At 43.7% G+C, this 60,948-nt stretch overlaps 2 protein-coding genes across 4 annotated transcripts; both read right to left on the reverse strand.

Annotated features, from left to right (window-relative positions):
* Nucleotides 1-21,441: 21,441 nt before the first annotated feature.
* Nucleotides 21,442-36,148, reverse strand: wdr54 (WD repeat domain 54). The gene is made up of 10 exons (XM_084320904.1): nt 36,103-36,148; nt 35,230-35,523; nt 33,104-33,166; nt 27,577-27,643; nt 25,932-25,988; nt 25,446-25,573; nt 24,365-24,465; nt 23,708-23,870; nt 23,293-23,367; nt 21,442-22,595 (listed from the first exon to the last, which is right to left on the reverse strand). The coding sequence occupies exons 2-10, from the start codon at nt 35,452-35,454 to the stop codon at nt 22,464-22,466; spliced, it is 1,011 nt and encodes a 336-aa protein (XP_084177030.1). The 5' UTR covers nt 35,455-35,523; nt 36,103-36,148; the 3' UTR covers nt 21,442-22,463.
* Nucleotides 36,149-46,057: 9,909 nt separating this feature from the next.
* On the reverse strand, nt 46,058-57,829 carry LOC311232209 (uncharacterized protein). Of its 3 annotated transcripts, XR_014619932.1 has the most exons (5): nt 57,661-57,829; nt 56,939-57,573; nt 46,480-47,597; nt 46,207-46,314; nt 46,058-46,136 (listed from the first exon to the last, which is right to left on the reverse strand). XR_014619932.1 is itself a non-coding variant. In XM_084318926.1 (3 exons), exons 1-3 carry the CDS (start codon nt 57,687-57,689, stop codon nt 46,591-46,593), a joined length of 1,671 nt encoding a protein of 556 aa, XP_084175052.1. In that variant the 5' UTR covers nt 57,690-57,829; the 3' UTR covers nt 46,387-46,590. The 3 variants fall into 3 exon arrangements, 2 of the variants coding, with proteins under 2 accessions (XP_084175052.1, XP_084175053.1); XM_084318926.1 differs by lacking the exons at nt 46,058-46,136; nt 46,207-46,314 and having other exon boundaries at nt 46,387-47,597; XM_084318927.1 differs by lacking the exons at nt 46,058-46,136; nt 46,207-46,314 and having other exon boundaries at nt 46,387-47,597; nt 56,939-57,829.
* Between the last annotated feature and the right edge of the window lie 3,119 nt (nt 57,830-60,948).

Here is a 60,948-nt window from a genome sequence, read left to right on the forward strand (position 1 = left end):
GAGGGGAAGTCCAGGTATTTAAAGCCCTCTGGGGCGCTAATCATAACGTATCACAGCTGTGAAAGGTAGTCCAAGGGTGGGGGCTGTTGAAGAGCAGAGGAGAGTAAAACAACGCGAGGGTGGGGGCTGGTGAGGTGAGGAGACAGGGAATTAAAGGTCCAGGGAACAGGCGAACCTCACAAAAATTTACTAAATGGTGATTTCATTGGATGTGCACTGTCAACTAATGCTTGTATATCTTATCGTGTGTTGTCATGTTTGTTTATGTGTTTGTTTAAAAAATAATAAAAAAAAAAAAAAAAAAAAAGGAGGCTTATATTATTATAGCCAATTCGCACATTTATATATATATACATATATTATCTTTCAAATGCCGAGTTCAATTTGGATTTAGTATCACCAGGCGTGCAATAAGAACAGATAATGAAATCTACTGTAATCTACTGTACTTTTTTATTTCCCCCACAGTGCAACCGTTTTGAAACTAATTTCAGATCTAATTGTTCCTACATGTTAACAATAGGGAAGAGAAACTAACTGCCTTTCAAATATTTGTCAAAAACTTTACCTTTTGTGGCTTATTATCCCGAATAATAACAGTTATTGAAATAATTCATACAGAACTCTGAACCTTGAACCCCATAGAATCTTCCAGGAAGTGTAGTTTTAAAAACTTTCAACGCAGAACCAGACATGTGGAAGTCTGCTACAAAATGGCAGCAAAAAGACTACAATTCCCATGGTTCAAAATATCCAAAATGGTCGCCCTCGCAAAATAGACTTGACCAAATCGAAAAGTTAAATCTATCTAATAACACTTTTAACCTATTGCTAAACTAACGTATTGATGATAATATACATTCTACATGCTGTTGTGACATGTTTATGATGTTAATACTTGAATATGTTTGAAATAAAAATCGCTACTTTTATACAACAGTCTGACAAATATTGATTTATGTCATTTCGGGTGGAAGAGGTTAAGTCTCATTGACAGAGCACAGTGATGTCTGTTGCCAGGATATTATTGTCATTATTGCTCTGACTCTATTTCAGGACTCAATAACTCACCCACTCTCTACATGCTTGAGGGAATGAGAAGGTGTGTGTGCGTGTGCGTGTGTGTGTGTGTGTGTGTGTGTGTGTGTGAGTGTGAGTGTGTGGCTGTTTATTACAAGTGAGATAACATTTTAGACTCATTAACTGAGTCAGGGTTCTGAGAATGTTCCGGTTGAGGCAGGGTCTATTCCATACTATTATATGACAAAACACAATGGAAAATAGACGTTTATAATACAAAGAAAACAATGATAATAAATCCTCCCTGGGCGGCTGGGTGGCGTAGCGGAGATTGCGCTCGTCACCAATGCAAGAGACTCCGGTCTCGAATCCCAGTGTCAGCATTGCCTGCGGCTTTTGCCAGTCGTCATACTATCTCAATTGGCAGAGGTAGCGGGTGGAAGTCGATGGGTGGGGATTGGACGTTGTGGACAGCGACTCCTACAGGTCGGTTGGGTGACGCCTGCACAGCAGAGACAGGAAGTATCGGGGGCAGCGTGAGCCTCCCACGAGTTACTCCTCGCCACTGAGAGTCTGCGCTGTCTGGTGAAAAGATGCGACAGGCTGCCTCCTCTTGTACCGGAGGGGACATGTGATGCAAGGCTTCTATTCTCACTACAACCGACCAGTGGGGGGCATAGTCTAGCAACGTTCAAGACAGGGGAGGGGAGAATTGGCAATACGAAATTGGGATGGGAGAAAAATAGAAAAAATAAGGAGAAAAAGTGGAAAAAAAAAATCATCCCTTATATCTGTACACAGAGATGGAAGTCACATATTGATAAAAAATTATATAAAAAAGATATCCACCAAGAGAACTTAATTGGAGTACACACACATGCACACACACATTCAAGTCTGGGGCAGCAATTAGATCCTTCTGGAGCCTTTGTCTGGAAAATGATGCATCATCATGTCAATGATGCCATCTGCACACACACACACATCCTCAGTACACCCGCGTCAGCCCATCCAAACTGCGGCCAGTGCTAGGCAACCATGCCATCCCGGTGCAGATGGCAGAGTCTGATCATGTTTATTTTACTCTAATCTAATGCACTTAAGACCCGCCGCCTTCCACTCAGCCGCTAAGTGACGCTGCACGGGACATGTTGAGGGGGGATGAACATCAGTTCGTTTAGTGATTCTGAGTGTCTGACGTCAACGGTAAATATCCAGCGAGCAGAAAATTGCACTGTGCCATCCGACCGTGTATCGCTCATCATAACGTGATGCAACATTGACACTGTGAAAGGGGAATGCCACCGTTTCAAGAACGTGTGTATGTTCTTCCTGTGCCCCGAGGACAGATACATCACCACTCTCAGAGACACTCTCAGAGACACCCCTCACATTGTTGCTGTCGCTTTGATGTAAAATCTGGGGCTGCTCCAGACAATGGATTATGTAACTGACTATATATATATATATATATATATATATATATATATATATATATATATATATATATATATATATATATATATATATATATATATATATATATGTGTGAGGCCATAAGACCTATTAGCAATACTAGAATATAAACCTAATTTGGGTGTGAGAATATGTCACAGCACTGAAACTGCTCTTACTAAAATAATTAGCAACCTCAGACTAAACTTTGATAAAAAAGAAGGTCTCAATTCTTATCCTCCTTGACCGAAGCACAGCGTTCAACACAATTGACCATGATTTCCTAATTAAATGTCTGTAAAAATGCGTTGGTCTTTCTGACTGGTTCAGAACATAATATCAAAGCGAGAAAAGTATTACATCAGGCTTGGAGATCATGTGTCTGAGAAACAGCTATTAATTAGAGCTAAGAGGAGAGAGCACATTAGTCCAGTACTCTGCACTGGTTTCCTGTAACATTAAGAATTTATTTTAAGGTCCTCTTCCTCATATATAAAGCCCAAAAGTCCAAGCAACATTGCCAATTCTCTTGTTCAAGAACACTACGATCATCTACTACTCATTTATTGATGTTTAATTCCCAGAAACAGCCAAAAGAAATGCAGCCTTTTCTAATTATGCACAAAAGCTATGGAACACTATACCTATGGACATTAGGGAGGCTAGCTCACTAAATATTTTCAAAAGTAAGCTAAAACCTATCTCTTCGCCATAACCTTTTAATGCATTCTGCCACTTTGCACTCACTACATCCACACTGTGACTATTGTATTGTAATAATTATTATTAACCAAACTGTCCTGGGGCAAATAAATAACATATATGAATTCTTAAATTGGGTGGCATTACTCCTTTAAAGTGACAGCTTGAGCCCAGAATCCAAGAGACAGATTTAGTCTGTCAACATGAGACAAGAGGTCATGAGAACACACTGCTGCTCTTGTCATGAGGGAACCTGCCTGTGATAAGCTTAATAATAATAATAAGCTTACTACTCCTAATACTACCATTGTTACTACTCCTAATAGTACTACTGTTACTACTCCTAATACTAATACTAGTAGTAACTACTACTGCTACTACTCCTAATACTACCATTGTTACTACTCCTAATACTACTACTACTGTTACTACTCCTAATACTATACCCAGGTGTAGCACTTGTCTCACTTACTGTAACAGCTGTTCGCCACGGGCACAGTTCTAGGTTCGAATGAGGAGAGGAGTAATATGCACAATTAAAAGAATAGTGGACCAGAGACAGAATTATAATAATGGCCGGTTTATTAATAAGCGCGCTAGCTAAACATACAGACATATAGACATATAGACGTATAGTACAAAGTAGTAGTTGTTTGAAGTATCCCTTTTAGGTTCTTTCAGTAACCTCCCTCTAAGGAGGGTTAGTTCGATATCAAGTCCTAGATTGATTGGATCAACACATTAGGTTTGGTTCAGACGTCTCTGAGGTTATCTCTAGCTAAAAGCTAGGTTCAAGGTTGGATATTGGATGTATCATTTTATCGTCAGTAAACTCTATATCAGTTTATCATTAGTAAACACTATATCAGTTTATCATTTCAATAGGTAAATGTTTAAACATATTAATTTAAACCTTTAAATGTGCAGGGAACGCAAATACCTTATTAGGTGAAATGCTCCTTTAAACTCTTCCTTTGAAGGTGTAACACAACAAAAGTACCAAATGGAATATTCTAGGTTATGGGAATGCAAATACCTTATTAGGTGAAATTACCCTTTAAACCTTCTTTCTTTACAGGAGAACCATCAGTGATTCAACTATAATCAATGTCATCAATGGGATTCAAGTATCTTATTGGGTACATTGACCCTTTAACTCGTCCTCTTTACAAGAGAACATCAGTAGTTCAGGTATCTTACTGGGCGTATTTAGTCCTTCATACCAGCGGCCATCAGGCTCCACAACAGTGGGCAGCGACTAGCAGCCTCCAGGCTCCACAACAGGGGGCAGCGACAGCGACTGCTACCAGACATTGACCTGGGACTTATAGGAACCCAAGGAGGACAACCTACACTACCTTAGGCTTACTGCACCCTATGTGGATACTGTGATACTGTGAATAATGTATACTTCAGCGGATACCGTGATACTGTGAATAATGTATACTCAGTAGATAGTAAATTATAACACTACCTCATGAATACTGCACCTTATGTGACACTGTGAATAATGTGAATATTCCTCAGCTAGTCAGATAGTAAATTATATTGACCATATTGATCAATTGTTTACACTGCCTGTGTTGTTTTTTACTACCTGTATACTGTGTTGTTTTACTACCTGTACCCCCCCCCCCCTCCCCCCCATGCTGCTATGATGCCTGAATTTCCCCAAGGGGATCAATAAAGGAATATCTTATCTTATCTTATCTTATCTTATTTACCCTTTAGTCTCCCTTCTTATAGGAGAATATCAATGGTTCAAGTATCTTATCAGTGGTTCAAGTATCTTATCAGTGATTCAATTATCTTACTGGGTGTAATTACCCTTTAAGTCTCCCTTCTTATAGGAGAAATATCAGTACCCATATATCAAATTAAATCAAATCAATTACAAAATACAATATCAAAATAACAAAAGGTGAACGGGGTCGAAGCCCTTGGAATGTCCTTGTATTCTCGTTCAATCAGTTTGTGTATCAGAAATGGATATAGGTCAGTTCAAACTTAGCAGTGGTAAGGACATAACAGTGGTGTAACTGAGGGGTACAATTCCCTGACTGTATTAATCAAGTATTGATATCATTAAATCACTACCGTCTTGTACATTACTGGCCAATACCGTACAAAGGTATATTAGATGACAACACTTCCACAATAACAGGTTTCCACTCAAATACTCATTTAGAATATTTATTACATCAGAATATTAGATTACATTACTTTAATTGCGCTTATAAGGCAAAGAATGTGCGTAAGCAAATCAATACTGGAATGTTAGGAATTAGATCTGGTACTCTGGGAAAGGGTGTACTACCGGTTGTAAGCCAGCAGAGGGAGGCAAAGCTCTATGCAAGTCAATGGTTCACGGGGGCGATATCACCCCTGGAGCAGCGGGGAAAGCAGCCTGGTCCCAGGGTGCGCGTCGTGCAGGTGAAAGCCGTGGTGCCTCTGGTACGACAGAGACGGGCTTGAGTGATGTCCCCACGGGCACGTAGATCCCACAGCAGTGGGTGTAGACGGTTCTCTGCTTCCAGCAGCTTGGTGAAGAATGAAGAATAATAATCCTTGCCGGAAAGTGGCACTGCTGGCGGGGTGTAAATCCTCCGTGGTGCTGCTGGTCCGGTGTAAATCCTCCGGTTGGTCCGTGGTTCACAGTTGAACTTGACGTTACTCTATCCTATCTGCACGCGGCTATAAGTGCTCTATGTAGACGCACAATTACCCACTTCACGTGGTCTTTGACTCGTAATGAAGGTTTACTAATAAATAGCGAACGATACGTTAAACGAACGTATTAGGATAACACGAGACTCTATCTTGGGGCGATGCGAGCCCTACTCTGCCCACGTTGCGTAGTGGGGAGAGACGTCACTTGGATAACTGGAACTGAGCGAGACTGAACGGGACAAGGGACTAAGAGAATAAGAGGAGTTCTACTTTACTTGCGCCATATATATATGCGCTGTGAACAAATAGTACCATTCGTATTTCAGTAGCCGTATTCATGGGCAGAAGCTGGGCATGTACAGACATATCTCGTCGGTACCTTTGAAGTCAGCTCTAGGGGGTAGGGCAGTGGCGCCAGGGGATCGCTTCCAATAGGAGAACGAATATTATGGTCTGTCCTGTAGACTAAAGGGATATTCCGTATATATGTACAAAGAATATACAAGGGATATCAAACGATATACAAATACTATACATGGGATCTCAGGCAATAAATATATATATTCGGTTTAATCTGACCCTTTGTAACAAGTGGGTTGCTATCAGTGACAGCGAGAAATGGTCTTCCGTAGAGGTAATCCTGGAATTTCTCAGTTACCAACCATTTTAAGGCAAGGAACTCCAATTTATGGGCAGGATACCTGGTTTCACATCTTGACAATCCGCGGCTTGCATAAGCGATGACACGCTTCTGTCCTTGCTGCTCCTGGTAGAGGGTGGCGCCGAGACCTAGTGTGCTTGCATCTGTGTGCAATATGTAGGACTGTTTGGGGTCGGCGAAACCGAGAACAGGGGCAGTGGTCAGCCTTTCTATAATAGCGTCGAAAGCTGTCTGGCAAGCGGGGGTCCATCTGTCATTGAAGGGATCTTTAGGTTCGTAATACTTCTCTGTGTTCACTGTAGCTTTTCCGTGCTTCTTCGTTGGAGGGTATCCGGCAGTAAGTGCGTTGAGGGGTTTCACTAGCTTTGAATAGTCTTTGACGAATCTACGGTAGTAACCGCAGAATCCTAGAAATGTTCTCAGTTCTTTCAGTTTGGTTGGCTTTGGCCAGGTTTTGAGTGTGGTTGTCTTTTCTGGGTCCGTTTCGACTCCTTTCTCAGACACTATGTGGCCTAGATACCTTACGGAGGTCTGGAAGAATTTGCACTTTTCGGGTGATAGTTTTAGCCCATACTCTTTCAGATGGCTCAGGACTCGCATGAGTCTCTCCTCGTGTTCCTCTAGCGTTGAAGAGAAAACGATCAGATCGTACAGGAAAACAAGGGCTTGCTTCAAGTTCAGTTCTCCCACGCACCGCTCCATAAGCCTCTGGAACGTGCTTGGGGCATTTGTTATTCCTTGAGGCATTCTATTGAACTCAAAGAATCCCAGCGGGCAGACAAATGCTGTCTTGTGCTTGTCCTTTTCTTCCATTTCGATCTGGTAAAAACCAGATTTGAGATCTAGCACTGAGAACCATTTGGATCCAGTCAGTGCTGAAAAGGAATCCTCCAGGTTGGGCAGGGCGTATGAGTCCTTTACGGTTTGGAGGTTCAGTTTCCTGTAGTCTATGCTTAGTCTGACATCGCCGTTCTTCTTCCTGGCGATGAGAAGGGTGATTCAGATTCTCGGATGACTTCAGTGTCGAGGAGCTGTTGAATGTGGTTGCGCACAGCTTCTATATCTTGAGGGTGTATAGGTATTGCCTGATGTTTGAATGGCGTCTTGTCATTGAGATTTATGTGATGCTTTATCTTGTCAGTGCATCCGAAGTCGAGATTGTGGTGTGCGAAAACTTCTTGCATGGAGTTCAGTCATTCAGTTATCCTCTCTTTCCACTCTGGAGAGTCTCCAAAGTCAAACTTGAGCTTTGATTTTTGGTTAGGGTCTGTCGATAGTTCTGCGTCAAGTGTCTTGAGGGACTGGACACTCATGACTGCATGTATCTCGGCTATCACAACCTTCGGGGACAGGGTGATATCGTGGTCGGACTCGTTCTGATACCAGTATTCCACCTGGCAAGGCCGTTGACCTTGGGGACTCTATCATCACCCATCTTCCTGCGTTGGTTGCTCTGCAACTCACTAATCCCTCGAGGACTTTGGTCTGACCTGGAGCGATAGTTTCAGGGTCTTTGCTATGTAGTTTCACTTCGCCCATGCTGGAATCCGCAAACTGTTTATGTCTGGCTCCAAGGGTTTTCAAGACTACCTTGTATGGCAGGGATTGGTAGTTCTGAGATGTGGTATCTGCGTACTGCTTGTACAGGATATCTAGGGCGTTTGTGCCTATCAGCGCTGATGACAGAGAGGACCGCATATCAGGCACAATCAGCGATAGGGTGGGCGCTTCGACATCTACTCCGAACATGCTCTTGGGAAACTTGATTGTAGTTTCGACGTAGCCGAGGTAGGGTATTTCCTGACCGTTGGCTCCTTCCACTTCAAGCAGGTCGTATAAGGAGTGGATGGGTAGATGAGACATGTTCTCTTGATAGAAGGAATTCGGGATCGTTGTCACTTGGGAGCCTGTATCGAGTAAGCAGCTGCACTCTTTACCTTCTATGGTTACTTGTGCAGTGCATTTAGCTCCAACCAGTCCTTTTGGTAGGGCTACTTCTTTGGTATGGGAGACCGAGCACATATTGGAGGCTCGCCACTTCCGTCTGGGACGTCTCTCTCGTGACTCAGTTCCCGCCTGTCCCTCAGCAGAAACTGTCTTTAGTTTAAATCGGGCTTGGAGGCTTTGTTTTCAGTGTCCCATGCATGCTGTTTCTCCTCTAGTAATTTCTTTTCCGAGACCACTAGAGAGCGGTTTGGTTCACTCTCGCAGTGGGGTCTTATGTGTCCATCTTCTCCACATCTGAAGCAATACCAGGGTCTTGGTCTGCTTGTGTAGTTCTTTGGGTTTGGAGTCTCTGACTTTTGGGACTTGGGAGTACCTCTGTCAGTCGTCGGCTTTGGTTTAACTGATGCCGGGGCTTCTTGCTTGGGCGCTGGTCTCACTTGTCTTCTCTTGTTGTCGTTCGGTATTCTTGTGAGCTGTGTCTGTAGGTCTGCAACTAGAGCCTTTAAACTTTGGACTTCGGAGCTGGTGTCCGGAATCGGCTGTGAAGTGCATTCGGGTAGAACACATAGTAGCATACTACATGAACCTAGGCGTCCACAAAGACGACTTCAAACTGGAAATAGTAACTACAGATGAGGTACTCAAAAAACTGAGCGCCCTCCAACCAAACAAGGCCACTGGCCATGACAACATCCCCTCCAAATTCCTCAGAGACTCAGCAGCAGCCATCACCCCAGTCATCACACACATAATAAACCTCTCCATAAAACAGGGACACGTCCCCAAGGACTTCAAAATTGCGAGAGTAACACCCCTGCACAAAAAGGGCAGCAAATTAGACCCGGGTAACTACCGCCCTGTTTCTATCCTTACATCCATCTCGAAAGTCATGGAAAAAATAGTATACGAACAGATCGAAAAATACCTCGCGGAAAAAAATCTAATCTACGAATTCCAATCTGGCTTCAGAACATCCCACTCCACTGACACATGCCTTCTCTACTTGAACGACCACATCAAACAAGAGGTGGACGCGGGCAAATACTGCGGCATGGTCATGCTGGACCTACAAAAGGCCTTCGACACTGTCAATCACACCATTCTGATTGACAAGCTAAAAGCAATTGGTTTTGATAGTTTATCAGTGAGCTGGATACAATCCTACCTGGAGGGGAGGGAACAGATGGTGGAAGTAAACGGTACCCTATCCCCCCCCCTCACAGTGAGCTGTGGTGTTCCACAAGGAAGCATACTAGGACCGCTACTATTCCTAATTTATGCAAATGACATGTCGTCAGCTTGTGACTGCAACTTGTTCCTGTTTGCGGACGACTCAGCCCTGCTGGTCTCTGACAAGAACAAGTTACAGGTTGAAAAAGCCCTCAGCTCGGAACTAGGCAAAATCTGCATATGGCTCGCCGACAACAAACTATCATTACACATGGGCAAAACAGAGTCCATTCTCTTCGGTTCAAATAACAAACTCAGCAAGACTGACGACTTCTCGGTTACAGTGGGTGACAATATTGTCACAAGGAAAGATGAAATTACCTACCTGGGTTCCATCCTAGAGGCTAATCTTTCCTGTGACAAAATGGCATCCAATGTAATAAAAAAAGTCAACCAACGAACGCGATTCTTGTACCGGATCTCCTCTCTGGTAAACAAGAATACCCTGAAGACTCTAGCAGGAGCACTCATTCAAGGGTACTACGACTATGCTTGCACCTCATGGTACCAAAGCACCTCAAAGGCACTAAAAAACAAATTACAAACATCTCAAAACAAGCTAGTCAGACTACTACTTGACCTGACTCCTAGAACCCACCTCACCCCTGCCCACTTTGACAACCTAGGATGGCTTAGAGTAGACGACAGAGTACAGCAACTTGCAATGGGCCTGGTCTACAAGATACACTACGCGACCAAGGTACCCATGTACATGTCAAAATACTTCCCAAAGGTCAGTGAATACCACGATCACAACACCAGAGGGAGCTCCACAAATCATGTAAAACCCAGATTCGGCTCAAACAAGGGACTAAACACGTTTCGCAATTATGCCACATCAATGTGGAACGCCCTGCCTAAAGCTGTAAAGGAATGTGAATCACTACCCACCTTCAAAAACACTCTCAAAAAACACCTACGTGAGACTGCAATTCGAAACTGGCCCCTACAAATGTCCTAACCTAGTTGTACAGTAAATGACCAAGTAAGGCTTTGTCAACATTCCAATGTACAGTGTAAAATGTGTGTGTGTCCCCTACCCAACCCCCCCCCCCCCCCCCCACCTCCAATGTACAGCCCTCACCCAACCCCACCCCACCAACCTCCTCCAATGTACAGTTTCTACGCCAAATGTATATACACTCCTTTTCTGGACACTTTTGTATCACAAACAGTACTGTATTTGCAAATCTGATATGTCATAAATGTATAGATGTAGCAGTACTGTCTATCTGTATGTCATGTATGTCATATATGTTATGATGAATTGAAAATGGGGGACCCTGGTGGAAACAAGACGAAAGTCTTTCTCTGGTCTGCATCCCCTTAACAATTGTATGTATTGAGATGTACTGTACTGTACCCATTCTGCAATCTGTTAATAAACTTTTCAATCAATCAATCAATCAATCCTCTTCGCATTGGTTCCAGATGCCTTGGTAGTTACTCGATACCCTTGGCTTTGAAACGTTGAGGTACTGTCTCATGCGGCATTCTTTGGAAGAGTGCTTGTCTTCTGCTGTGCAGAGTAACAGGAGGAACTCTGCAAAGGTAGGTGGGTTTCTCTTTCTCTGTTCTAGCTGAAGCTCGGTTATCATGGTGTTGTCCGAGCAGCCTCTGATGAATTGTCTTAGAAGTTGCTGATCAAAGTCGGTTGCAGCTACTCCTCCTCTTCTGTAGGTGGTATTCAGCATCACCTGTAGTCGTGGAAGGTAAGCTGAAGGTTTCTCTCCATTGTTTTGCATTGTATGGAGGTACTTTGCAAAAAGGTAATCTCCATCTTCGACGGTTCCGAAGGCGGAGTCGAGGATCTCCAGGTACATTCCTGGGGGACATTGAGGTGTCAGGTGTCTTATGATGTCAATGGCGGGTGCCATGAGGCTATCTAGGAGTTTCCGGGACTTGTGTAGATCAGACAATTTTGTGTCTTTGAGAAGAAGCCCCACATTGGAACGCCATGTCTCGTAGTCTAATTCTCTGTCGGGCCGAGGTCTTCGCCCAGAGAAGAGTCTGATCTCAGTGATGCTTGGCTGTGCATGGCTGAGTCTTCGCTTCGCACTATGTGCTCCACAATCATCTTTTGCACCTCAGGTGGGTTGACATCGGAGAGTCTCAGAGCAGGTCGTGCATTCTCTTGAGAGCACGCTGGTGAAGGAGACCGGCTGTGCTCTAGTCGGACTTGCTGCTCTGGGATTGTTCTGGGTGAGGGGCTAGCTTGTGTTGCAGCCTCTGGAACATGTTGGTCTGCCATTTCGAATAATTCCCCACCTGTTTCTTCATCAGTTTGGGGTTCAGGATCGTTCAGGGTGAGGACGTCGCCGATGGTGGAGAGTTCTCTCCTGAGGACTTCCGCGAGGTCTTCGCCACTCAGTTTCGCTATCTCTTTTAGGTCTGAGAGATAAGTCTGTGTAGCCGTGTTGCTGACTACAGGTACATAAACGACCTATCAGATATCCCAAATGGGAAAAGCAAGGCATACATACATTGGGAGATATCTTCAACGAACAGGGTTTCTGTAGCTATCATGAAATGTATAACAAATTTAACCTCACCAACTCCACTTATTATTTCTATATACAGTTATTAGCAACTTTGAAGGCTCATGGAGTCCCATTAAAGATACGACTTGAGCACCACAGATATCACAAATTCTTCTATGAAAGGGAGACATCGAGAGGCTTCGTATCAGACTTTTATCATCACTTACTTACTTCTTCGTATGGAGTCCTCCCCCTAGACTCAGTCTGGAGGGGGGATATACCAGACTTGGAAGTGGATTTTGATTGGCAAGAAGTCTGGGCAAACGTTCGACTAGCGTCACGCAACCCGGATCATCAACAGATTAATCTTAATTATATTCAAACAATCACTTTAAACAAAATGTCACTTTAAAAAATAGAATCTTTAGAAACACTTTAAAAGAAGGAGGTACTGTATAGTTTAGATACATTAAGAGTCAACATTGTAAATTGTATATTGCATAGTAGTGTATATAAGAACCAGTTTCTCAGGAACCTAGCATGTATTTTTTTTTACCATGCATATCTTGTGTTTTATCTATTAAATTTGTTCTAATAAATTTTTTCTATTCCTATTTTATTCTATTTTATTATTGTATTTTGCACAATCAATGCGGGCATGACCACCTGCATTTCATTGTATGCCCTGGTATGTATGTAACAAATAAACCTCTTGATTCTTGATTCTTGACACACTCACACCTGTAATGTTGGTGCTTATAGTTTCATGTGTCACATAGCCTTGGTTGATACTAGCGGGACAAACCAGGGGTGAACCTGGAACCAACTTGACATTGATTGATATGATTTGTCACTCACATACAGGCCAAGTGAGCTTGTCAGCCTTTAAATTTTTTTTATTTACTCAAGGTAAGTTTGATGAGCACGAATGCTCTTTTTCAGCTACGCCCTGCTTCTCACACACACATTCTGACACTGTTGGCCACTGAGCAGTTTGGGGTTAAGTGCCTTGCTCAAGGGCACTTCAGCCGTGGACATTGAGGGACAGGAGAGAGTTCACTTTCCCACCCAGATTTTTCTGTCTGGGGGGATCGAACTGGCGACCTTCCGGTCACACAAGCCTGCTTCTCAAAACTTTAGGCCACCGTTTCCTAACTGGGTACTCAGTATTCTTAACTGAAGATTGTTTGTTTTATACAACAGGTAGGTCCGACCACGCATTGTGATTGGTCGAGAGCGTTCTAAGCCATGAGTATATTCATGATACACTCACGGTTAAATAAAATCACCATGAATATACCACTGTGCTAGCTTTAGAATGTTGTAGAAAGTTTCAACTGCCATTCATCAAACGGAAACTGTCAACATGACCTACTCCGCGGACAACGTTACGTTTGATTTAACGAGTATATAATATAAACGAGTGGATAGATATAGAGGAGTCTAATGCAAGCGAAAGTCGGAAAAAGTCATCAGCGCCTCGGACAGTTCCAGTTCAATGCCCAGGCCGTCGACTTGGTGGTGTTGAAGGATTAATTGCGGCTTTTCTCCAGCACGTCCAGCTCATCTTTCGTTGGATTGGCATGTCTAATAATGGTGTTTTTATGAATACCGTTAGATGTAGGCCCGTCCTCTATATCTATCCACTCGTTTATAGTTAACGGGTACGTAAATTAGACTAATACGTCATTCGTTTGCCTTGCCAAGCTGGTTGATAGCCTACTCCATTTGAAATTCCATAGCAACGATACATCTTTAGGAACTATTTTTCTACGCCAAGTTCACTGAAATCGATATAGAAGACCCTAGAATTGTCTGTATTCATCCTATATTTTTCCCGATGGTGCAACTTGCTGTATAAAAGCAATAATACTCGAACCAGTAGGATATCATGGATATTGCCACTCTGTTATGCCTACGCCACTCAAGCTTCGCTCTTGTGGCTGCGGGCGCATCACCGCCGTGGCAATATTCATGATATTCCACTGGTTCTCGTGTATTATTGCTTAATTATACCAAATTAAAGACCAGCTAAATGAAGATTTGAGGTATTGGAGATCGTTACACTGAATAATGGATGATTCATTAATCCTAAACAGGAACCCAGGCAAGTGTCACATGCACTGACCTTTCCACCGAGATGCTTGTTCCCCCTCATCTATTCAAACTGTGGCCTTTTTTTCTTGTTAAAGCAAGTGAGCCCTGGTGGAATAGATATGGGCGAGGAGCTCCGGGAAACGCTGACGTATTCAAACATCGCCTGCCGCTATGTCAACAAGTATAGGCCATCATTTCATTGATCGCTTCAGTGTTGAGAAACTCGCCACTGTGCTGCATGCCTGCATCCACTCTCCAGGCTTCAATACAAGCCATGATACACAGTTATTGTGGAAACTGAAAGCATGATGGGCTATCTATTGATGATGGGGTAACTATTGCACCACATACCACCCATGAAATCATGTACCTGTAGACTCATATCCCAGCCTTAAACTTTCAACCACTTTCCACTCCAACGTTGCCATCTACCCATCCTTCTTCCTCTACTGTTACTACTCCTAATACTACTACTGTTACTACTAGTACTGTTACTACTCCTCCTAGTACTACTACTGTTACTACTCCTAACACGAAGTCTGTTACTCCTAATACTACTACTGTTACTACTCTTAATACTACTACTTAACCGCTACTACTGTAGTGCTGTATCCAACCAACTTACTGCTTATCTCTTACAGAATGACCTCCTAGACCCTAATCAGTCAGGCTTCAGGACTGGTCACTCCACAGAGACAGCCCTCATTGCGGTCACAGAGGCACTTCACTTAGCAAAAGCGAAAGGCCTCTCCTCTGTCCTGATTCTCCTAGATCTATCTGCAGCCTTCGACACAGTCAACCACCAGATCCTCCTTGCGGCCCTCGCAGGAATGGGAGTGGCTGGCTCTGCGCTGACATGGCTGTCATCATACCTCAATGACCGCTCCTACCAAGTGTCATGGAGAGGGACCCTGTCGGCCACCCGCCCCCTGCGGACGGGTGTCCCCCAGGGCTCGGTTTTAGGACCCCTTCTCTTCTCCCTCTACACTAAATCACTGGGTAACATTATCACGTCTCATGGCTTCTCCTACCATTGTTATGCCGACGATACTCAACTCTTCCTCTCCTTCCCTCCCTCAGATATCCACGTCTCTGTGCGGATCTCGGCCTGTCTGTCCGACATCTCAGCCTGGATGACGTCCAACCACCTCAAACTGAACCTAAGCAAAACAGAATTGCTCCACCTGCCGGCCAAATCCTCCCCCCTAACCGACCTTTCAATCACAGTCGAGAATGCAGCTGTGACTGCGTCCCCGACCGCCAAGAACCTTGGTGTTGTCCTCGACGACCAGTTGAACTTCTCTGCTCACATCGCAGCGACGACCAGAACCTGCCGATTCCTCCTGAGCAACGTCAGAAGGATACGCCCCTTCCTGACAAAAGAAGCCACCCAACTCCTCGTCCAATCAACAGTCATCTCCCGCCTCGACTACTGCAATGCACTGCTCGCTGGCCTCCCGGCCACTGCCACTAAGCCTCTTCAACTCATTCAGAACGCAGCGGCCCGCCTGATCTCAAACCTACCGAAGTCGGCCCATGTCACCCCACTTCTTAGGGACCTGCACTGGCTCCCCATTGCTGCACGAATCCGCTTCAAGGCCCTCGACCTAGCATACCGTGCGGCAAAGGGAACCGCTCCCGCCTACCTCCGGTCAATGGTCTCTAACTATACACCCTCAAGACCCCTACGCTCTGCATCTTCTGGCCGCCTCAGACCTACTCCTATCCAAGCTCCGGGAGGGTCATCAAAGAGAAGTCGCCTATTCTCAGTCCTTGCCCCACAATGGTGGAATGAACTACCCACCCCAGTTAGGACAGCCGAATCACGTCCAATCTTTCGCCGTCGACTAAAGACGCACTTCTTCAACCATTATCTGAATTAAAAAAAAAAAAAAAAAAAAAAAAAAAAAAAAAAAAAAATCTAACCCTAACTAACCGTACTGTCATGCACTTGTCCTAATAAACTAACCTACACTGTAGCACTCAACACTTTGATGAACATTGTTGCTCAGCTGATAGAGTTGTGCCCTTCCTGATGGCTTGTCGTACAGAACTTGTAAGTCGCTTTGGATAAAAGCGTCAGCTAAATGACTAAATGTAAATGTAAATGTAAATGTACTGTTACTACGATACTACTACTCCTAATACTACCACTGTTACTACTCCTAATACTACTACTGTTACTACTTCTAATATTACTACTACCACTTTTTCTCCCCATTTTTCTATTTTTCTCCCATCCCAATTTCGTATTTCCAATTCTTCCCTCCCCTGTATTGAACGTTGCTAGACTATGCCTCCCACTGGTCGGCTGTAGGGAGGATAGAAGCCTTGCATCACGTGTCCCCTCCGGTACACAAGGAGGCAGCCTGTCGCATTTTTTAACCACAGCAGCTCGAACTCTCAGTGGCGAGGAGTAATGCGTGGGAGGCTCACGCTGCCCCCGATACTTCCTGTTTCCGCCGCACCGGCGTCACCCAACCGACCTGTAGGAGTCGCTGTCCACAATGTCCAATCCCCACCCACCGGCTTTCCCACCCTCTAACACTGCCAATTGTGTTAGTATGACGGCCGGCCAAGCCGGAAGCAACGTAGAGAGCTCGATACCAGCATCTCCTGCGTTAGTGGCGAGCGCCTTGCCCACTACGCCACTCAGCCGCCCTAGGGAGGTGTAGTCTGACGTCACTGGTTTTTCCACCCGTATAGGGATTTATCATTGGGAAAATTGATTATCGGCTATTGTAACAATTCTGCTGCATGGAAATTGAAAAGCTTTCCATTTTTGCACAAAATGAGTTCCCTTCTATCACTAACATTATTGTTTAAAAATCTTTGGTTGAAGTAAAATTTGGCGATTTTTTTTTATGATTAATTGCGAATATTTTCATGTTGAGCTATAGATTGTGGATGAATAAGCACAGAAAGCTACACCATGCAAATGTTAATGCTTTATTTGTTTTAAACGAGACAATTTAGAAATGGGCAATGGGGAAATACATTGCATTGGACAGAGGGTGGAACACGAAAAACGGCAATGACGTAACCACTACACCTCCCTATACGGTTACTACTCTCTTCTTCCATAAAGAGAAGTTCACAGTATAGTCACAAGTGTCTTTATAGGCCTTTGGCTATCTAGGTTGCCCAGTTACACGCACAACTTCATTCATTGTAATGTTTGATACAATGTACAAAGACTACAGCCCCACTGGATTGTATTGGGAGCCTGGGGGGTGGATGCATCACAGCGCTAGGTTTCTAAATACTTCAAGCAATCTGTGAAATGATGGCCTGTACTAGTCAACATCCTGCCAGACAATGTTTAAATGGGGCCTGTGAAAAAAAATATTATAATAATAAAGTGAACTGGTCCTTTAATAATTGATGATTGATGATGGTTTTTGCTCTGACACCATCCAGCGATGAGAACTAAGTGCCTCTTCTAAATAACTGGTTCATATTCTTCTCAATGATATTTATTAAAGTGACACACATTGGAGGCCTTCTTTCATTCAAGGTCCTGAGGAATCTATTTTTATCACTCTCATTAATAAAAGATGTCCGTGTGTCTACTGGGGAATGTGAATGGGGGCAATGCTGCACAAATACACCTTATTACCTCTCTCTCTCTCTCTCTCTCTTTAATACACACACACACACACACACACACACACACACACACACTATAACACACTAAAACACAAACACACACACACGCCTCCTGGATTTCCTCATGAATCAAAACACTTCCAGAATACCACCCGAGCAGCTCGATTTGTTCATCTTGATGACATCACTATGGCTTGGGAGAGAGAGAGAGAGAGAGAGAGAGAGAGAGAGTTGCTCATGCTTCTAAATGGGAAGTGGACAGTCCACGAACCATATAAGGTCTATGCATTTTAAATTGGGTAGCATTCCCCCTTTAATCCAGATATCTTCCATTGTGTGTTCAGCTGTGTGTAACACATAAGTGCTTACTATTGACTAGCTTGGTGCTGTTGCTAAATAGGACAGAGAGCAGCAGTACGCAGCGTGAGTGTGGGCCTGGGGCGGTGTATGGGACTGGAACATCACAGTGCACTATTGACTGATTCAACAGAGAATGAATGACTGCGTTTGTTTCTTCAGTTCTTTCCACAAACACTGACCTTATGTTCCTTCCTTCTTTCTCAAAACCACACTTCTGTCAATCACTAATTTCCTAATTTCATCACTTTCAACTGACTGTCCCATACCGATTTGTTACATAATGCTATCAGACTGTCATTGGGGGATCTCACTCAACTGATAGTCGAGTGTCGTCGTCCCCACCAGTTGGGCAGTGTGACAAACAATCACCACCATTGATTCCGCTCGGCTACTGTGTGTAGCCTGTGTGTGTGTACTCAGGGGTGTAGCTCCAGATTCTGGGCCCCATGAAAGAATGTATTTGTAGGCCCCCAGTGAAAGCGAGCGAGCAGATTTTTTTTGCCATTTTTTTATTGATGAAAACACATAATATGGTTTTTACCTATACATTCGGATCAGCAGTTCAGCACCTGCACTGTTGGTGGGTGAGCCTAGTAAAGGATGTCGCATTGCGTTCATCTTCAATGAATGGACCAATGCAATAGTCTACCAAAGCCCCCCCTCTCTCTCTATATATCTCACACACACACACACACACACACACTTCAGAAACAAACATAGTATCAATGAGAGCATCAATAATACACCTGAGTGATGTCTAGTAAAAAAAAAAAAAAAATTTTTGGGGCCCCCCCCAGTGCTGGGCCCTTGGAATCATCCTAAGCTATCCCCCCCAGCTACGCCCCTGTGTGTGCACTTGTCTGTGCACTATGTGAATGTGCGTTTATGTTTATCATTTGACCCATGTCAGCAGCAGGGACATGTGGCATCAGCAGTTACCTACCGGAGTTATGAGGCTCCCTTACATAACTTGGCTGTGGTGTGTTTTCATAACAACCTTGTCAGCTGGTGTTAGTTATGTGACCAGTGCTACTGACACCAAACCAGACAAGATCACCACACTGACCCCCAGCACCACACTCAAGAGGCATAGATTGATAACACTCGCCAATCCTAATGATAAGGATTATTGGTTTGTGAGAACAACACCAGAGGGTCCTCAAGTGGTTTGACTTTTGAATGTAATTTGTAGTTCTTTGTCATTTCCTAGAAGGCAAAAAGAGACGCACAATGTTGTGTGTATTTGTTTGTGTGGGTGTTTTTCCATGTATCTGCCACGATATGTTTTGCAGTTCAATTTAAAGCCAAGAAACAAAAAAAACAGAACACTCATGAAGCCTTGGGTCCAGGACAAGGTCTAAGGTTGTAGGTGTTGTTCTTCAGTCTCCTTGTGTTCTCTTGTGACTTGCTAACGTCATTCTGTGTTCCAGATCCAAACGCTTATGAACAACAATGAAGAGAAAGCCTGATCATAAAGCAATAAGGGTGACCGATGCACCGTAGACACACTTTGTTTATCTGCTCAAGACACTGACCTCTTGCACGCGGCTGTAAGCATGTCATGTAATGGTTGAGTGAAGATGGTCCTCGCACATAAGGTGATGACTAGGACCATTAGATTACCTGCTTATTGCACACAGTTGACCATGGTTTGAGTCTACATGGAGCTCATTCCAAACAATCAAATATCTTACCAACATGACCTTTAAATTATAAGTCATGCACACATGTAGCAAAAGCAAACTATATTTTGACTACTTCACACCTTCTTCTTGGCCCCTTAACTCCAAGCGGAGCATAGGCCATCGACGACTCTTCTCCATCCACCCAGCACGGCTTTTGGCTGTCTTCTCCGCCTCTCCCCAGCTGGTACCACATCTCTTCAGCTCTGCCTCAGTGTCCCGCCTCCAGCCTAGAGCATGTACCGAGTTTTATTTAATTGACTAGATTGAGATGCAAATTTTTGCCATGTGGTGATGCGATTGGTCAATGTTAACATGCCTTTGCAGACATGTGTTCCTCTACTAATAATAATAATAATAATAATAATAATAATAGATTGGATTTATATAGCGCTCTTCTCTGACTCAGAGCGCTTCACAGAGTCCATTATTCGTTCATACACAGTCATACCGGTGGTGGTAAGCTACAATTGCAGCCAGAGCTGCCCTGAGGCAGACTCACGGAAGCGTGGCGAATAATCATCGCCTACGGCCCCTCCGACCACCACCAACATTCATTCACATGCATACGAGTCAAGTAGGTTAAGTGTCTTGCCCAAGGACACAACGGCAATGGGATGGACATGGGCTTGAGCGGGATTCGAACCACCAACCCTTCGATCATTGGACGCCCCGCTCTACCCCTGAGCCATAGCCGCCCCACCTCAACATGCTACCAAGTTTCCATAACAATTGATGAGTTATGGCCAATTCTGTCATTGTCTACAGCCTTATGGCACCCCCTTCAGGCCAACTGGAGTAAGGTCACTAATTCATTTTTGTCTCACTAAGAATTCTGGGTTTTTGTTTCATGGCTTTACCTTCAACATAGGGGGAAATATATTGGATGGACACACACACATATAAATAACATCATACATCTCTGCATTAATGTACTGGGGATGGTTATATAAGATGTTATACCATGGTCTGGGTGAATACTCTTTTCTGATTGGCCGGCATGTGTACATTAAAACCGCTTAATGCACATAGTTGGATTCAAGTTTACGGTTTAGATCACCGTTCTAAATTAATCCGCTACCCAACCTGTAACCATACCAATATTAACAAGCACAGCTCTCAAAGCTCACTCGTTATTAACTGCAGCAAGCACAGCTGACTTATCAACTTTTTTTTTTACATCCGGCATAGAAAACACACCAACGGCTGATTTAAACATTTCTTTCAGTCTATTTGGAGAATACAACAATTATGAAGAATGGCACACTGCAGACCTCATCCCTTGTAATTTATACTGTGACTAACCGGCTTGGTTCTAAAAGGGACTAGAAAGTGATGTGAAGCCAGCCATCAATAGAATCATCATACATACTGACCTAATCTATAGCCCCATCTACTGGCAAATCTGTGACATGCAAGGTCCAAAAGCAGGCAGATCCCAGGGCTGTCATCTTCAATAAATAGGTTTATTTGCAAAGTTGTTTCATATTGAAATACATTATGAAGTAATAAAATAATACACATCTAAGGCTGAATCGAATATCGTAATGTTGTAATACATATTCAAATTGAATGTCTGAGGAACTACATTCACATACATGTAAACATTCAAGGAAAATTTTTTAAACAGCAGGGATAATCAATGGGATTTGCAGGGTGACTCTGTGGTTGAGTTTATAAACCAGGGTATTTATTTAAATGTAATTCAATTGCAGTCTCAGCTTTAAATGTACCCTATCCACTTTATGCAACACTGAGACATATATATATATATATATATATATATATATATATATATATATTTTTTTTTATTTTTTTTTTTTAAATCACATCAAACCTGCATGGTTTCATCCCTAAACTGCATGGAACTACTAGCATAAATTGGATATGGTTATAAAGCTGAGGCTCTTATGGTTCAAATACAATGTGAAATAGAATTTAGAGGCGGCGCAAATGCATACAAAGTCAATTGAAAGATGCAAACAGAAATAAAGTGTCTATTGGTATACTCCTTTTTGTCATGTAAACAGTATAACTTTATACGCTACACACTTAGTGTCAAGGTCTTCCACTGGTCCACTATATTCACACCCATTTCTAGTCAGCATGGAGGGATATGCGTCAGCTGAGAAGTGATGTGTCCAAATCGCAGTGCTCACGCCGTCAAGTGTTCACACTGACAACATGATGAGGATGATGAGGAGGAGGAGGAGGATGTGAAAGAAAATATCATTCATCTGAATATATTCTTCAACGGATGAGTAGTAACCCAATGACAAAGGACAGAATCACGCATCTGGCATGGCCATGAAAATGCCTTGAATGATCAATTCTCCCAGTAGCTGTTACACTGGAACAGGTCCCCAGATCTAGTATTAAAGAAACACACAGAACCGTATGCTGACAGGAGGTTGTTTCTGACTGCAGAGTCTTCTGTGGGTCACATACTCACGCAGCAGACAGGACTGCTGACACGTGGGTTTTTCCCCACAACCAACCTCACTCCCTTGCTCAGCACTCCCTTGCTCAGCACTACCTTGACTGACCCCCTTATGACTGCGTGTAGCGGATGATCTCACTGAGGTCGTAGCCTGTGACGGCGAAGGCGTCCCCATCTCCGTCGCAGAACTTGGCGCCGCAGATCTGAGTGTCCGACACGCACTCGTTGAACATGTGAGCGATCTGGGACGAAGCGAATGACAATGCGGTCAGAGGTCAGAAACTATTTCTGCCCGTGTGTATTAGTCTATTTCTAACCTTCAAGGTCCTTTTCCAACTTTCCATTTCAAAATGCTCCTCTTTTTAATTTCCAGACCTTAAAGGAGTTATAGATATCATTTTATGTTTATTTATTTGTATTTCAATTATTATAATTTTATTTTTTTTTATAAAACAGCCACAGAGGTTTTAGAAGGGTGCCGGATAAAAGTGTTGTTTTTCCCCCCAAAACATTATTGATTAATTAATTTATAATTTTTTAAATGTTGGCAGGTCCAAAATGTATGTTGTTTACATGTTGTGTGCATGTATCTTCCCCTTTCCCCACGTGGAATGCACCTGATTGGATAAATGACATGCTCTACACTCACATCTAGTGGCTGAATGTTATAGCACCTTTCATTTATTGGCTGGATTCCAAAATCTTTCAAAATTATGTATGCCAACAAGAGAATAGATAGTCTAATCTATAATTTTTTTCATGAAAACTAATATTATATGTGAAATGAGTTTACAAAAACATAAACTGTACAGTCATACATGTCTATTGGGGATGAACAACAAACATTTTCCATCCTTTTCCAGACCTTTATGTGTAATTCCCAAGCTTTTCAAGACATGGAATATATCACACTGACGTTCCTGAAAGTCAATAAATTACCTCCACACTGTTGGTCTCTGGGGTCAGGGTGAGATGCCACACTCTCACCAGAGAGTCTTCAGCAGCAGACAGCAGCTAAGAGAGAAAGAGAGAGAGAGAGAGAGAGAGAGAGAGAGAGAGAGAGAGAGAGAGAGAGAGAGACACACACACACACAGTGATGTAGGACATTTCTCATAGCATGAATAACATTGTCTCTAGATAACTCTGATTGAAGTATAGCTATATAAGCAGTATTCAGCTATAGTATCTTATTGTCTGTGTTTTATTAAAAACCTGTTTGACATTGTGAGTGACAGCCAGTGTTAACATCCACACGATGGACACATTTCACGAGCGCAGAACTACGTCAAAAATGTATACTGATGGTAAACAGTCCCCTGGCCCTCATCTCTTCTCCCTCTCACTGCAACTCACCAGGCCAGAGAAGGGTGCGATGTCCAGGGAGTAGATCCAGCGTGCGTGGGCGTTGACCTCAGCATGGAGAATGCCCGTCACAGCCTCGTAGAGACGGATCTGGCCCGTGCCGTAGCCTGCCACCACCGTACCTTTCCACAGCTTCACCGACGAGCAGCTTATACTGAGAGAAGAGGAGAGGAGAGACATGAAGAGAAGGTGAGAGAAGAGAAGATAAGATATAAAGATAGCAGAGAAGAGAAAAGGGAGAATGGAGGAGAAAAAGTAATGGACGACGGATGAGGATGAGGAGGGAGGAGGAAAAAAGAGGAGAGGTTTGAGGAGAAATGACAGGAGGGGTGGACAGTGGATGGGAGGGGAAAGGAGGAGTAAGACAAATACAAAGAGGGAAGAGGAAGCCGCAGTTAATAATGACAGCAACTCCCAAAAATTGACTGCAAACACACTCAACTGGTTACAGTCAATGCCCCAGAATTGGGATTCTTCATGACATCTTTAACAAGCACCCCTGTCCTGAATAAGGCACCATTAGTGCCCTGACACATCATTTAACATTAGTAATGCTGTTTGAAGCCCGTTCTATCACTACAGGCGGGTCAGAATTGGCATGCGAAATAAAATTCAAGACAATAAATTTGTCTAAATTGAGAGACTTACTCGAAGCCAGGGATCTTATTGAGCAGCTGGAATTCCTCCCCTGACTTCCACACACACAGGTTACCAGCATCATCTGCACTGACCAGGTCAGCTAGACACTCCTAAGTGAGCAGAGAGAGAGGGAAAATATAAGGAATGTGTGAATGTAATTCACTAGCGATGTCCTCCACATCCTAAATAAATTCTTAGTCGACTAATAGTCATAGAACTTTGTTGACTATTCAAATTGTTAATTTAATCAACAATTCTATAAAAATAACAAATCACACGCTGCTGTCCTTTAGCAAATTAATGCATATCATAAAGAAGGGCTTCTTTAAATCTAGGACTTGTGTAGTTACAGGGAATATCTAGTTACAAAGTGTATTGTGAATATTCTTGTGATGCCATAGATGCAGTTATCATTTTCAAGTAATTACTAACTCATTCTACAGTTAGATAGAAATACAACGGTTAAACTAAAATAGGTTTAGTCGACGGATAGCCTAATGACAGATACAGTAAGTCGAAGCCTATAATTGAACCTTTGCACTGAAGAACCATATACGTCAGATTTCTTTATGTTTTGGACAGCCCATGTATTTGCAGTTGTTAATCGACTACTTGGGAGTGTGAATGTGATATATCACAACAAACTACTCAACCTCTACCGTCTTTATCTATGCGTGAACAAAACACTAACTTGCCAAAACATTGTTAATCTGAAAATTTAAAATAGAGTTATATGGTATTTTGTCTGAGGTACTCAAAAGCTTCGCCCTCTTTTCTTGATCCTCCCATCACAACTGTTGCTTCCCTCGCAGGAAAGAAACAGTTGTGATTGGAGGATAAAGAAAAGAGGGCGGGTTTGAAATAAGTCAATTCACAGTAGAGCTCGATTCATAGGGCCAACAAGTACATAATTTACAGAGAGGTGTTCAAGTCTGTCTCTACCGGGGTGGCAAACAAAAGCCTACTGTACACACACACACACACACAGTTACATGCATTCAGACACACCATGTTCAGTTTCTGATGAGTGTGACACACATATAAGCCTAAACTAAACAGTAGATGAGTGTTTTGTTGTGTTGTCATGTACCAGGCTTCCAGAACATTCTGAGGCCATGTCAGTGATGGACTCCTTGTGCTCCTCCAGCACCTCAGACAGAGTGATGTTACTGCCTTTACTGGGTACATCAAACACTAACATAGCACCAGATGATATGCCTACAGAGAAAAAGAGAGAGAGAGAGAGAGAGAGAGAGAGAGAGAGAGAGAGAGAGAGAGAGAGAGAGAGAGAGAGAGAGAGAGAGAGGAGAAACTTTATTAAACAAGTGTGAATTTGCAATAGCTCCGACCGTGTACGTGCATGCATTCACACACACACTTGACCTTTTAGCCTCCTAGGGCAAAAACTGTAGTCTAAAAGTCTTAAAATGGTCAACTGTTCACCCATGGTATAGAAATGTGTCTGAAGCAGACATGATAATTGTTGTACATGTTCTAATTGTACGTGTGCTGAAATGAACCCATTGAGAAAGGCCATGCTGTGTTGGTGCCTTGTCGGTGTACCTGTGCTACTCACCCACACAAATGTATTTCTCCCGTACTGCTGCTATGCCTCTGGCAAACACGGCCTGAGCTGGGGAGACACGCACGCACGCACACACACACACACACACACACACACACACACACACACACAAGCAACATAATTGTCTGTTTAAACACACAAGAACAACAGGGCCTGTCCACGGAGGACACTCTCAGCAATATACTGTATATTATATATACATATGACCTTTTTATTTTACCACTGTGAGTAGCATAGATGTTTGCTAGGGGGATTGGGTTTCTTCATGTTTAGTTTAGTTTATTTATTTAGCACACATTAAAAAAAAAAAAAAAAAACTAGGAGTGCTAGGAGGGAACGAAGCCCAAAGGGGTTGTACAAAGTTCCACTCCCATCTCATTGTCCATAAACAATATGAACGAATTACATGTAAACATGGTCTACAAAATAAACTACAAAACAGGAACAGAGACATAAGGCAGACACTATAGCGAAAACATGGAAAATGTACACGAGTCACAAGTGCTTATCCTTATCATTAGGGCTCAAGATTTTTTTTTTTTATCCACTTTTTCTCCCATTTTCCATATTTTCTCCCATCCCAATTTCGTATCATCCAATTCAACCCTCCCCTGTCACGGACGCTGTTTCTTGCCTCCCACAAGCCGGCTGCAATGTGGACTAAGTCATACATAGCACAAGTCCCCTCCGGTACTTGAGGTAACAGCAGTCGCATCTTTTCACCTGCGCAGCTCGATCTCTCAGTGGCGAGGAGTAACGCGTGGGAGGCTCACGCTGCCCCCGACACTTCCTGATTCTACTGCGCAGGCGCACCAACCGACCTGTAGGAGTCGCTGTCCACAACGCCCCATCCCCACCCATCAGTTTCCCACCCCCTAATACGGCCAATGTGTATTAGTACGGACGACCAGCTAAACTGAAAGCAAATGTGGAGGAGCCCAGCGTCTCCAGCATTTCGTGGCGAGTGCCTTGCCCACTACGCCACGTAGCCGCCCAGGGCTCAAGTATCTTGTGTTTTATTATAAATAGGGGGATTGGGTTTTGGGCGGAGGGAAGCGGTCTGGCTCTTGAGGGTGGTCTTCCTAGGTTTTGGGTCACCACCCTCCTCTCTTCTCAGTCCTCAGAATAAACTGAGTAGCATAGATGTGTGGCAACTGGCAAGGGGATTGGGTTTCTTCATTGAGCAATTATCCTTATCATTAGGGCACAAGTATCTTGTGTTTTATTATAAACTGTATTCCTCTTGAGTCAATGGCACATAGTCTAGTCTCACTCTCTCACACACACACACACACACACACACACACACACACACACACACACACACACACACACACACACACACACACACACACACACACACACACACACACACACACACACACACACACACACACACACACACACACACACACACACACACACACACACACACACACACACACACACACACACACACACACACACACACACACACACACACACACACACTTTAAGTAGCCTTTAAGGGATACTGAGCATTACAGGAGTTAAAAAGGGGAAGGCTACGAGAAGAAGACAGCTAGTTGGACAAGTCTCTTCGTCAAACACACAAAGGGTGAGGATTCTCTGTGGATTTTGGTGTGTTTTATGGTACCTGTGGGGGTTTCTGGGGTGTCCAGTGCATGCCAGTACACCATGATAGAGCCATCAGACTCATACATCTGAAACAAGAGCATTCACTGAGGGTTAACTGAGGAACCCACACATTCCCACAGACACACACAGGAATACATATGTAACGGTTATCATATCGATGCCCCGAGGGAGTTTCGAACCCATGGTCTGCCGCACCACGGGTCGACAGCACAGACCACTATACCAAGAGGTGAATTCACTACTTTGCAATGTGTCTGTGTCTTTTAACACATCCAGCGCCATCGCTTAATGAGCCAGGGGCCGCTAGAACGCCATCGCTTTAATCAATGGGGAGACTGCGAGATTTGCGAGTGCTTAAAATATATCTTATATTATAGCTATGGGTCTAATACACCCGTCGATTGTCAGTGAGTTGCTTCCAGTCAACATGCGCAAAACAGATTGTTTTTTCATCTGTACATTTCCGTTTTATACCGTTTTGAATAGGAGTATCACTATCTATGGCGCGACCCCGGTCAGTCGCCTTTGGTTTAGCTCCGCGACGATTGTGCACATTTTTAGCTATTATGTTTGTTTTTTCTACTTTTTTTATTAAAACATCACTGGCGGGTACGTCATACGACCGCCAGACACTTATGGACCTAAACTCCGGACTCAAAGAGGAGTTTGGAGACACTTTATGCCCAGAATGGCTAACAGAAATCAAGCGGGAGAACGGCAACAAAGGAAACGGCAGGAAGAGGCATAGAGGAAGACGAGGAGGTATCAGGCTTAGATTAAAAAGATCTGCTTACCGTCCAGCAATTCCATCCATCTTTCTGGCGAATGCACGTTCGTTGGAGGGAAGGATGGATGACTTGAGAGCGAGGGTCCGATTCCAATGGGAGATGAGAGACGTTAACATCATGTGTTTCACGGAGACATGGCTCAAGCCAGCGACTCCGGACAACAGCGTCTCTCCATCGGACAACTTCACCGTCCTGAGAGCAGACCGCACGGCAGCCTCTGGGAAGAGCATCGGGGGTGGGGTCTGCATCCTCACGAACAATCTCTGGGTTAATCCCAAGGAAGTACATGTCCTCTCAAGTTCATGCTCCCCAGATATGGAACATCTCTCAAACCTGTGACGTCCGTTCCACCTCCCCCGTGAGTTTACCGCGGTCATCATGTCCGTCGTATATACCCCCCCACAGGCAAATACTGGCAAAGCGCTGGTGGAATTACACGATCACCTCAACAGACAACAGATCAAGCATCCGGATGCAGCGATGATAGTGGCTGGTGATTTCAACCAGGCGAATCTGAAGAAAGTGATGCCGTCCTTTTTTCAGCACATCGCCTGCTCCACGAGGGGGAGGAACACACTCGACCATTGTTACACCCCGTTCAGAGCCGGCTACAAAGCTGTAGCGGCTCCGCCATTGATGGGTGCTGCAAGCGCGAGCGATCACGACTCCATTTTATTATTCCCTGCATACAAACAAAGATCACGTGACGCCGTCGTGTCACGTGAGACAAAAAAGTGGTCTGACGAATCAGAGGCCACGCTCCAGGATGCGCTCGCAGACACGGACTGGGATATGTTTCAAGGCAGTGCCAGTGACGTCAGTGAGTACGCTGATACCGTTGTGAGCTACATATCAACACTCGCTGATAGTATTGTGCCCACGAAAATGGTGCGGGTTTTCCCAAACCAGAAACCGTGGGTGGACAGCACTATTAGAGCAGCCCTGAACTCTCGCACCACGGCTTATAACCGGGGCAGAGAGTCAGGAAACATGGAAGAGTACAAGGCTTCAGTCTACACTCTGCGCAAGGCTGTTAAACTTGCTAAGAGGACATATGCTGATAAACTGGAGACACAAATGGCACAAAACGACACAAGAGGCTTGTGGCGGGGACTGAAGACAATAACTGACTACAAAGTCAGCGCCCCCTCAATGGGGAGCGACGACGCCTCTCTCGCGGACAAACTCAACTCCTTCTACGCTCGGTTTGGTGTAGACAGTGGCGCTGCTGGCTCGCCGGCTAGTGACGTCACTGGCGCGCCGGCTGTTGTGGAGGGGGGGGGGCAACCGTGGGGGGGGCGGGGACGTTCTCTCGTTGTCGGTAACACAGTGTGAGAAGAATGTTTATGCAGGTGAACACCAGGAAGGCTGCTGGCCCAGATGGTATAACAGGACGCATACTTAAGTCCTGTGCCAACCAGCTTGCCCCGGTGTTCACCGCCATATTTAATCAATCCCTGGCGGAGTCAGTGGTCCCTGCCTGCTTCAAGATGTCTACCATCATCCCTGTACCGAAGAAACCCTCCCCAACATGTCCAAATGACTACAGACCGGTGGCACTCACCTCTGTGGTCATGAAATGTTTCGAGAGGCTGGTCAAGGACCACATTTGTGCCTCCCTCCCCAGTGATATGGACCCTATGCAATTTGCATACAGGACAAACAGGTCCACTGACGACACGGTCTCCCAGGTACTGCACAGCACTCTCTCCCACCTTGACCGTCAGAAGGGGGGCTATGTGAGACTGTTGTTCATTGACTACAGCTCAGCGTTCAACACCATAGTCCCCACCAGACTGGTGGACAAGCTGATCGAGCTGGGTCTGAGCTCCGCCCTGAGCGCCTGGGTACTGGACTTTCTGAGTGAAAGACCCCAGGCGGTCAGGGCGGGGGGTCAGACCTCCAACACCATCACCCTGAGCATCGGGTCCCACCAGGGCTGTGTTCTAAGCCCCCTGCTGTACTCACTCTACACACACGATTGTGTGGCCAAGTTCAGCTCCAACTCCATAGTGAAGTTCGCAGACGACACGGTGGTGGTGGGGCTGATCTCGGACAACGACGAGAAGGCCTACCGGGAGGAGGTTGAGGTACTGGAACGCTGGTGCCAGGACAACAGCCTGCTCCTGAACATTGGTAAAACCAAGGAGCTGATCGTGGATTATAGGAGAGGACAGCAGGAGACACACACACCACTGATGATTAACGGACAGGGTGAGCAGCTTTAAGTACCTGGGGGTCCACATCTCAGAGGATCTGACATGGTCAACACACATAGACACAGTAGTAAAGAAAGCGAAGCAGCGCCTCTACCACCTGAGACAGTTAAGGAAGTTCAGAGTATCGGGGAAGATACTCCAGTCCTTCTACTCAGGAGCTGTAGAGAGCATCTTGACCGGAAACATCACTGCCTGGTATGGAAACAGCACGGCACAGGACAAGAAGGCCCTACAGAGAGTGGTGCGCTCAGCCGAGCGTACCACGGGTATTGCGCTACCTCCCCTGCAGGCTCTATACAACAAGAGGTGCAAATCCAGAGCCTGCAGGATAATGAAAGACCCCCACCACCCCAATAACAGCCTGTTCCAGCTGCTGAGGTCAGGCAGACGCCTGCGAACCCCAGCTACTAGGACGGAGAGGCTTAGGCTCAGCTTCTTCCCCCAGGCCATCAGAGCCTTGAACAATGAACATTGAGTGCCACAGAACACTGAACTATCCACACACAAGCACACATGAGCACACACACGACACGCACGCTCACACACTAGCAGCCACTTTAACACTTTAACAAGAGCGGGCACACACTCATGCCGCACACACGCACACTTATGGCCAAGAGGAAAGGCCACTTTAAATTAGTATAACAACAGGAACAGTGTATTGCACTACTAAAGCTACCTAGCATGTCCTATATGCTCTGTAAATAACTATGTACAGATACCGAGATGTCACACCATGTTACCTGTTACCTGTTTATTGCACAATGTTGTTTTTTTATTGGATTCTATTATATGTTGTACCACTGTATTGCACATCGTCGCGGGCAAGACCACCAGCATTTCATTGTATACTTGTATGCCGTGACAAATAAAACTCTTGACTTGACTTGACTTGAGTATAGTTTTGGTGATTCTTAGTAATCCCAGGAAAAGACGCGATAATAGCATTTTAGTGGAATACACTAAACACGTTGTAATTTTTCGCCTGATTATCGAATCTTCCTGAAATCAACACTAGATTACATGAAATGGCCCTCGTAGTGCGGCGCTCCCCCCCCCCCCCCCCCCCCCACCTCCTGCACCCAACGGTAAATGGCCACACACACAGACAGCTTCGATCGCGGTAGAAAGAAATATCAGATCAACGCAAGATTTTATATAATGAGTCCTTACCTGGTCTCTGATGTAATGCAAAAGAAATAATCCAATTATCTGATCGCTATTCCAAATACTGCTCGTGGAGGTCCGTCCCACATTGCCCGGCATTGCATATGAAGAGGGGGGGGGGGGGGCAGCATCACAGATGTAACGTTGTAAATGCTAGTCCTGCCGGAGTATTTAAACCCCGCCCGCACGGCTCAGATCGGCCCAGAAAAGAAACTACACCATTTCTAATAGAGTGCAATACCGGCTGGAAGGCGTAGGCGGTGGTATTTGCCCTTTTGGATGGATGAAAATGAATGGATATAGCTAATAAAATAAATAACGATTAAAACCTGACTTTTCTCGTGATTGGCGCTGAATGAGTTAACACATCCTGCGCCAAGAACGAGTTACGCTGTTTTTGCCCGCCATGCGTTGAACGCCAAGAACGACTTACGCCGTTTTTGGGATCAATATTTAATTTTTTCGCCATGGCATTCATAATTCATCCAGCCAACCTCCGGACTCCAGCGGGACCCTGTATGAGATTGCAACGCCTCAATACCGCCGCCTGGTGGATGGTCGGGCGAGTTACACTCTCGCCAAAACCGGAAGTGCCGATCGGTGCGTCAAGGAAATACCTCCGGCAGTGATATCTTGTTACGTGGCTCCAGACAAACACTATAGTGCATTTGGATCGCTTTCTAAACTTAATAATCGATATGATTTCGGCGTTTATTGCGCCATACAAACCGGAAATGGATCTAGGAGATCGGCGTCAAATAATTGGGATCTATTTCCTCCAGTCTCATCGGCGAACGGTAAGGACAGTAACGTTATTTTCAGCCCGATTGTTTATTCATTTCACTGCAAACCATCTGATCAATATATCAACCCATACCGATCATATACATTTGAATTTTTTAATATAGCGTGTATAGGAAAAAAACGCCAATCGATAATCTATCATTATGCTTCAGGGCCTATAACTACTGTTTTTGGAATTACAGCAGAAAAGATTAAAAACATACTTACTGTATATTCTCAACGCTATTAACACAACAATGTATGAATGAAAAAATATAACGTTCCCACATCCTGAACGATAGACAATCGATGTTGAATGGGCCATAGTAAGGTCAATATAGCAATACAATTTAAAAGGCTATAGCCCTGCAAAGAAGGTAAACATCTCCATAGGCTTTCAACTGTGGCAGACTGGGTATATTGATGGATATAACCCATGGCGCCCAATGTGTTAAGGGTGAGAGTGAGTTTAACCCATAGTACCGCTACTCGCCCCAGTCACTTCACAACATCTGAAGTCCATCGTGACTGCGCTTTGTGGTACCATCCGTTACACATATCAACTCACCTGGATGCCCTTCTGAGATGTCAGCACCAGGAGATCACGAGAAGGCAGAACACACCAAGCTGCCTGTTAGAACAAAAATATTTCTTCACTCGTCGTGACATAGCACTAGACAGACATGACCAAAACTAGATAAGAAGCAAGACTACTGTACACTCACAATCACAATTGATTGATTGATTGAAAACTTTATTAACAGATTGCAGAATGGGTACAGTACAGTACAGCTCAATACATACAATTGTTAAGGGGATGCAGACCAGAGAAAGACTTTCGTCTTGTTTACATCAGGGTCCCCCATTTTCAATTCATCGTAACATATATGACATACATGACATACAGATAGACAGTACTGCTACATCTATACATTTATGACATACCAGATTTGCAAATACAGTACTGTTTGTGATACGAAAAGAGTCCAGAAAAATAAGTATATACATTTGACGTTGAAACTGTACATTGCAGGAGGTTGGGTAGGTGGGGTGGGGGGGACTGTACATTGGAGGTGGTTGGGTGGGTGGAGGGGGTTGGGGTTGGGTAGGAGGGGTGGGTGGGTGACACTGTACAACTGTACAAGCAAAACTGTACATTGGAATATTGACAAGACCATACTTGGTAATTTACTGTACATTGGAGGGGGTTGTGTTAGGACATTTACAGGGGCCAGTTTCGAATTGCAGTCTCCCGTAGGTGTTTTTTGAGAGTGTTTTTGAAAGTGGGTAGTGATTCACATTCCTTTACAGCTTTGGGTAGGGCGTTCCACATTGATGTGGCATAATTGCGAAACGTGTTTAGTCCCTTGTTTGAGCCAAATCTAGGTTTAACATGATTTGTGGAGCTCCCTCTGGTGTTGTGATCGTAGTATTCACTGACCTTTGGGAAGTATTTTGACATGTACATGGGTACCTTGGTTGTGTAGTGTATCTTGTAGACCAGGCCGATTGCAAGTTGCTGTACTCTGTCGTCTACTCTAAGCCATCCTAGGTTGTCAAAGTGGGCAGGGGTGAGGTGGGTTCTAGGGGTAAGGTCAAGCAGTAGTCTGACCAGTTTGTTTTGAGATGTTTGTAATTTTGTTTTTAGCGCCTTTGAGGTGCTTTGGTACCATGAGGTGCAAGCATAGTCGTAGTACCCTTGAATGAGTGCTCCTGCCAGAGTCTTCAGGGTATTCTTGTTTACAAGTGAGGAGATCCGGTACAAGAATCGAGTTCGTTGGTTGACTTTTTTTATTACATTGGATGCCATTTTGTCACAGGAAAGATTTGCCTCTAGGATGGAACCCAGGTAGGTAATATCTTCTTTCCTTGTGAAAATATTGTCACCCACTGTAACTGAGAAGCCGTCGGTCTTGCTGAGTTTGTTATTTGAACCGAAGAGAATGGACTCTGTTTTGCCCATGTGTAATGATAGTTTGTTATCAGCGAGCCATATGCAGATTTTGCCTAGTTCTGAGCTGAGGGTTCTTTCAACCTGTAACTTGTTCTTGTCAGAGACCAGCAGGGCTGAGTCGTCCGCAAACAGGAACAAGTTGCAGTCACAAGCTGACGACATGTCATTTGCATAAATTAGGAACAGTAGCGGACCTAGTATGCTTCCTTGTGGAACACCACAGCTTACTGTGAGGGGGGGGGGGATAGGGTACCGTTTACCTCCACCATCTGCTCTCTCCCCTCCAGGTAGGATTGCATCCAGCTCACTGATAGACTATCAAAACCAATTGCTTTTAGCTTGTCAATCAGAATGGTGTGATTGACAGTGTCGAAGGCCTTTTGTAGGTCCAGCATGACCATGCCGCAGTATTTGCCCGCGTCCACCTCTTGTTTGATGTGGTCATTTAAATAGAGACGGCATGTGTCAGTGGAGTGGGTAAGGTAATCTACTGAGTAGTACGGACAAATCTGTTCGATCTCACAAACCCACACACAGCACAGATACCAACCTATGTATGGCCGGGCAAAGGGGAAGTGGCTGTTTGTGACTACTGTGAGTGTGATGTAAACCAGAAACAATCTCAGTGGTGTGGATTTATATTATTAGCCTGCTGCAAGTCCTAATGGGGCTACAGACCAGCCCAGAGCCCGGTATAAAACGGCCCATTAGAACTAGGATACATCGTACTGTTGTCAGACCTGCATGATGAGTGAAGTGGAGGTGGCGACGTTGGGCTCCTTGGACTGTAACTGGCGGTGAGAGTAGTTGAGGCCATCCCAAGACGCGCTGACCATGTTGACCACGTTGGCATGAACCACTGTGAAGTAGGTGAGGTTCCGTGGGGAGATGCGCAAAACACTGAGGTTGTTGTACAGCGCAGATGCACTGCTTTTAATCTGGATGCTCTTATCTTTGTGGTACATCTTGGAACCGTCTGGTTATCACTTCGATTAGTTGAGTGAAGGAATGGGTGACTGTGTTTATTCGAGATTCTGTAGAGAAGGGGGTGTTGAGAAATATTGACAACGCTATGAGACTGAGACAATTCCACATTTTATTGTGTAGGCCTAATTTAAAGTAATGCAGCTAGTGTGATTACAAAAAAAACATTTTCTGCTAACGTTACTACAAACTGAGGGCAACTACTATCCGTTAGCTGGATTTCAGGACCACTTTTCAACACACATTATTCGCGTTTAACGTTAGGTTAAACATACGTTTTGAAGCACTGGGTTGGTAAAACTGCACAATAAATGTGAGCCATTATGAAAAACAGCATCGGCCAACGGACAGACTGGTTGAGTAGATAACGATAGCTATCGTTCACCTAACAAGCTACTATGTTATCGAACGTAGCTGGTGGAAATACATTGATAACGCTAGCTAGCTAGCTAACGTTAGCCATTATTGTTTGTCAAACATTAGCCTAACGTTATATCTGCTTCCTTGTCGGTGTATCAAGCAATTCACTGTCATCATTCATTCAATGATTATAGCTAGGCATTAGTCGTCGTAGTGTTAGCTAGCGTTAACTACTTTACAAACTAACGAAGGAGATTAACGTTAGCTACCATCGCGTCCTTTGCAGCCAGAGACAGCAGCTCCCCCTTTGCGTACTACGTCACGAATCATTGGGTACCCTAAACGTTGGCGTGCTCAGTTGCTTAGCAACCTCACTGGAGAGAAAGTAAAGGATAAATGTCGTTCTGGCCAATATTTCCATGTGTTATTCCTTAAAGCCAAGGTAAGGCATAAATATAGAGTTTTGAACTTTACTTTAACTGTGTTGTCACAACGCTCACGTTATGCATTGGATATATAACATTACGGACCTGTGTTCAATCAGTGTAAAGTTATGCTATGGGCCTGGCCTGTTGCCCAGCCAAATGGCATGATTGAAAACTTTATTAACAGATTGCAGAATGGGTACAGTACAGCTCAATACTAACAACTGCTAAGAGGATGAAGACCAGAAAAATACTTTTGTCTTGTTTACATCTTCCATTTTCAATTCATCAAGACATTTATGACATACAAGACATACAAATATACGGTACTGTGTAAGAAAAAGAGATCATAAAAAAATATATACATCCGAAGGGGAAGAAACTGTACATTGGAGGGGGGGGGTGATGATGCCAACCGTTTTCAGAATTCACGTTCTTTCTTGACCTCAGGAAATCAAACATGACTGTATCCCACCTGTTAGATTACATAATGCATCTCACCAATTAGGATGTATTGTTCCTTTTAGATAAATTATGTTGGACATCTTGTAACATTAATTTAAGTAAGTTGGCATTCCTTGAGATGTAGAATGTGTCACATTTTCTGATCAACTGTTAGCATATATGATGAATTGAAAATGGGGGACCCTGATGTAAACAAGACGAAAGTCTCTCTGGTCTGCATCCCCTTAACACTTTGGGTGCCGGCCAAAAATCCGGAAAATGACTGTGGGTTGCCAGGATTCCTGGACGATTCTAGCATATCTCATGATCTTAGCGGAGCTATTTCTATATTTTATATTATAACTATGGGGAAATGGTTGGGCTCATTTGAAGACGACAAGTTGATGTACACAATGCAAAAAACCGTTTGTTTCTGCATGTCTTCGTTCGTTCACAATTACAAGTTAAAAAACGTCAACAAAAGATAAAAGTGGAGGTAAATTATTTAGAACAGAAGTTACAGGCACTTTTATGAAAGGTGTGCCGGCGGGGTGATAATAGGTACTGAACGTGTTATAAAGCAATTTAGACTGGGATGGATGGATGGATGGTTTGATTGATTGATTGTTTGACAGATTGTTTTATTGGTTTGATTGATAGAATGTTTTATTGTTTTGTTGATAGTTTGATTCATAGATTGATTTGTTTGATTGATTGATTACTTTGTTGGTCATTTGATTGATAGAATGTTTGATTGTTTTGTTGATAGTTTGATTCATAGATTGATTTGTTTGATTGATTGATTACTTTGTTGGTCATTTGATTGATAGAATGTTTGATTGTTTTGTTGATAGTTTGATTCATAGATTGATTTGTTTGATTGATTGATTACTTTGTTGGTCATTTGATTGATAGAATGTTTGATTGTTTTGTTGATAGTTTGCTTGATAGAATGTTTGATTGTTTTGTTGATAGTTTGATTCATAGATTGATTTGTTTGATTGATTGATTACTTTGTTGGTAATTTGCTTGATAGAATGTTTGATTGTTTTGTTGATAGTTTGATTCATAGATTGATTGGTTTGATTGATTGATTACTTTGTTGGTCATTTGATTGATAGAATGTTTGATTGTTTTGTTGATAGTTTGATTCATAGATTGATTTGTTTGATTGATTGATTACTTTGTTGGTCATTTGATTGATAGAATGTTTGATTGTTTTGTTGATAGTTTGCTTGATAGAATGTTTGATTGTTTTGTTGATAGTTTGATTCATAGATTGATTGGTTTGATTGATTGATTACTTTGTTGGTCATTTGATTGATAGAATGTTTGATTGTTTTGTTGATAGTTTGATTCATAGATTGATTGGTTTGATTGATTGATTACTTTGTTGGTCATTTGATTGATAGAATGTTTGATTGTTTTGTTGATAGTTTGATTGATTGATTACTTTGTTGGTCATTTGATTGATAGAATGTTTGATTGTTTTGTTGGTAATTTGCTTGATAGAATGTTTTATTGTTTTGTTGATAGTTTGATTCATAGATTGATTGGTTTGATTGATTGATTACTTTGTTGGTCATTTGATTGATAGAATGTTTGATTGTTTTGTTGATAGTTTGATTCATAGATTGATTTGTTTGATTGATTACTTTGTTGGTCATTTGCTTGATAGAATGTTTGATTGTTTTGTTGATAGTTTGATTCATAGATTGATTTGTTTGATTGATTACTTTGTTGGTCATTTGATTGATATGCCTGGCGCTAATGAACAAGTAAGTTTTATAACTACTGGTGTAGGTCCAGACAACATTATTATAAAATACAGAATACTTTACAATGCAAAAAACTTGAAACTTTGATGCCATGAACATTTTTATTGTAAAATATGTTCAATAAACTGGGTGACAAGTCATCAGTACCAACCATTGTTGCTGTGCATTATATGCTGGTAACATTCACAGTATAGGATTATGGTAATTTACCAAGACAATACCTTATAAAAAGTGAACACTGGAGGATAATCAACCATTGTTTCAGTGCATTTAGGAGTTTGTTGGTAACATTCACAGTATAGGATTATGGTAATTTACCAATACAATACCTTATAAAAAGTGAACACTGGAGGATAATCAACCATTGTTTCAGTGCATTTAGGAGTTTGTTGGTAACATTCACAGTATAGGATTATGGTAATTTACCAAGACAATACCTTATAAAAAGTGAACACTGTGATGATAACCAACCATTGTTTCAGTGCATTTAGGAGTTTGTTGGTAACATTCACAGTATAGGATTATGGTAATTTACCAAGACAATACCTTATAAAAAGTGAACACTGGAGGATAATCAACCATTGTTTCAGTGCATTTAGGAGTTTGTTGGTAACATTCACAGTATAGGATTATGGTAATTTACCAAGACAATACCTTATAAAAAGTGAACACTGGAGGATAATCAACCATTGTTTCAGTGCATTTAGGAGTTTGTTGGTAACATTCACAGTATAGGATTATGGTAATTTACCAATACAATACCTTATAAAAAGTGAACACTGGAGGATAATCAACCATTGTTTCAGTGCATTTAGGAGTTTGTTGGTAACATTCACAGTATAGGATTATGGTAATTTACCAAGACAATACCTTATAAAAAGTGAACACTGGCTGATGATAACCAACCATTGTGTCAGTGCATTTAGGAGTTTGTTGGTAACATTCACAGTATAGGATTATGGTAATTTACAAAGACAATACCTTATAAAAAGTGAACACTGGAGGATAACCAACCATTGTTTCAGTGCATTTAGGAGTTTGTTGGTAACATTCACAGTATAGGATTATGGTAATTTACCAAGACAATACCTTATAAAAAGTGAACACTGGAGGATAATCAACCATTGTTTCAGTGCATTTAGGAGTTTGTTGGTAACATTCACAGTATAGGATTATGGTAATTTACCAAGACAATACCTTATAAAAAGTGAACACTGGAGGATAATCAACCATTGTTTCAGTGCATTTAGGAGTTTGTTGGTAACATTCACAGTATAGGATTATGGTAATTTACCAAGACAATACCTTATAAAAAGTGAACACTGATGATAACCAACCATTGTTTCAGTGCATTTAGGAGTTTGTTGGTAACATTCACAGTATAGGATTATGGTAATTTACCAAGACAATACCTTATAAAAAGTGAACACTGTGATGATAACCAACCATTGTTTCAGTGCATTTAGGAGTTTGTTGGTAACATTCACAGTATAGGATTATGGTAATTTACCAAGACAATACCTTATAAAAAGTGAACACTGTGATGATAACCAACCATTGTTTCAGTGCATTTAGGAGTTTGTTGGTAACATTCACAGTATAGGATTATGGTAATTTACCAAGACAATACCTTATAAAAAGTGAACACTGGCTGATGATAACCAACCATTGTGTCAGTGCATTTAGGAGTTTGTTGGTAACATTCACAGTATAGGATTATGGTAATTTACAAAGACAATACCTTATAAAAAGTGAACACTGGAGGATAACCAACCATTGTTTCAGTGCATTTAGAAGTTTGCTGGTAACATTCACGTCACATGAACTACAGGGCATATCTTACTTGGTCTCTCGCATCGATGACTGCATTGTCCATTGATAAATGGATGAAGCGCCAGATGATCTGTGGACCAAAAAATATCCAATACATGCTTCCAAAGTATATAAATAATAGGCCAATGGACTGCATTAGAAAAGTGTGGTATGTTACCTACAGTATATACTTTTTTAAACTGGGTGACTGTCAGCAACCATTGGTTCTGTGCAAACGGTAAAAATGAGGGGGGAAAAAGATAAATAAAAAAAAACTATATACACACAATGCAAATTATGAATGGAGTCGATACAGCTAGATCGCTAACATAACGTCTCATCTGCAAGTGGTCCAAACATGCCTATGCAATATCGACAACCGTGGCCCAAATACATGTGTTCAACGCATTTGTCTTGTACAGAAAACAGTGCAACTACCCATACACTATACTATACTATACTATACTACAATATACTATACTATACTATACTACACTATACTATACTACACTCAGCTAGCTATACTATGTACCGGTACACATGGTTCTGTCTGTATCACACAATGATGGATTATTTAGAAGTAATCTGTACTTCTGTGTGCCGGATTATTTAGAAGTAGTCTGTACTTCTGTATGACAACTAATAAAGAAACTATTTAGAGAAATCCCTCTTTGTGTGGTACAGAGCGAAGCATTTGTCACGATGCAGGGGGACTTTGCACGATGTGCAAAAATATCTGGTCTCACTCCTGATGCCACGCCTACTGCAGACACGACATTTCCTACACGGTAGCTTTCTCTTCGGGGTGGCTTTGTATGCAACCATTACATGCTTCACAAAGCCACCCACTAATCTGCTCTGCGGGTCCCCCAGTGGGGCCCTAGGGTCGACACGCCCCACCTGCTCAGCCCCTGCCTCCTCCTCATCCCCACCCCCTGCCTCCTCCCCTGCCTCCTCCCCTGCCTCCGCCTCCGCCTCCATCTCCGCTGTCACCCCAGGAATCTTCTTCTCCTTACCGTCTGTGTAGGTCCGCGCCACAGCCCTGGTGAACCGGAAGAGGTTGGAGTAATGCCCTTGTGGGTGCTTTTTTTTGTACAAGACAAACGCGTTGAAGATACATATTTGGATCAGATACATCACAAACTTTTTGGTCCACTTTCCAGTCTTACGTGTAACCGGATAGTACGATATATTTTGATCCAGCTGATCGACGCCGTTCATGAATTTATTGTACTCCAGGATTGATGTTGGCTTGAGCATCTCCACCCTCAGCGCTTTGCCCTTCTTCTGCTTCTTCCACACCATCGCCTTTTCCATAGTGTCCTCGTGGAAGCTGCTGATGGTCTTCACGATTCTCTTATCGCGCCATGCCACGATCAGGACCTCCTTGTTGTTGACCGCAATGCGCTCCCCCACACCGATGTCACGTTTGGTAATGTTCTTGATGATGGCTGGCTCGCCCCGGTGCTTCCTGAGGGTACCACAGACGTCGGTCCTCAACTGTCGGAGCCTGGCTGACATACGTACCGAGTTGTAGAAGTTGTCCATGTAGAGCGTATAGCCGGCCCCAGACAGACGTCCAAGCAGACCGACGACCGTGTCCCCCAGGAGCGAGCCTTCCCGACAATATGGCTTAAATGAAAAGCAATATCCTGTGCGTGATTCGCACAGGAAGTAGGACTTGATGCCATAGCGGGTGGGCTTGTTGGGGTTGTAGACCCGGAAGGTCAGGCGGCCTCGCCATGCCATCACCCCCTCGTCAATGGCGAGCTCGCGTTCAGGCTGGTACAGCTCCTTGCACCTCGTGTTTACATGGTCGACTACAGGGCGTACTTTGCACAATTTGTCTCTAACCTCCAGGGAAGTATTGTCCGCAAAGTGGAGGAATCGCCAGATCAATTGGAACCTGTTGCGTGGCATGGTATCAGAGTAGTACGGTGTGTACATCATGTCGTCAGTGGTCCACATCTGGTCCACGCGAGGCTTCCGCAGGACACTGCTAAGGAAATGGAGTCCGAGGAACTTCTTCAGCTCCTTCAATGTGAGGGGCTTCCAAAGCAGTGCCCTGCTACTGGTTAGCGTGGGGTCCAGCCGGGCAATGGACTGCTCAGCGTAGAGGTTGGACTGGGCAACAATAGAGTTCAGAAAAGCATCTGTCAGGAACAGATCCATCCATTTCGCAGGCCGGTAAGATCTGAGTGCCTTGGCGTCCTGGAGCAACCCCGGTTGGGCTGTGAAGGGGATCCTTTGAGGCACCCAGCCCTCACGAGACCAGGCATTCTCCTCTTCCTGACGGATCGCAGCCCTGCTCTTCGCTCCTCCACGACCTGTCAATTATACAAATATACTATAACACCCCTACTGTAGACATTCATATGCCACGTAGTTACAAACTGTGTGAGTGAATGAGTGAGTGTGTGTGGGGTTCAGATGTCAGAGCTGGACGTGGTGTGGGGGTCAGAGGTCAGAGCTGGAAGTGGTGTGCAGAGTGAGGCCAACTTACCGCTCTTAGATGTGCGTTTCCGCCCTGCAACAGGTTCCGGCATGTCCAGACTAGCATCCAGTTCTAGAATCACATGATGTAATACATTACACTAGGGCAACGCATTGTCATTGTATTTACCACCATCACCACCAGACCAGGCCCTGCAGCAGCCAGTCACCACCAGGCCCAGGCCCTGCAGCAGCCAGTCACCACCAGGCCCAGGCCCTGCAGCAGCCAGTCACCACCAGGCCCAGGCTCTAGCAGCAGCCAGTCACCACCAGGCCCAGGCTCTAGCAGCAGCCAGCTACCACCAGGCCCAGGCTCTAGCAGCAGCCAGTCACCACCATGTACAATTACCTGCAGGAGTAGAATGTGATCCTATGTCGTTGCCAGTCTCAGCGTCACTATCTGCAGGGTCTGCGCCAGAATCTGAATTGGATTAAATTCATTCAGTAAGTAAGTCTCACAAAACACAATAGTAATACATTTACACATACATAAATGTAGTTAGTACATACCCAAGCATGTTGGTGTATTGGCCCCGGATTCGGTTTCGGAGTGTTCTGCTGTGTGAACACAAAATAAATCAGCGGCCATCAAAGCATGTACATGTGTGTGTGTTGTAATCAATGGAATTTTACATATGCTACACAACCATGCATTTAAATATAGGCCTCGCCATGTGTCCATGCCATTGTGTATGTGTGTGCTGTAATCAATGGAATTTGCATATAGAGGCCTCACCATGTACTGCGAAGTTCAAAGGTGTTGGAGAGGATGCATGTCTTTTGATCTTGTGTGTGTGTGTGTGTACACACACTGCACACACACACACACACATACACACACACATCAAATGGCATGGGGTGAGGCATCTACACACACACACACACACACATCCATGTAACTAAATGTAGTGGCCTGTACATGCCTACTATATCCTATATCATTCAACTATCGATTTGAACATGCACAAAACAATATTCACATTGCAACATACCAATTACCACGTCGACCACCACCACCACGTCGTATCATGCCCAGCATGCAACTATTATCACTTACATGATAGCTACACACTTCAAAGAGCCACTTCAAAGGGCGTGCACATGCACACACACACACACACACGCACACAAGACAACCTAACTGTAGCACATGGTAGCGTGGCCTGTACTGCATGCCTACTATATCCTATATCATTCAACTATCGATTTGAACATGCACAAAACAATATTCACATTGCAACATACCAATTACCACGTCGACCACCACCACCACGTCGTATCATGCCCAGCATGCAACTATTATCACTTACATGATAGCTACACACTTCAAAGAGCCACTTCAAAGGGCGTGCACATGCACACACACACACACACACGCACACAAGACAACCTAACTGTAGCACATGGTAGCGTGGCCTGTACTGCATGCCTACTATATCCTATATCATTCAACTATTGATTTGAACATGCACAAAACAATATTCACATTGCAACATACCAATTACCACGTCGACCACCACCACCACGTCGTATCATGCCCAGCATGCAACTATTATCACTTACATGATAGCTACACACTTCAAAGAGCCACTTCAAAGGGCGTGCACATGCACACACACACACACACACACACACGCACACAAGACAACCTAACTGTAGCACATGGTCGCGTGGCCTGTACTCTACATCCCTACTATATCCTATATCATTCAACTATCGATTTGAACATGCACAAAACAATATTCACATTGCATTAGTAAACATGACGTACCGTTGCCCCGTCGACCACCACCGTGTCCGACTCCCACGTCTGAATCGTGCGATGAATCAGACTCATACCTCCGACCCAAGCCGAGATCATCGTCAGATGATTCCGGAGCTAGAATATAATAAATGCATATCAGCGTTAGGTTTGGCAAACTAACGTTACATAGTCACAGAATAAGCGGTAGGTAAATCATCAAATACACGTTTCACACACACACAATCACATGCATATCGCCGGCGTTGGTTTGTCGAACTAACGTTACATAGACAGTCACAGTATGTAAATCATCAAATACACGTTTCACACACACACACAATCACATGCATATCGCCGTTGGTTTGTCGAACTAACGTTACATAGTCACAGTATGTAAATCATCAAATACACGTTTCACACACACACATATATATATATATATATATAAGACCGTGTAATTACCTGGTGGTTCCCAATCGGCGCTCCCATCAGATTCGTGGGCGGTCGAATCGCTGTCCCCTGACTCGCATGAAGAAGCTATGACCACAGCGGCAGCCTTCCTCTTCCTCGAACTGCGTCGGGTAGAGCCGCTCCCGGTCCCGGGGAGAGACGCGTTACTGGGCCCAGCAACGGTCTCACGGCTCTCTCCGATCGGAGCTACCAAAGACGTTGGTGCTGTTGGTGCTGCTGCTGCTTGAACAACCGCGGGTCCAAACGCCAGCTTCGTCTGAACAAAGCGACCCGCCGCCGGATTGTCCCCTCGCTTTCCTACACTACGTCTCTTCATACTGATCTAAATGAAACTACTAACTGATCAAACTACTATTACTACTACTGAAATATACTACCTAGACTACACACTAATCCCTCGAATAGTACTACTACTTAGCACGACTAAGTACTTTCTAAAGCACAGCTGAAACCTTACAATTAGTCTGATACTACCACTATACTGTATAACACTATAAATATAGACTATAGGCTGATCTCAATTCAAATCTCTCTCTCAATCTCTCTCTCTCTCTCTCTATCGCTCTATCTATCTCTCTCTCTCTCTCTCCTCCAAAACCTCGTAGATTCTGGGATCGCGCTAACGTTTTATACCTGTGGTTACATTGGCCAGGTATGCTGGCCAATCAAATGCCAGATTCATTGTGGGGTACAATATTCCCCCTATTGTGATAGTGTTAGAAAATAGGGGGACACTGCCACCTAGTGAAATTTGAGAGGAAATGCAGTTTCCGGTTAAAATTTTCTTCCAAAAGCTCGGCGGTGAAGTTCAGACGGGGAAAATCGAAAAAAGATGTAAACAGATCAAAGACGCTGTACAGCGTCCTCGGCACCTTGAGCATGGCCGGGAAAGACGCTGTAAAGCGTTTCCCGGCACCCAAAGTGTTAACAATTGTATGTATTGAGCTGTACTGTACTGTACCCATTCTGCAATCTGTTAATAAAGTTTTCAATCAATCAATCAATAACCTATCTGGAGTTGGTGTGTGCAGGCATTTTGTCAGTCATACCCGTTATTAGATCTTTGGTCATGCTCCACCTCCAGGCTCTGCTAATGTTGGTATTCCTCAGTCATTCCCACTCCAGCATCAAGTCGGCTAACAAACAGAACGTTAGTAAGAGTGGTGACTAATGAAACAATGAATTATTTAATATTTTCTCCTCTACCTCTGTTTCATATCTGCCACCAGCCTGTCTGAGGCAAGAAGTCCCACGCTAACAGAGGGTGCAGGCGAAGGGGGTCTTCTGTTCTGAGATCATCCCTGGTCGTCTTGGCTTGGTGTGAGTAAGGGATAATGAGGTACTTAATTAAACAGACAGAAGCTGAATAGTACTCAATGAGACCTTTTATTTATCTAAACCGAAGTGGCAAAATGTAAAATAGACATTCAACAGCCTATGGGAAAAACAACACGTTTGATTGCTTAAATGTCCAATCACCTCGATACGCTTTTTAGGGCTTGTCAATTCACTCTTGAACGCTTAACAAGTCACTGAAAAGTCAAACAATGCTGATAGGTATTCCCACAAGTGTACCACCGGACAGCAACCTCATCTCAGCAGTGTCTTGTAGCGTTGACTTTTCCTAAACAAGCTCCAGGCCATGCTTTCTTCCCTTAGCTCTGAATTACTTTTCTTTATTTTCACAGAATCAATTGGCTTATTTTTACAGTAGCTCTGTCTGTGTTTTTTTAGGCTCCCTCTGTATTTGCACACCTTGCCACAGTCGGGGCAGGGGAAGGGAGCCACCCCTGTGTGGAGTAACATGTGTTCATTGAGGCTGAAGCGGTGTCGGAACACCTTGGGACACAGGGTGCACGAGTACGGTTTCTCTCCAGTGTGCCGGCGAAGGTGACTTATGTGGGAACTTTGAAACATGAATCTCTTTTTGCAGTACTGGCACTTAAAGGGTTTCTCTCCGGTGTGAACCAGGGCATGTCTTTTCAGCACCCCTGCCTCTTTGAAGTAGTTGCCACATTTGATGCAGAGATAGGGGCGGACCCCTGTGTGACTGCGCATGTGGATGGACAGTCCGCCACGGGCCCGGTAGGTCTTGGGGCACAGCTTGCATTTGAAGCTGCGAATGTTGGTGTGAGTTACCTCGTGGCACCTCAGTCCAGTACTGTGTCTGAAACACTTGCCACATTGTTTACACGGGTAAGGTTTTTCCCCAGAGTGTATTCGCCTGTGAGAGGTGTAGTTTCCTCTGGCGGCAAATCTCTTCCCACACTCACAGATGTATGGCTTCTCTCCAGTGTGCACACGCATGTGAACCCTGAGGTAAGCCAAACCAGTAAAAGTGGATCCACACTCTTTGCAGGAATAAGGACGCTCCCCAGTGTGATTTCGCATATGCACCTTAAGTGGTCCACTTTGTCTGAATCTTTTGTCACATTTGGTACAGTGAAATGGCTTCTCCTTGGTGTGGGTGCGCATATGGGTGATCACGTTGCCACTGTGACGGAAGCCTTTACCACATTCTGGGCAGGAAAAAGGCAACTCCCCAGTATGGATGAGTTTATGGCTCTTTAAGTGGGTGGAGCGTCTGAAGCCTTTACCTGTGGGACAAGAGAACAAATATCATTAGAGACATTTAGCCAAATATTGTATTGATATTTGAGTATAACGGCAAGACTACAGTAAGCTGATAGACCACTGCACTTCCGCCTTACATTGAGCTCATGGAGGAGAGCGGGGGGAGAAAATTAATGAATGTGGATGAGCTGGAGACATGATCCAATAGACTTTTATATGCCTGAGTCTCCTGAACACGGAGCGACCAATCCCAAATCGATCGACACTTTCTCGGCCGAGCTATAGTCGCTTTTTCGCACCTACCCCCGAACTAGGCATGCGCAGATTGATTAACCCAGACTCTGTGGGCAATCTGCGCATGCGTGGTTCGGGAGTAGGTGCGGGAAAGTGACTATAGCTCGGCCGATAAAGTGCCAATCCGACTTGGAATTGGTTGCGCCGTGTTCAGGAGACTCAGGCGTATAAAAGTCGATTAGCTCATGTCTCCCGCCCCCCCACAGCCGTAGCTACAACGACTTAAATGTCAAGGCTCTCATCCACATTCATTTTCTCCTCCCGCTCTCTCCCATGATTTCAGAATACCGGAAGTGTTGTGGTGGTCTATTGCAAACTATTAACTATTAGCCTGCAGGACTAAAGTCTAAAACTACAAACTTAATATAGAATAGAAGGCATCGCTCACTGGTCAATGCACCACTGGACAGTGGACACTCACCTCACCATTAACCCCCTTCACAGCTGGAAGCATTATACTAGGCCATGCTATTAACACTGTGCACAGTACTAAATGTGCAGTCAGGGCTATACATATTTGGACATCAACACAATTTTCATAATTCTGGCTCTGTACACCACCACAATGGGTTTGCAATGAAACAATCAAGATGTGCTTTAAGTGCAGATTTTCAGCTTAAATTTGAGGATATTTACATCAAAATCAGCTGAATGGTGTAGAAATTACAATAATTTATATGCATGTCCCCTTTTTAAATGGACCAAAAGTAATTGGACAATTGGCTGCTCTGCTGTTCATTTATAAGGAGCAGATAAAAGGTCTAGAGTTAATTTCAAGTGTGGTATTTGCATTTGGAATCTGTTGCCATCAACTCTCAATATAAGGCCCAAAGAGCCGTCACTATCAGTGAAGCAAGCCATCATAGGCTGAAAAATTCAAACTAAATCATTAGATAGAAAAAACATTAGGTGTGGGCCCAAATACACTGTTTGGTACATTCAAGAAAGATAGCACTGGTGGGCTCATAACACCAAAAGACCAAAGGAAGTGCAGTGAATTATTTGGTGCAAATTGGCCAGATTATGACGCTATAACAACAAGGGGGGGTAGAAAAAAATCTTATTGGGGACTGAAACACGGATATGCTGCGTAAAGCAGCACCCGTCTTCAAGGCCTTCAGTAGATTTTCTGATCTGCACGGTTTCAGCCAGCTAATCACCCAACCCACAAGGGTATGTGATTCGACACAAACCACCATTGACCTCATTTTGACCTCTGACAAGTCCATGATCTCCAATAAAGGGGTGATAGCATGCGGGTTAAGTGATCATTATATGATTTTCTGTACCCGCAAAAAGCTAAAACAGAAGGCTGGCTGTCACAAAACAGTCACATCTAGAGACCTCAAAACTTACTCTAGAGAGGCCTTTAACCTAGAACTGGGGAGCTTGGACTGGTCAGATGAACTCAGTGGTACACAGGTTGAAGAAACATGGCTTGGATTCAAAACCAAATTCACAGCAATACTGAACAACATGGCACCCATAAGAACCACCAGGGTTAAAAATCGTGCTGAGCCATGGATGCACACTGAAATACTGGCCGCTATGAAAAAAGAGACAAAAAATGCTCTGAACTTCATAAAAGTCAGACAAAGCTTTCCAAAAGCTCAAACAGTGAACTCCAAGCCCACGTGGTTGAACTAAAAATTCAAAGAAACAGACTAAGAAATGACGTAAACACCACGATCAAAACCGCAAAAAGAAATTTCATCAACGACAAAACTGAGAAACAAAAACAAACCCCGCAAACTTTGGAAATTACTCAATAATCAACTAGGCTGCAGTAAAAAACTTAAAACCAGATTCTCAAACATGAACATAAAGACGGACAACACGCTCATCACAGACAAGCTGGATGTAGCCAATTACTTAAACATCTTCTTCACAAACATAGCCACAACACTGGTAAACAAAGATACCCTCCCACTCAGGGCATTATGGGGTAGAACCAGGGAGCGAAATTAACTTTTTGACTCACCGGCCAGTGGCGGGTAGATGGGAAGAATCTACCCGCCAAGCAGATTTCTTACCTGCCAACTTTTTTTTGATAAAAAAAAATTATTATTATTATTAACACTTTGGTTGCCATGGGTTAAATTCATGATATACCATAGGTTGCCGGCTCTATTTGTCTATGGAGAAATACCCCTTCTTTGCATGGCTATAACTTTTTAAATTCTATTGCTACATTGCCATTATTAGGGCCCATTCAAAGTCCTATATGTATTGTTCATTGTGTAGCAACGTTAAACTTTTTCATTCACATATTCATAGTAAAGTATGGTCTAATGTATAAGTATGTTTTCATCTCTTTCTGCAGCTTTCTCCAGAACGTGATCTATAGCCCCAAATACATTATATTGATGATGCAATACAGTTTTATGGCAATCAGCGCGATATAAAAAATTCCAACTAGACGTACTTCTAGAAGTTACTACACGTCATCTGATGTTGACCGGATGGGCTAGGGGGCGTTTATAATTCCGTGGGCAGCGTTATACCAATCATCTAATGTGGGTCAAATGTTGATAATAGCAGTTAGTATCGAAGACGGTAACGTTACACGCTAAAACTCACCCCAGTCTCCGCGCGCCGTTGGGCGATCATCGTAGAGTAGAAATTTTATCATTATGGGATGTAGATTTACCCGGTCCATCTCCAGCTTGTATAATGGTATATACGTCCAAATCATGTTGTTTATCGAGTTATTGGCAATCGATCGCTGTGTATTGTGACGAGCTAGAATGCCGGGACCTATAGCGAGTGCCCGGAAGTAATACGGCCGTCCAGCACAACCTCTATGCCACTTCCTGTTAAGCGATTGCGCCGATCGGCCACCAGATGGCGCTCCTGAACCGCCAGAGAGCTCAGTGGGTCCTCCTGGTGGATCTCAGGCCAGCGGAGGGGACATATGAATCCGATCGCAGATTTTTGAAATATTGATATAAGGACGCTGTAAAGCGTCCTCCGGCAACTTGAGCATGGCCGGGAATGCCGCTTTTAAGCGTTTCCTGGCAGCCAAAGTGTTAAATAATAATTATAATTATAAATAAATTATTTAATAAAATATATATATTATATAATCATACTTGTAGTTGTATTATCTGCAAGACATCGCCACCTCGCTGTCTGTGTGTATACTCGAGTGGCCTCCAGCTCCAGCAAGGATTCTCCGGCGCTACAGCTGGACCCTAAACTCTTACATTCAGCATGAAAGGATTCTCCTGCGCTGCACCTGGACCCTAGTCAGCAGCCCGCATGCTGATGCGATGTAACTGGACACTTGCTGCAGTTGTTGATGTCGGGAGCTATGAGTAGCTAGCCAGCTGGATAACGTTACACAATGCCTCATGTATTAAACTAAAAGTGAATAGTTGACTGGGTCATTTTGTAACAGTAGCCAACATCAGCTCACGGAGGTCTCTCTGACTAGACTAACGTCAGTCACGGTGACTGTGTGTTTACATGCAGCATACAGAAACAGGTGGGGAGTATAGGAGCAGCAGCAGCAGCAGCAGCAGCAGTGGGCTCGCTGTGCTCAGACAGCGAGTGAGAACTCCGCTCAGAATTGGATCATGATTTTCGGTTTTCACATGACCATTTGATTGGTCGCCACACGGCGGGCAGACCTCGAGGCGCCAAACGTATAAACTGAGCGCAAATGGCGGGTGGCGCTCTCTAGTTTCGCCCCCTGGGTAGAACACATAGTAGCATACTACAAAAACCTAGGGGTCCACAAAGACGACTTCAAACTTGAAATGGTAACAACCGATGAGGTACTCAAAAAAATTGAGCGCCCTCCAACCTAACAAGGCCACTGGCCATGACAACATCCCCTCAAAATTCCTCAGAGACGCAGCAGCCGCCATCACCCCAGTCATCACACACATAATAAACCTCTCTATAAAACAGGGACACGTCCCCAAGGACTTCAAAATTGCGAGTGACCCCTCTGCACAAAAAGGGCAGCAAATTAGACCCAGGCAACTACCGCCCTGTTTCTATTCTTACCTCCATCTCGAAAGTCATGGAGAAAATAGTCTACGAACAGGTCGAAAAGTACCTGGCGGAAAAAAATCTAATCTACGAATTCCAATCTGGCTTCAGAACGTCCCACTCCACTGACACATGCCTCCTCTATTTGAACGACCACATCAAACAAGAGGTGGACGCGGGCAAATACTGCGGCATGGTCATGCTGGACCTACAAAAGGCCTTCGACACAGATGGTAGAGGTAAACGGTACTCTATCCCCCCCCCCTCACAGTGAGCTGTGGCGTTCCACAAGGAAGCATACTAGGACCGCTACTCTTCCTAATTTATGCAAATGACATGTCGTCAGCCTGTGACTGCAACTTGTTCCTGTTTGCGGACGACTCAGCCCTGCTGGTCTCTGACAAGAACAAGTTGCAGGTTGAAAAAACCCTCAGCTCGGAACTAGGCAAAATCTGCATATGGCTCGCTGATAAACTATCATTACACATGGGCAAAACAGAGTCCATTCTCTTCGGTTCAAATAACAAACTCAGCAAGACCGACGGCTTCTCAGTTACAGTGGGTGACAATATTGTCACAAGGAAAGACGAAATTACCTACCTGGGTTCCATCCTAGAGGCAAATCTTTCCTGTGACAAAATGGCATCCAATGTAATAAAAAAAGTCAACCAACGAACTCGATTCTTGTACCGGATCTCCTCTCTGGTAAACAAGAATACCCTGAAGACTCTGGCAGGAGCACTCATTCAAGGGTACTACGACTATGCGTGCACCTCTTGGTACCAAAGCACCTCAAAGGCACTTAAAACAAAATTACAAACATCACAAAACAAACTGGTCAGACTACTACTTGACCTGAACCCCAGAACCCACCTCACCCCTGCCCACTTTGACAACCTAGGATGGCTTAGAGTAGACGACAGAGTACAGCAACTTGCAATGGGCCTGGTCTACAAGATACACTATACGACTAAGGTACCCATGTACATGTCAAAATACTTCCCAAAGGTCAGTGAATACCACAACCACTACACCAGAGGAAGCTCAACAAATCATGTTAAACCCAGATTCGGCTCAAACAAGGGACTAAACACGTTTAGCAATTATGCCACATCAATGTGGAACGCCCTACCCAAAGCTGTAAAGGAATGTGAATCCCTACCCACATTCAAAACCGGTCTTAAAGAGCACCTACGGGAGGCTGCAATTCGAAACTGGCCACCGTAAATGCCCAAAACCCCCACCACCTCCTAATAGACAGTCTCCTCCCCACCGCATGTATATTCCCTGCCCGCCGTATGTATATTTCTCTCCCACCCACCCACCCCCTCCTAATGTACTACAGTCCCCTCCCCATCATATGTATATACTCTGTCAGGATCTAGGGGTAACAGTACTGTATATTTGAATACCGTTTATGTCACAAATGTATCAGTACTAAATACCTATATGTCCCTATGCCATAAATGTCATGTATGTTGTGTATGTCATAAATGTCTATATGAATTGAAAATGGGGGACCCTGATGGAAACAAGACACACGTCTTTCTCGGGTCTGCATCCCCTTAACAATTGTGTGTATTGAGCCGTACTGTATTGTACCCATGGCCGTAGCCAGCTATGAGGTCACCGAGGTCCGGACCTCGGTAACTATTAAAAAAAAATATATATATATATATATTTTTTTTTTATATAAAAGAAATTATATATATATATTTTTTTTTTTTTTTGTCAACGATCGGCCCACTACTAGGCTGAGACATCGGCCCATTGGTACTGACTGACACTGGGCTGGCCCAATCACATCTCTTACTAAGCACCCCCCCCTGCCAGTCGTGCAGGTATATGACTGAGAGGGGGGCTGGTACATGACTGAGATGGGGCTGTGGTACATGACTGAGAGGGGCTGGTACATGACTGAGAGGGGCTGGTACATGACTGACAGGGGGCTGTGGTACATGACTGAGAGGGGGCTGTGGTATATGACTGAGAGGGGGCTGTGGTACATGACTGAGAGGGGGCTGTGGTACATGACTGAGATGGGGCTGGCTGGTACATGACTGAGAGGGGGCTGGTACATGACTGAGAGAGGGCTGGTACATGACTGAGAGGGGGCTGGTATACATGACTGAGAGGGGGGCTGGTATACATGACTGAGAGGGGGCTGTGGTACATGACTGAGATGGGGCTATGGTACAGGGGAGGAAACTAACTTTTTGGCTTACCAGCCAACTGGCGAGTATCTGATTTTTTTTACCAGACAAACAGATTTTTTACCAGACAAAAAAAATCGCTAATTGTGATAATTACTTCTTTGTATGTCAAGCCGCGTCAATGTTGTGTATGCATCTGGGTAGGCACACTGTGCCTTTAAGACAGCACGGTGGTCTTACGACAGTGCTGTGAAAGTACCGTCAAGTGTTGTGGTAACGTCAGTTGGGTTGGTGTGCTGTTGACGACGTTGTGCACATAGATATCTATGGTTGTGCACACAGTGCACTGGTTGAGCTAGCCCCTTTCGTGACTGCGATGTGCAAGCCAGGGGCTTTTGAGCATGAAATAAAATGTCTAACCTTACGTCGTAGTCCGGTGCTTTTTCGGAAACATTATAGTCATAACAGATACACCTAGCTGGCTGCTTTGAGCACACGGGGCTAACGTTAGCTAGCAAGCAGCTATATAACGCTAACTAGAAGCTAACCACTGTATACAGTTCTAGTAGACAACATTACACCTCTGATTTAAATGTGTCCTTAGTAACTTATACTCGATGGTTGTACTAGGGTTGGATGCAGTTCCCCGTTGGTCAGTCTGTCTGTTTTCCATATTCTGCTGTGTTTAACGTTATCTGTTTGCGAGTGCTCCTGATGGCTAGCCTAGTAGTACCGCGGGACTTTTATTATTATATGTCCGCGGGTTGGCCAGTACTGCGCAAACGTTTATTAAACATTATATGTCCGCGGGTGGTCTTGTGCAGTGCTCTCGTGGCACTGTCTGTCAACTAAAGCGAACACTCAGAAGACGCGCACCGTTTGCCAGTCCAGTGATTGCAGAATGTTTTATTTTTTTGTATACTCGCCAGAGTGGCGAGTGGTCTTCATGAATCACTCGCCAAACGTAAAAAATACTCGCATTTGGCGAGTAAAGTGGCCTAATTTCCTCCCCTGCTATGGTACATGACTGAGATGGGGCTGTGGTACATGACTGAGAGGAGGCTGGTACATGACTGAGAGGGGGCTGGTACATGACTGAGAGGGGGCTGGTACATGACTGAGAGGGGGCTGGTACATGACTGAGAGGGGGCTGGTACATGACTCAGATGGGGCTGTGGTACATGACTGAGAGGGGGCTGGTAGATGACAGAGGGGGCTGGTATACATGACTGAGAGAGGGCTGGTACATGACTGAGAGGGGCTGGCTGGTACATGACTGAGAGGGGCTGGTACATGACTGAGAGGGGGCTGGTACCATGTATTGTGCATCATTGTAGGTCAAACCATTAAAAAGTTAATTTCCACGGCAGCCATTTTGGATTTTGGTCTCTCACAAATTTCCCCCGCCTTTTTAAAAAATCCATTGAGAAACGAAGTGCCACAGATGACCCAACTACTAGGTCCATATCGTATCATCATAATATTATTTTTTAAATCATTAGGATAAGGGTTCCCTTGATAAAGATGCATGAAAAGGCTGTATAATATACAACACCAGTAGCTCAACTGCAAAAACTGCTTTTTTATTTGATTAGATTTATTTGGAAATTAAAAACGCATCATAAAAACAAATGATCTTGACCAATTTGTATTCCTGAGGATATCACCTAAAAGCATTAATTAACAAGCATTAACACTTATTTCCAAGGTGGTCCTCGATGGAAGACATAAAAACACAGCACATTATAGCCTACTCAACTGCAAATTTTTCCTCAACTGCAAAAATGTATGCCTACTTATGCATTAGCCTACAGGGAAAAACACATTCACAACAGGCAGCAAAGTTTGTTTTCAGCCAAGTATGGTAATAAGGTAACTATTAGGATATGGTATGGATTACTTACTCTTAATAACTTATTACTATCTGTGGTAGCTCTAGTCTCCACCTACACAAATTGTTTTTGTGCTGTCCATTGATAATGCACCTTCACGTGGTAGGCACATTAACTGTAGGTCAAACTCCCCAAACAAACACACCATTGATTTAATTGCCATATAAGATGAATATAAAACAAGAAGGTGATCTATTAACTGTGTAAACCTTATGCAATATTCATCATTGATATTTGAATACTTGAAATCTGTATGAACTGAGTAGTTAGTATCAAATGAAATAAGATGGAACTGCTCCATGCATTCATTGAATAAACAACTATTTTCTCATTACCAGTATGGTATTGTTTAAATTGTACAGCTTTTTGCACATCTTTGTCAGGGGATTCCAACAATTCTGGACCTGAATGTACCAGTTAATTGTAATCATCTCTCTCCTTATGTCTAGTCAAGCCAGGTTGTGGAGGAGAGAGACAGGGATGAACAGGCTATAGACTACGTTGCCCATCCTGAGCCTGCTATGATGCAGGTGTTTTTACATCACCACCCAAAACAAGATTCAGCCAAGAGCGAGTGAGTACACTGGTGGCACTTACTACCCAGCTTTGTAATGGGTTGGGGGGGGGGGAATAGTACAGTAGGTACGCATATTTAAGGGGACCGTAAGGATGATGTACTGGTGGGTGGTGTCCGACCGATTATAGTGGGCCGGTCTGGGCCAAAAAAATAAATGGACCTCCCTAATTTCTAAACCCTGGCTACGGCCCTGATTGTACCCATTCTGCAATCTGTTAAATAAAGTTCTCATTCATTCATCCAACAACAACAACAAACTTTTAGCATAATTCGAGAACCGTTCCGTCTGATCAACTTTACACTTGGTGGGTGTATTGCTGAGGACCAAATGCCAATGAACGGACACGCGTTCTGAATGGACACTGCTAGTATGGTAAATTCAACAAATGCAATCAATTAGTTAACAGGGGGGGTGTTGTGATGTTTGATTATTTGATTGTTTGACTTACCACATTCGGAGCAGCGGAATGGTCTCCTGTTCTCGTGAATCATCACGTGTCTAACTAGATCGGCCTTACTCCTATGACGGACAGGGCATTCCTTGCATTTAAATGGCTTCTCTGTGTCGCCATGTATCAACATGTGCATCTTGAGGCTGCCGGTCTGCGTGAAGCGCTTGGAACAGATGTCACAGGGGAACGGCCTCTCCCCGCTGTGGACTCGCATGTGGATCCTGAGGGAGGTCACACTGCGGAAACCTTTGCCACATTCTTTACATCTCGATGGCCTCAGGTTGCCGTGGGCTTCTCGGTTGTGCTTTTTCAAAGCCGATACGGTTTCCATAATGTCTCCACATACTGGACAAGGACAAGGGAAGCAATCAGGGGCCCGCGTTTTAGGTGGGTTCTTTCCTTTAATTAAATATTTTTTCTCATTCTGTAACTTCGTACGCATTCCACTGGCTGTTGTTTGTTTACATGTGCTCGTGTTTGTCCGATGCTTCAAGGGGCCATGTTTGCTCCTCTGTGGGGCCTGTAGTTTGGCCATCATCCTCCTCGCACATCTTACAAAGTCCACAAGAACAATGGACAGCTCCCGCACGGTTCCGCTGCCATCCTGCTCCATTGTGAGGCGGAGCCTACTGCTAGTTGGTACAAAAACAATGTTTCAGTCGAACGGTGCAGACGGGCATCTGTGATTTCCTTGTGTATATAAGGAAATATCAACTCACTTGTTGTAGGCTACTAGACGTTTGACCATAACAAACACACAATAAAGAGAGAAGGAATGTGTATGTGTAGCAATAGCGAATAACTCATTCAGATATATCGTATATTATTTACTCGCCTCGTTATAATTCCTACTTAGACGCCAGACATCCTCCTGAACCCACCTCCAGTCATCGGAACAGAGCCAGAGAGACCGCTGTAGTTCCGCGTCACGTGGAGCTCGTGAGGGGACGCGCGCGGCGTAACCTCTCAACAATCTGCGCATGCGCCGGTACTGATCGACAAGTTGGGATTCTTCTTCTTCTTCTTCTTCTTCTTCTTCTTCTTCTTCTTCTTCTTCTTCTTCTTCTTCTTCTTCTTCTTCTTCTTCTTCTTCTTCTTCTTCTTCTTCTTCTTCTTCTTCTTCTTCTTCTTCTTCTTCTATTTTCGATGAGCATTGCCGCCATCTACTGATAAGGAGTGTGGATCTGGATGTTCTAAATCCTATAAAATAAACCTGTTGTTCTCAAAAAATAAAATAAACTCTCCATACAAACTTCTCCAGAATTTCTTTGCAATATGTCAACTATTTTAAGTGATATCTTTTCCCTCTGCAAATTCCTAATAAGAACTGTTCTTTGCCTTTGATATAATGTACACTGTTCTACAACATGGTCTACCGTTTCTTGACTAACACTGCACTCACATTGTCCATTAATATGCTTTTTTAACTTTACTAACGTACTGTTCAACCCTGTATGTCCCAACCTCATTCTTGTAAACACGTCCTCTTCTTGCTTGTTTCTACTAGTAGCCCGCCCCTACTCCAACCCACCCTTTTTGCACCCCATAAAACCATCTCCCTAACCTCTCATTATCCCACATGACTTTCCATTTTTCCTTAACCTTTAGTTTGACTATACTTTGGATTTCAGCCTTACTACTCTGTATATTCATTGTAACTCTAGGAAGTTCACAAGCTTTTTTGGCCAACTTGTCCGCCAACTCATTCCCTCAAACTCCTATATGGGCCGGAACCCACAAAAAGGCAACCATGATACCTGAGCGCCGAAGTCTGTCTACCATCTGCACTATTTCCAGCACAATGTCCAGCCTTGACTGGGACACAACATCTTGTATACTTATCAATGAAGACATTGAGTCTGACGCAATTAAAACCTCACTCTTAGGCCTATTCTCCTATCCATGATAACGCTATCATTATAGCTACTAGTTCTGCCGTATATACTGCTATACTGTCACTCAATCTCTCTTTTTTTGAAATTCTAAGATTTGGGATTGTAAATGCCGCACCCACTCTGCTTGACTCCATCTGTATAAGCCACCAGTCTTTCTCCATATTTTATCCTGATATGACTCTCCACCATATGACTGCTCATTTCCTCTCTCTCCTTTAACTCCAATAGGTCTATATCAACAACAGGGGTACCCATCAACCACAGAGGAACTGCTGGGAAACAGACTGTTGGACACACACTAATTTCCAGAATGCCCATCTCTCTAGCTTTTGATTCTATAATCCACCCAAAACTTTCTAGCTGCGCCTTCTCTTTTTCCTGGCACTGCACTAGTACATTTTTGCTAATATGATCATCCTTATGACCTCTAAGATTGGCCCAATACACTAGTGCCAACTGATCTCTTCTAATATGCAGGGGCATTTCTCCCATCTCCACTTGGAGTGCTGCAACTGGCGTAGTTTTCATAGCCCCACAACACAATCTCAACGCTTTACTTAGTCTGGATTACATCCAATTTATTTAAATGAGTTTTTTCTGCAGACCTAATACAACCATAATCTATTAGTGATCTGATGAGGCTAATATAGATAGTTCTCATCGCATTTCTACTAGCTCCCCAATCCAGCCCTCTCAAACATCTCATCACATTCAGTACTTTTTTGCATTTGTCTACCATCTTACTTATATGTAAAGACCATGTTAGTCTTTTATCAAACCACACACCAAGATATTTAAACTGCTCTACCCTTTCCAAGATTTTATCAGCAATTGATATATTTAGCTCTTGGGGAATACTTCTCTTTGAGAAAGATATTGTTTATGTTTTGTCAATTGACAATCTAAAACCCCACTCTAGCGACCACCTTTTTACTTCATTTACTGCTTCTTGCATTTGACGTACTATATAGTTGAGATTCCTCCCCCTTTTCCATATAGCCCCATCATCTGCAAACAGTGCTACTTTAATGGATCCTTCCAAGTTCTTAAAAACATCATTAATCATTATTGCAAATATCACTGGACTAATAATACTTCCTTGTGGAGTTCCATTCTCTACTATATATTCCTTACTAAACACACCATTAATTCTTACCACTATATTCCTATCAGAAAGAAAATTATTTATCCATTTAAGCATTCTACCTTTGATTCCCATTTGATGAAGCTTAATAATAAGGCCCTGTCTCCAAACCATATCATAGGCCTTTTCAATATAAAAAAACACAGCAATAACTGACTCCTTATTTACCTGTGCTTTCCTAATGGCGTCTTCAAGAGCAACAGCAGGGCCCATCGTCCCTCTCCATTTCCTAAATCCACTTTGGTAACTATACAATAATCCTCTCGTTTCCAGCCAGTATACCAGTCTGTCATTAATCATTCTTTCCATCAGCTTCCCCATTTGAGATGTTAATGCTATGGGCCTATAATTACTAGGGTCTTTTGCGTCCTTACCAGGCTTTCTAATTGGAATGATGACTGACTGCTTCCACACTTCAGGAATCTCCCCTTCAGACCATACTTTATTAAACAACCTCAGTACCACTTCTTTGGATATATCACTCAATTTCTCCAACATAGAGTAACAAATACTGTCTCTACCTGGCGTTGTTTTCCCTACTTTCCTTAGAGCTCTATTCATGCACTGTAAATGCTGTATTTAATACCCTATCCTCTCCATCTTCACCAAATTCTACATTTCCTCCAAACCTATCCACTGTTAACTCTCTCCCTTCCCTTTCTTCTTGCGTTAAATTATCAGAACTATACACTTTGACTAGTGCCTTTGCTATTGCTTCTGCTTTTTCCACGCTATTAGTAATAACTCTTTGTTCTACTACCAGAGTAGGGTATTCAAGCTCCCTCCCAACCCCTCTCATCTTTTTAATCATACCCCACACCCTCTGGATTGTGTAGCCCTTCCTAAAGAATCACAAAACTTCTTCCAGTACTCCTTCTTCACTTTATTAATTATTTTCCTCACTATTGCCATCGCTCTTTTATATTCTATTAATTTTCCAAAGTTATGGGTCCTCTTTAGCTCTCTAA

This window comes from Notolepis coatsorum, assembly GCF_963971535.1.
Source record: "Notolepis coatsorum genome assembly, chromosome: 1".
Taxonomy (NCBI): Eukaryota; Metazoa; Chordata; class Actinopteri; order Aulopiformes; family Paralepididae; genus Notolepis; species Notolepis coatsorum.

Bases quoted from the DNA above. Each gene is read 5' to 3' on its own strand.
- wdr54 (XM_084320904.1), bottom strand. From the start codon at position 35,454: ATGTACCACAAAGATAAGAGCATCCAGATTAAAAGCAGTGCATCTGCG. The intron at 24,466-25,445 runs GTACATGACAAC...CTGCTCACTTAG, and splicing joins CAGAATGTTCTGGAAGCCTG to GAGTGTCTAGCTGACCTGGT. The intron at 23,368-23,707 runs GTGAGTTGCAGT...TTTCTCTCTTAG, and splicing joins TCGCACCCTTCTCTGGCCTG to CTGCTGTCTGCTGCTGAAGA.
- LOC311232209 (XM_084318926.1), bottom strand. From the start codon at position 57,689: ATGGTCAAACGTCTAGTAGCCTACAACAA. The intron at 57,574-57,660 runs GTGAGTTGATAT...TGTACCAACTAG, and splicing joins CGTCTAGTAGCCTACAACAA to CAGTAGGCTCCGCCTCACAA. The intron at 47,598-56,938 runs GTAAGTCAAACA...CTTGTCCCACAG, and splicing joins ATTCCGCTGCTCCGAATGTG to GTAAAGGCTTCAGACGCTCC.